The sequence below is a fragment of the Martes martes genome (assembly GCF_963455335.1).
Source record: "Martes martes genome assembly, chromosome: 8".
Lineage (NCBI taxonomy): Eukaryota > Metazoa > Chordata > Mammalia > Carnivora > Mustelidae > Martes > Martes martes.
The window spans coordinates 103,561,273-103,633,361 of record NC_137895.1 but is presented as its reverse complement, the minus strand read 5'-3'; the positions used below and the strand labels follow the sequence as shown (position 1 = coordinate 103,633,361).

The 72,089-nt window shown below is 40.7% G+C and overlaps 1 protein-coding gene across 5 annotated transcripts; it reads right to left on the bottom strand.

Annotated features, from left to right (window-relative positions):
- Nucleotides 1-14,094: 14,094 nt before the first annotated feature.
- On the bottom strand, nt 14,095-51,950 carry PARP11 (poly(ADP-ribose) polymerase family member 11). 5 transcript variants are annotated; one of them, XM_080810476.1, is made up of 9 exons: nt 51,739-51,950; nt 33,038-33,148; nt 31,391-31,519; nt 30,444-30,564; nt 27,700-27,775; nt 24,365-24,437; nt 24,156-24,286; nt 17,166-17,317; nt 14,095-15,661 (listed from the first exon to the last, which is right to left on the bottom strand). In XM_080810476.1, exons 3-9 carry the CDS (start codon nt 31,514-31,516, stop codon nt 15,345-15,347), a joined length of 996 nt encoding a protein of 331 aa, XP_080666602.1. In that variant the 5' UTR covers nt 31,517-31,519; nt 33,038-33,148; nt 51,739-51,950; the 3' UTR covers nt 14,095-15,344. The 5 variants fall into 5 exon arrangements, with proteins under 5 accessions (XP_080666602.1, XP_080666600.1, XP_080666601.1 ...); XM_080810474.1 differs by having other exon boundaries at nt 33,038-33,151; nt 51,739-51,932; XM_080810475.1 differs by having other exon boundaries at nt 33,038-33,351; nt 51,739-51,891.
- Nucleotides 51,951-72,089: the final 20,139 nt, after the last annotated feature.

Genomic DNA, 72,089 nt, shown 5'->3' with positions numbered 1-72,089 from the left:
TACCACAGCGGTAAATTATCTGACCCCCCCACCCCCACCCAGGTTCTTAGGAATGGTATGAAATTATATCTTTAAAGAAACGGTAGCGTACCGAGTTCAGCTCTTCAGAGTTTGAGAGAAGTATTCAAAAACGTGTGTTGGTAGGTCATGGATTCCAATTTTAAGCCAAGTTTATGGCCTCTCTTTTCTGGCACACATTTTATAAAGAGCAAAGAAGACGCATATTGTTTTCTGAGGTATTAACTTCACAATTGTAAGAAACTGAGTCTCTTGTCTCTGCCACGGAGGTTGGTGAAACTTTGGGGCTCTATAACTTGCGAATGATATACAGCACACCCAGAGATGGTACCACAGGTATATGAAAAGCTGCAGGGTGAGGCCAGAGAGAAGTTAGAGAACTGGAGATTGTATTATATTATATTATATTATTATAATTTTATGTCTGAAGAGGTAAGTTTTGAAGAGTAACTGTCTTTGTGTTTATGGACTCAGAAAGTACCCAATAATTATTTGCTGGACTAAGTAACTTTTCAGATGAGAAAAGGAGAGAAAATAAGATAAAATGATATCACGTGAATGAATGGTTGTACAGAAGAACTTTCAAACAGGCAAGACTCTAAAACATTGGAAGAGGTCACTATTGGGAGGGGGCCCCCCTTTTCCTCAGCAGTTATTACCTATGGGACAAATGCATGCCCCGGTGGCCCTGAGTGGGGGCTGTCCCACCTAGTGGTAGAGGGAGAAAGGAGATAGATGGTTTCTGGAGAGTCCCTTTATCCTGCTCTCCAAAGTGCAGAGATGGGTACTGAATGGCGCTGTCAGTTCTGAAGGCAAGTGCTGCCACCTAGTGTTTGCTGCTTTCACCCTCCGTGGCTCCCACCTCCCTAGGAAGCCCCAGAGACGTAGTCTCTGTACCCCAGCCACACAGACCTAAACAGCAAAGCCGTTCAGAAAACACAATCACATTAAATTATTTTTGAAGGAGACTATTCTCTTGAGAAAAATATGAGTAACTAGTACAGCACTGAGATGTAAGAATCCAGCGTTCACTTGCACTTCTCATGTGGTGACTACGTAGGGGGGCTACAGGTTACACACAGAAAACCTGTTGTGTGTGCCTTTAATTATTAGTTCGGTGTGGGTCCAAGTGATGGAAGGTTACCTTCCAAGTGGGAGGGGATTACAGATCCAGGGAAGATTTTCTAACTTTTGGCATTAAACTAACATTGTCTCACGGGAGCAGGTGCTTAGTGTGACAGTGTATCCAGACACAGGCTGGAGTACGACTTTACGGGAAAGGTGAAAAAGACATTTATGCCATCCAAACCATCAAAATGACTGACTAGGGGCGCCTGGGTGGCTCAGTGGGTTAAGGCCTCTGCCTTCGGCTCAGGTCATGATCTCAGGGTCCTGGGATTGAGCCCCGTATCCAGCTCTCCGCTCAGCAAGGAGCCTGCTCTCTGCCTGCCTCTCTGCCTGCTTGTGTTCTCTCTATCTCTCTGTCAAATAAATAAAATCTTTTAAAAAAATGACTGACTAAAGCAGACAGTCTTTAAATCTCCTCTCATGCTAGACTCGGTGTTCCTTGAAAGCAGGGCTTTGACCATTGTGCACTTTGCTGAGCATGGGGCCTGCTGAGTAGCACGGATAGATGCTCAGTGAGTGTGTTGATGAATGAATGAATATATTCACTTAGAATTTCCCCAAAGGAAGAAAACTGGCCCAGATAAAAGAGTTATTTAACAAGTTGAGAAGGACAAAAAGATCAACCCCTGACATTCAGGAACTGGCCTGGCACTCAGGCTATGTCATGTTATTCTCCTGTAGAACCTAAAGTATCTCACAAAATTCGAACCTCAGACAAGGTTATTGGAGACTATGATAAAATGAGACAAAGCAAGACCACTTCATAATTTTGTCTAAGCACACACAAAAATAAGGTCACTGTCCACCTGCAGAATACCAAACATCGCCACCTTTCAGCCAAAATGAGAGATTGCTACTGCTTTACAAATTACAGCTCAACCCCTACCTCGTCTTCCCAGCCAGACAGATAAGATTTACTGAGATACCCAATCAAAGACTCACCTTGCTGTCTGACAGCATCCATTCAAGGGCAAAATGCTACTTCCTTCGATGCTATACCAACCAAATCATCCAAAGCCCAAATCCTATGATAAGCTCTTTCTAACACTCTCTTACTGGGACACTCCACAGTTCCCTATGGTCTGTGTTCTCCCTCAACTTTTTAACTACAGGACTGTTTCTGGTGGTCTTTGGCTGAAGGCCACTGGCCAAGTAAATGCTAAGGAAAAAAAAAGTATGCCCCAACTCCAAGTGCAATGTGAATCCCATAAGAATCCCAGATCCATGAGGATTGAGTTAGCTACAGAACACTTCTGAAAACAGGAAGGATATTATAGATCAATACCCACTAACATTGACTGAAGCTTACTATATGCCAGGCATTATCCATGCACTCTACAGGAATGATTTCATTGTGTGACGTAGGCATTATTATCCCCACTTATAGATGAGGAAACTGAATCACAGAGAGGCTGAGAAACCTCTCCAAGGTCGGCTAGCTGGTGAGTGGTGGAGCCAGGTTCAACTTCGTCACCTGACTCCAGGGCCCATGCTTCAGATAGATAGGACTTTGAAGGAAGAAGAGAGGTAGGCAAGTATGTGTTCTGGGGGAAGCAGCAAGGCATGAGCAAAGGCACGGGGCGAGAATACACAAGTCTACCTAACAAGCATCTTGATTCTCCTTGTAAGTTGCATAAAGACCTCCACAATCTCTGCTCCTCTCTCCATGTACCCCTTAGCACTGGTTCTAGTTTCCTTAAAGCTGACTCCCAGGGCCAGACACAGGGTTGGGGGCAACACATTCTGGTTCTTAAAGAAGCTTGGATTCTTTCACCTTAATTTTAATGATAAAAATGCTACAATCTGCCTTCTCCCCACCCCTTGTTCCTCTCATCTCCTAAAAGCCTGGTGTGACACCGTTGGGTGTGGCCGGGGGTCTAAAATCAGTCCTTCACCTAATAAACACCCACTTACCTTTCATTTCGTGGGGAGGCTTTCTCTAGGATAGGTTAGGTCCCGTTGTCACAGGCTTTCACAGTTGCCTGAACTCCCCCTTCGGGAAAGCATATTGTTCTTGTTACAGTTCAGTTTATGTCCTCCCTTCCTCCCTGCTAGACTTAGATTTTCACGAGAGCAGAGACCAGGCTTGACTTGCTCACTTCCTGGCATGCCCCAGGACCTCCAAGTGCTGAACTAGAAAGGTCAGGGGACAGAATGGCAGGAGAGGTTCAGGGAGAAGCAGGGCAATTCCCTACCTTTCCTATTCCAAACTCTTGCTTCATAATGCATCATGATCCCTGCTACTGTACTTTCTTGACCGCAATGCAAAACCATCCTCAGTCAGGTCAGATGCTGCCCAGAGAAATCCAACCATGCTCTGTCAGGTCTTTTAATTTTAACAGGAGCCTTTCATAAACCTCACCTTCTGAAAAAGTGAACCTTCTCCTCTGCTGATTTATCCAAGGTCACGCTGAGTCAGACATCAAAGCTAGAAATATAACTCAGATCAGCAATTCCCAAGATGGTGCTTGATCTCCTTCTTAAAGGAATAAAGAAGAGGAACTGGGCTCGAACACTGAATTCTCTAAGAATGTTAATCAAATGTGAGCTTATAATGCCTGCAGCTTCCACATGTTAGCCAGAAAACATTAAAGCATAATGAGTCCTTCAGGAAAAGGGATTTTTTTTTTTTTTAAAGGAACAAGAAAACCCAAGAAGTACAATCTGGATTTACAATTAATATTGCAAAAATGATTTGGGTTAAATCCTGGATTGTGGTTATCCTAAACTGGTTATCATAGTGAGGTTAGCATAAGCCAGAGTCAGAATCAGCTTACTGTATAACCTCTTGGTCGAGAGTACAGAAAAGCTAAAAAGCTGCAGGAAAACAAATGTCCTTGGCATTACCCTGTGTTCCAAACTCATGAGAAACCACTTAAAAATGAATAAAACCAATGTTAAATTCTTAGCGACATCGCCACACAGTGAGAAAGTTCAAATGAAAGCCAAGTTCTCAGCCTGCAGTGCTGAAGAATGAAAGCCAAGCAATTAGAGCTGAGAAAATGATTACATAATCTTACAGCCGGCAACTTAACTAGGCAATAGCAAGGAATTTACTGTCTCGGTGTTAAGAATAACCAAGACGAATCTTTAAAAAAAAAAAAAAAAAAAAAAAAAAAAAAAAAAGGGGCGCCTGGGTGGCTCAGTGGGTTAAGCCTCTGCCTTCGGCTCAGGTCATGATCCCAGGGTCCTGGGATCGAGCCCCACATCGGGCTCTCTGCGCTGCAGGGAGCCTGCTTCCCCCTCTCTCTCTTCCTGCCTCTCTGCCTACTTGTGATTTCTCTCTGTCAAATAAATAAATAAAATCTTTAAAAAAAAAAAAAAAAAAAAAAAAAAAAAAAAAAAAGAATAACCAAGACATCTTTTTACCTGTGATGGGTCAGGCGTAGCTCAGTACAGGAAGGGGGCAGGGGAAAGAGAGAGACCGCAGAAGCTCTCCACCTCCTTCCAGCCTGCAATCTCTGGAACGTGAGAAGTGAACCACCTCTGCAAAAAAGTGAAGCTTTCATGGATGAATTTAGAACATCTTTCCTGGATATGTAGGGCTCACGTCTCCTGTATATATTACTCACAAAAACCAGGCAGCCCCCGATAATTGTGTATTTCCAATTTCTTTGAAACGTTCCTCTCTTCCATCAGTGTTGCCCCAAGTGAGATGACAAAATTATTCATAGGAATGAGGCAGGGCAGGTTGTTTTCACCAAACCCTTTCCTGCATATAGTGCAAAGGGGTATAAATAAGTCAACTCCTGTGCTAAAGTTTCTAATAAAAACCAGTATTTGACAAGGCTTTGTTTGTTTTTCCTTTCCTTGCTATTTTCCATTACCTTTTATTTTTCCTTTTTTTTTTTTAACAAGTACAGAATGTGTAATTTCATCTAGAAATAGACTTCACTTTAAACAAAATACAATGTTTATTTAAAACAAACAGAACATCCTTCCCCAAGGAGAATGGACAACGTGGGGCTACAGTACAACTAGGTCTGCTGTCTGTTTCCACTACTATTCCTTGGCGACCTGGCAAGCAGCCTCAAAGCTGGGATGGCCTAGGAACAGAACTTGTAAAGATGTCACATTTCTATACCATCAGAGCTGCATTTCATCACACTGAGCCTTACCAACAGGCCAACATTTATATAGACTGGGACATGATTTACTGAATAAAAATCCTGATTTGTTTCCAAAGGTAAGCCTTTAAAAAAAATGAGATTCAATTAGCTAACATATAGTACATCATTAGTTTCAGATGTCATGTTCAGTAATGTATCAGTTAGTTGCTTATAACAGCCAGTGCTCATCCAATCATATGCCATCCTTAATGCCCATCACTCAGTTACCCCGTTCCCCCACCCACAGCCCCTCCAACAACCCTCAGTTTGTTTCCTATAATTATGAGTCTCTGATGGTTTTTCTCCCTGATGACTTCCAATTCAGGTCTCCCTCCCTTCCCATATGATCCTCTGCATTGTTTCCTCTAATTCTGCTTACGAGTGAAACCATGATAATTGTCCTTCTCTGACTCACTTATTTTGCTTAGCATAATATCCTCCAGTTCCATCCACATGATGGAACTAGTAAGTATTGATGTAAACTAGTAAGTATTGATGGAACTAGTAAGTATGGATGTAAATAGTAAGTATTCATCCTTTCCGATGGCTGATTAATATTCCCTTGTATATATGAACCATATCTTCTTTATCCATTCATCTGTCAATGGACATCTTGGTTTTTTCTACAGTCTGGCTATTGTGGACATTGCTGCTATAAACACTGGGATGCAGGTGCCCCTTTGGATCACTACATTTGTATCTTTAGGATAAATACCTAGTAATGCAATTGCTGGGTCATAGGGTAATTCTATTCTTAACATATTGAGGAACCTCCATACTGTTTTCCAGAGTAGCTACACCAGCCTGCATTTCCACCAACAGCTTAAGAGGGTTCCCCTTTCTCCACATCCTCGTGAACACTTGTTGTTTCCTGACTTGCTAATTTTAGTCAGACTGGTGTGAAGTGGTATCTCATTGGGGTTTTGATTTGTATTTCCCTGATGCTGAGTGATGTGGAACATTTTTTCATGTGTCTGTTGGCCATTTGTATGTCTTCTTTGTAGAAACATCTGTTCATGTCTTTTGCCCATTTCTTGACTGGATTATTTGGTTTGGGGGTGTTGTTTGATAAGTTATTTATAGATCTTGGATACTAGCCCTTTATCTGATATGTCATTTGCAAATATCTTCTACCATTCCATAGACTGCCTTTCGGTTTTGTTGACTCTTTCCTTTGCTGTGCAGAAGCTTTTTATCTGGATTAAGTCCCAATAGTGAATTTTTGCTTTTGTTTCCCTTACCTTCGGAGATGTGTCTAGCAAGCTACCGTAGCTGAGGTCAAAAAGGACCTCTCCTCTAGGATTTTGATGGATTCCTGTCTATTTAGGTCTTTCATCCAGTTTGAGTTTATTTTTGTGTGTGGTGTAAGAAAATGGTCCAGTTTTCCCAGCACCATTTATTGAAAAGACTATCCTTTATCCATTGAGTATTTTTCCTGCTTTGTCAAAGATAAGTTGACCATAGAGTTAAAGGTCCATTTCTGGGTTCTTTATTCTGTTTCCTTGATCTATGTGTCTGTTTTTGAGCCAGTACCATACTGTCTTGATTATTACAGCTTTTTAATAGAGCTTGAAGTCTGTCATTGTGATGTTTCCTGCTTTGGTTTTCTTTTTCAACATTCCTCTGGCTCTTCAAGGTCTTTTCTAGTTCTATACAAATTTTAGGATTATTTGTTCCAGCTGTCAAAAATGTTGATGGTATTTTGATGGGGATTGCATTGAATGTGTAGATTGATTTGGGTAGCAAGACATTTTAACAATATTTATTCTTCCAATCCATGAGGGTGGAGGTTTTTCCATTTCTATGTGTCCTCTTCAATTTCTTTCTTAAGTATTCTATAGATTTTAGAGTACAGATCCTTTACCTCTTTGGTTTATTCCTAGATAGCTTATGGATTTGGGTGCAATTATAAATGGGATCGAGTCCTTAATTTCTCTTTCTTCTGTCTTACTGTAAATGTATAGAAATGCAACTGATTTCTGTGCATTGATTTTATATCCTGCCATATTGCTGAATTCCTGTATGAATTCTAGCAATTTTGGGGAAGAGTTTTTCAGTTTTTCTATAGAAAGTATCATGTCATCTGTGAAGAGTGAGGACTTGACTTCATCTTTGCCAATCTGAATGCCTTTTCTTTTTGTCGTCTGATTGCTGAGGCTAGGACTTCTAGTACTCTGTGGAACAACAGTGGTGAGAGTGGGCATCCCTGTTGTGTTCCTGACCCTAGGGAAAAAGCTCTCAAGATTTTCCCCACTAAGAATGGTATTAGCTGTGCGATTTTCATACATGGCTTTTATGATATTGAGGTATGGTCCGTCTATCCCTACACTGTGGAGAGTTTTAATCAAGAAAGAATGCTGTATTTTGTCAAATGCTTCTTCTACATCATTTGAGAGATTCATATGGTTCTTGTCCTTTCTTTTATTAATGAAATGTATCACAATGATTGATTTGTGAATGTTGAACCACCCTTGCAGCCCAGGAATAAATCCCACTTGGTTGTGGTGAATAATCCTTTTAAGATACCGTTGGATCCTAATGTCTAGTATCTCAGTGAAAATTTTGGCATTCATGTTCATCAGGGATACTGTTCTTTAATTCTCCTTTCTGATGGGGTCTTTGTCTAGTTTTGGGATCAAGGTAATGCTGGCTTCATAGAATGAGTTTGAAAGTTTTCCTTCCATTTCTATGTTTTGAAACAGCTTCAGAAGAATAGGTATTAGTTCTTCTTCAAATGTTTGGTAGAATTCCCCTGGGAAGCTCTCTGGCCCTGGACTCTTGTTTGAGATTTTTTTTGATTACTGTCAATTTCTTTGCTGGTTATGGGTCTGTTCAGGTTGTCTATTCTTTCTTGTTTCAGTTCTGGTAGTTTATAAGTTTCCAGGAATGCATCCATTTCTTCCAGATTGCCTATTTTGTTGGCTTATAGTTGCTCATGATATGTTCTTAAAATTTTATTTCCTTGGTGTTGGTTGTGATCTCTCCTCTTTCACTCATGATTTTATTAATTTGGGTCCTTTCTCTCTCTCTCTCTCTCTTTTTTTTTTTTTTTTTTGATAAGGGTAGCTAGGGGTTTATTGATCTTATTAATCTTTCAAAGGACCAGCTTCTAGTTTCATGGATCTGTTCTATTGTTCTTTTGGTTTCCAGTTCATTGATTTCTCTCTAATCTTTAGGATTTCTCTTCTCCTGCTTGATTTAGGCTTTATTTGCTGTTCTTTCTCCAGCTCCTTTAGGTGTAAGGTTAGCTTGTGTGTTTGAGACTTTGCTAATTTTTTGAGAAAGGCTTGTATTGCTATGTACTTCCCTCTTAGGACCACCTTTGCTGTATCCCAAAGATTTTGAACATTTGTGTTTCAATTTTCATTTATTTCCACGAGTTTTTAAAATTCTTCTTTAATTTCCTGGTTGACCCATTCATTCTTTAGTAGAATGCTCTTTAGCCTACAAGTGTTTGAGTTCCTTGCAAATTTCCTCTTGTGATTGAGTTTCAAGTTTCAAAGCATTGTGGTCTGAGAATATGCAGGGAATAACCCCAATCTTTTGATACCAGTCAAGACCTGATTTGTGACCCAGTATGTGATCTATTCTGGAGAATGTTCCATGTGCACTCAAGAAGAATGTGTATTCTGTTCATTTAGGATGGAATGCTCTGTATTTATCTGTGAAGTCCATCTGGTCCAGTGTGTCATTCAAAGCCCTTGTTTCTTTGTACATCTTCTGCTTAGATCTGTCCATTGCTGTGAGTGGGGTGTCAAAGTCCCCTATTATTATTGTATTATCAATCTATTTCTTTAATTTTGTTATTAATTTGTTTGCATAATTGGCTGTCCCCAAGTTAGTTGTATTAATATTTATAATTGTTAGATCTTGCTGGATAGACCCTTTAAGTACAATATAGTGTCCCTTTTCATTCCTTTCTACAGTCTTTGGTTTAAAATCTAATTTGCCTGATATCAGGATTGCTACCTCAGGTTGATTTTGATGTCCATTAGCATGATAAATTGTTCTCCACACCCTCACTTTCAATCTGGAGTCTAAAATGAATCTCTTGTAGTAGACAGCATATGGATGGATCTTGCCTCTTTTTTTCTTATCAAAAAGATACCCTGTATCTTTCAATAGGCGCATTTAGCCCATTTACATTCAGAGTAACTACTGAAAGATATGATTTTAGTACCACTGTATTACCTGTAAAGTCCTCGTTTCTGTAGATTGTTTCTTTCTGGTCTATGTTACATTTGGGCTCTCTCTTTGCTTACAAGATGCCCTTTAATATTTCTTGCAGGGCTGGTTTAGTGATCACAAATTCTTTTAGTTTCTGTTTGTCCTAGGAGCTCTTTATCTCTCTTTCCATTCTGAAAAACATCCTTGCTGGATGAAGTATTCTTGGCTGCATGTTTTTCTCATTTAGTACTCTGAACATATCATCCCAGCCCTTTCAGGCCAACCAGGTCTCTGTGGATAGGTCTTCTGCCAGTCTAATGTTTCTACCATTGCAAGTTAAGGACCTCTTATCTTGAGTTGCTTTCAGAATTTTCTCTATTATCTCTGAAATTTGGAAGCTTCACTATTATGTCAGGGTGTTGATTTATTTTTATTGATTTGGGGGGGGGGTTCTACCTGTTGGACTTGAATGCCTGTTTCCGTCCTCAGATTAGGGAAGTTCTCAGCCATGATTTGCTCAAATATACCTTCCGTCCCTCTCTCTCTTCTTCCTCTGGGACCCCAATAATTCTAATATTGTTTCACTTTATGGTATTGTTGATTTCTTTAATCCTCCCCTCATGGTCCATTAGTTGTTTTGCCCTCTTTTCCTTAGCTTCCTTCCTTTCTGTCATCTTGGCTTTTATGTCACTGATCTCCCTTCTGCATCATGTATTCTAGCTGTTAGAACATCCATTTAAGACTGCATCTCAGTTAAAGCATTTTTAATTTCAGCCTAATTAGATTTTTTCTGCACTAAGAGATTTTCTAATGTCTATTATGCTTTTTTGAAGTCCAGCTAATAACTTTATAATCATTATCCTGAATTCCAGCTCTGACATTTTACTTATATCCATATTGATTATATCTGTGGTGGAGTGTATTACCTCTGGTTCTTTCTTTTGTTGTGAATTCCTCCTTCTAGTCATTTTGCTCAAAGAAGAATGGATGAATGAAAGAACAATAAAAAATATCAACCATGACCCAAGCAAAATACCCACTAGAGAAATCTGAAGAGGTCAGAAACCAAAAAACAAAAGAAAATAAATGGGGGGTAGGGGAGAGAGAATAATCTCCCAGGTGGACAAAATAGGGTGATCCACTTGGCCCTGGGTGTATTTTGGTCTTTTAAAAGACACCAAATCCCGGGGCACCTGGGTGGCTCAGTGGGTTAGAGCCTCTGCGTTCAGCTCAGGTCATGATCCCAGGGTCCTGGGATCGAGCCCCACATCGGGCTCTCTGCTCTGTGGAGAGCCTGCTTTCTCCTCTCTCTCTGCCTGCCTCTCTGCCTACTTGTGATCTCTGTCTGTCAAATAAATAAATAAAATCTTTAAAAATAAATAAATAAATAAATAAATACACCAAATCCCAAATTTTAAAGAAAGCAATATGTATGTATGTGTGTGTGTGTGTATATATATGTATATATATACAGGGAAATATATATGTGTGTGTATATATATATATATATACAGGGAAATATATATATATGTATATATATACAGGGAAAGGAAGCCAAAAATTGAATATATCTATAAAATGTAAATGTAACAATAAAAGTTAAAAAAGGACTTAAGAACAAAGAACAAAGAGTTGATGAAATAAGAAACACGTTGAAAGAACAAAAAGGAAAAAAGAAAAGGAAAATTTTTAACTGAAAAATAAAAGAATCATGAGAAAAAAAATATTTGAATTTGATATATTATTTTCCCCTGGTGCTGGAGTTTTGCAATTCTGTGTGCTCTGTAAACTTGATATTTGCCTGATGTTCTGGCTGGTCTTCTGGGGGAGGGGCTGCTGTGCTGATTCTCAGGTATCTTCACCTGGGTGGAGCTGCAATGCCCCTTGCCAGGGGGCCAGGCTCTGTGTAGGCTGTTTGGGGTTGCTCTATGTGGCTTTTGTTCCCTAAAGGCTTTCAGGCCCCTTTAGAGGATGAAAATAAAAATGGCAGTGCCCCACTCTCCAGCCCTGAAGGTGAAAGATCATGGCCCCTTCTCTTCAGTAAACCCTCAGGGAAAAGCAGTCTTCACTTTTGTATGCACCAAACTCTGCAGACTTACTGCAGTTCACACTCATGCCAATGCTCCTGGGGGAAGGAGGGTTGCCATGGTTCTGACCTTTGCAGGGCCCCCACAGGCAGAGTGGCTGCCCCATCAGGCCATGGTTCTGGGTTTAGAGCAAACTGATTTAGAGCCCCCTCCTGGGCTCATTGACCATAGCTGGTTTCCCCTCTCTCAATGCTTGGGAACTCTGCTGGCTCAAGCACCCTCATTCTTTCTGTGACCCCGGGGATCCTGATACCATACTCTCCCACCTAGCATTCTGCCCCATTTCACCACCTGAGCACCTTTAAGGCAGGGACATCTTTCACCGGAGCAGATTTCTAAAGGTTCGGGTTTAGGTCTCCGGGGCTCTATCACTTTCCGGTAGCTGGCTTACGGAGACTCCCCCCACCCACCACCATTTATCTTCCAATATATCCTCTCAGATTCACTTCTTTGCACCTCCTACCTTGCAAAAAGTGGCCACTTTTCTATTTGTAGAATTCCAGCAGTTCTTTTTCTTACATCTCAGGTTGAATTCATAGGTGTTCAGAATGATTTGATAGATATGTAGCTAAAATTTCAGGGACCGGATGAAACGAGCCCCTACTCTTTTGCCATCTTGTCTCTCCTCCACAGGTAAGCCTTGATCCTTCCGTCTCTCATGTCTCTCACCTGTAAAATTAAGACATCTTTGGATAGCTCTCTTTTTTTTTTTTTTTGCCAACAAAAGATTGAAGATCAAATAAAATGTCTAACTTGCTTCAAAACTTACTGTGGACATACCAGGAGTGGCTGGAGGCTGGATGAACTGCAGGAAGCATGCTCCTCAGATGCATGTAGACACACCCCCCAGAATTGCTCCTCTGAGCTGGGGGAGCACACCGAGAGTAAAGGACACTGTCTGTAGGCGCTTGGCCTTGAACTGTTTTGGAATTTTCAATAGCAGAGTAAATTATTTTCTCACTGATCATTTGATTAGCTGCTGCTCACAATGACTTAAACCAAGAACAAGAGACTTCCCCCCATCTGTAAGTAGGTTATATAAGAGTTAGAGGGAACAGACTTCTCAAGGGCCCATTAAGTTCAAGCTGCAAATGTAGGCTTAAGTTATGCAAGGTGGAGATGAGACGCAGAAATCACAGAAACAAATATATGGCATACACAGACAACCAAGCCCTGCTACGGAAAGCTTTAATCACCACATGTAAAAACAATATATTCACATATCAAAAATGGCTCCAAATGCTTTAGCATCACCATAACAGTCTAGAAATGAAAGTTGCACTAATATAAAAAACTTCCTGTTCATAACCACAAGATTTATGAAACTGTTTCTTATAAACACATTTTTTTTACCCTGAGGCTGACATCAAAGTGGAAAAGAAAAATCACTATCAGCTGGAATTTGTTCAATGTATAATTTTAAAAATCATTTATTCATTAATCTGGAATAGGTTCTCTTTACTCTCGCCACGCATACTATGTGAGGACAAGAGGAAAAGGGGACAGATGGTTGTGTCCAGTCTATTATATACTAATTAGGAGTTCTCAACTCAATCTATTGATCAAAATCAAATGAATTTTAATATCAATTAATGCCACACTATCACACTGAAAATTTTATCAAAATTAGTTCTTCATTATAAAAGAATTGGCAGTACCTTGTCAGACAAGAAAAACAGAATTCTTTCTTACAATGTCTATTGCAACCCATTCTATTTACTACATCTGAGCCAACTAGTTAAGTTCAGAGTTCATACAGACTGCCTTGCAAACCTCAACTCTGGGCTTTTAGTCACAACTCGAGATAAGATCTGCACATCTACAAGAATAACTCCCAAATGCTACAACAGTTACTCCGTTTCAGTGATGGGAAGTGAAATGGTGTTAAATTGAAAAAAAGGAGAGCCATACTGAAGGGATTACTGTAACTTTTTTTTTTTTTTTTTGGTGTGTAAGTAACAAATAAATAGAATAAAAAGATTTTCAAAATCTGAATTCCTAATGTCTCTAACATTGTTCTTTTGTGAATGAATCTAGAGCAATAGTTTGCTATCTCTCACAAGGTAGTCTGGTGACTTTTATTCCAATTATTTCCATGATAATCTCTGCATGTTTCTAAAATGGGCTCTTCATAAATATTCACAGCCTTTCATGTAAACTGGCTCTTAATGTGCACATCTAAGTCAGGAAATCTTTGTTGCTGCTTGGTTTCAAAGTATTGTACATAACAGTTTCCTGTGTACTACTTACTTTCAACTGTACAGTTTCATGTATTCTGAGCTACAACAAAAATCTGGGGATATATGGCAGTTGAAGAATTACCAGGCCTAATATTGGTCTATATGCTTCCTTTTTATGATTTCTAGATGTTCTCCCAATGCAAATGACTAAAATGAACAACACAGGCATGGAACATTGACTGGCTTTTCCCTTAAAAGTTAACTTGTGTTCACAACTTCTCACTCAAAACTGAATGAGGATAATGGAGAGAGAATTCAGTATTAGACTGAGTTAGGAAAAGGTTTTCTGGCAAGGCTTGATACAGGTATGTTTTTCTTTCTTTCTTTCTTTCTTTTTTTTTTTTTCAGGTAGAATCATGGAAAACCAAGGTGGGGAAACACTCAACCATCATATGGCCAATTCCTCCAACTGACACCTGAACTCTTGTATGACATTTCTGCCAAGTCATTGTCTAGCCTCTGCCAGAATACCTCTAGGGGCAGGAAGCTGTTCCAACATTACTTATTCTTCTTTAGAATAGAATAATAGCAAAACAGATGGAACAGGTAAACAAACTTCCATTACACATGATTATGAACTGGATCTAACTTTTTAAGTGTTAGCAGATTGTCAATTTACTACTCAAAAGACTAAACCAGATTTGTTCCAAGCACCCCCTGCATTCTGCAATGATTCAAAATGGGGAGATCCAACTTAAAAATGTGAGTAGTAGGAATCGCTGTTGAATAGCTGTGTGTGGTGGGGAGCAGATAAGGAATCTTACAAGTAATTATTGTAGGGACCCCAAAGCAAAGGGAAAAATACAAGTTTTGGAAAAGCAGTAAGTGTTTCATGTTGAAGAGGCAGTAAACACTGTGTGGAGCAAGTCATGGCATGAGAATTCAAGAGCCCTGGTGGGTGAACTGTGGACTAATTACAGTCTGCGGAACTTGTCAGTTCTGATGTAGGAGATAAGACAATGACATCAGCAGTCTCAGACTGCACTCTGCTCCCCTGGGCAATCAGAAGCTGGACACTCTACCTTGACTTTCTCCTTTTGGTTGGTCTGGCAGCTTGGTAAATAACATTTTTATTTCTGATTTCTCCCACGGTACTCAGCCTGCTTTGAGATTTTAAATCCCCGCTTTGGAAGACCAACAAGACAATGTATTGATTGGTGGATAATAATGTCAGGATTCAATTTACAAAGGATCAATTCCTCTGAAGGGACACAGTTATGTCTGTTTTTTTTTTATTTTTTGGACATATATATGAATAAATATAACACACACATAAACTTTACACACTCTGAATGATCACGGTAATTGAGACTCAGCTGATTCAGTTTGGAGTGCTACCTTTCGCCTCTGTGTTCAAATGGCAACAGTATCGTATCAATCTTTAACAAACAAGACTACGAGCAACGGACAAAAACAAAACAACAAAAAACCAACCTTAAAGTCAGTATGTCTTTTTATATGGAGGCCACTTTTTTTTTTCATATCTGTTTCAAAAGTATCAGATAGTGAACATTTAGTGGCTAGATGACAGGAGAGCAAATCTTCCTGCAAAAAAAGCACAGAACTTCCTTGACCACTGAGATTTGGAAGTGAAATCAATAAAAGTCTATTAAGTACTCAGGATAGATCTGGTTGGCATCAAACACCACAAAGATCTTTGGGTCCCAGGTATCATCCACACAGCTGTCATATAAATTCACATAGCTCCCGTCTTTGGAAGGAGGTCGCATGTATTTGGAGTCTCCGTTTATGTAATCTCCAATTAGCACTCGAGCGAGAAACATAGATTTATATGTTCTAAACAGATGCCGCTGTTGCAAGCTTACGCCATGAATTTGGAATGTGTTTCCATGTTTTATGTCGTCTTTGCAGAAGCGACTGGAGTAAATAGCATCTCTAGCAAAATAGGTTCCTTAAACGAAAAGGACCAAGAAAAAAAAAAGCCAGGATTACTCTGAAGAATATATGAAACACAAGCAAAAACACTCTAATTGTAAGGGGAATAGACACATGGAATCATCTAAGGAAAATAGATGTGGAATTTCCTCGTCTATAGATCTCTGAGAGAGAACAGAAATCCATGGATAAATTTTTTATAAATTTTTATACCATTCCATGCCATCAACACCCTCCCCTACTCCCACCAAAATGAAGTGACCAGACTTCCGTTTTGGAAAGAAAGCTTACAAAGAAATCCAGTATGTAAGACACAGACAAACTATTCCTGTGAGTAAGCGTGTGGTGAGACCTGAGTTTGAGCTGCTTGGGTCTCCCATTCATTTCTATTTGCCTCCACTGCCTTCCTCAGCCCACGGCCCTCGTCCAGCACCCACCGGCACTCTGCTGAGCACAGTGAGAATGACTGGTCTGCAGAGATTACTTCAAAACCCAAGAAACCACATTTCTATGTTACAGGGTGACAAGTCAAGAATATTTCTGGAGATAACAGAACCCAATAACCACGAAAAGGGCTTCTGAAGAGTGTAGTGCTGTTCCTATCTGAGCACTTCAGAAGAACAACTTCACACAGGTTTGTCACCGAAATCTGAAAACTCAATAAAGCATCAACTCTTCCAAAAGGGTAGCCGTAGGAGACTGACATCATGAAGGCAATATTTACTCTAAAAAATTTGGGAAATGAATCGCCAAGTCTCAGATTACGCCGTACTGACAGGATTAACAGCAACACTTTTCCCATCCCTGTAGTTAAATCAATAGAATGGCCTTTTCAGTAATTATTTTAAAAAATTAATCTACTTTAGGAAAACGTAGCATGTCTCCATCCTAAGTAGTAGCCAGCTCTCTTGTGGGAGATAAGGTACAAAGTAAGGACCAAAAAAATAAATGCCCATCCCTATCTTTTCTCCTCATCTCTCACCAAAATTTCCTTGAGTCATGGGCATAAAATGGAGAGCTTGGACTTTCACAACTTTAGAAAAAGGTGAGGAATTCCCCCATTATTCCTCATTGCTCGTTAATATGGCTAGTTACCATTTTTGAAAAATCAAAACAAAAAGTACTAGTACCTAGACCTGTCCACAATGCAATGAATGCATTTTATAGTACTCTGTATATCTGATATAAAAGAGTTTATTATAGAGACTTACCCATGGAAAGGATTTATACATGGAAATTAAGTGTAACGCAAAAATCAGCTAATTGGGACATGATTGTCCCACCTGAATGACTGGGACTGCGGGAGCTATTTAATCTGAAGGAGGTGTCAAAGTCTTACTTCTACCCTGTACATGCAGGAAGTGGCTTTTCTGTGGCTCAGAAATTCTGAGGGTGTGCAAGGAACCTAGCAGAGTAACTTTTAACTTAATGACTATCAAACTCCTGACTTACGAAACAATCTCTAAAGAGAGAAGAATCTCTCAGAGGACTCCAACGAGACCTGGAATTCTGATAATTACCTTTCCCAAAGAGAGCACCATGGATACCATTTATTCTCCAATCGAAGTTATGAATGCAAATTGCTTCCACAAATTCACTGCTGGTACCATGAAAGAGCATTTGTTCATTAATCTGAGGCACGCCTCTTTTTTTCTTGAGCTGAGCCTTTTTCCTAAAAACACAATATACCCAGGCACAAAACACACAGAGAAACGGACCATAAGTCACAATTACAAATTTTCAGAAGAGCCAAGTTCAACACAAAGGGTGAAACAGAAAATACTTCCTTAACATAAATCATAAATGGACAAAGCAACTCTGAAAGAGAAATAATCTCGAATGTTCTTGAATACATAATCATCTTACCAAAAAATTATTAGTTAAAACTGAGACCTAAGACTGAAAATTATACCAAAAACTATAGCTATCCCAGATGATGTTCCATCATAGTGAAGGTTTAACTGATTGCCTAAACCAGCCAAGCTTTACAGATGCCTAAAAATGACACTACAAACAATTAAATAATATAAAGGTCACAGTCTTTATTTATTCTTTTCTTTTTTTAAATTCAATTAGCCAAAGTATAGTACATCACTAGTTTTTGATATAATGTTCAATGATTCCTCAGTTGAGTATAACACCCAGTGCTCACCATATCATGCACCCTCTTTAATACCCATCACCCAGTTAACCCATACCCCCACCTACCTCCCTTTCTGCAACCCTCAGTTTGTTTCCCGGAGTCAAGAGTCTCGTGATTTATCTCCTCTCTGATTTCTCCCCATTCCATTTTAAATACTGAACTCCTTCAGCAGGGACCATGCCCTAATCTTTTTATCTCCAGAGACTAGAAAACATTGGTTAGATTGAAGTGAATTTTGTATCTTAGAGCTGGGAGGAACATGAAGCCATCCACTTCAACCCACTTCCCAATGGACAAATCTCTTCTTACACATAAAAAGATATTCAATACAGGACTGACTGTAACAGTAAAAAACAAACAAATTGAAAACAGCCTCATATTGCATAGCTTCCAGGCCTTTTTCTTTCCTGGACAGCCTTTAGTTGACAAGAATCTGCTGGATATCTTCTAATTTATAAATGTCAGTAAGAAATAGAAGCAGAGTCCAGATATCATCAGCCACCACCAGCTCTCCTGGCTTACCAGTGGCATGACTTTGTAGTTACTCCAAACCTCCAATTCTCAAACCAGACCTCTTTTTGGCTGGCTATATTTGTAAAGCTGATTTATAGGCCTAATGTAGTAGATTGATTTCAATTAAACTTTATCTTGAAAAGCAATTTTTTAAAGATGTGTAATTTATAAACAACATGCAACTTAGTGACTTTGTGGGGGAATGACAGTTGCATTTAAATGAGAGAAGTGGAAATTGTCTTTCTCAAGAGTCATTCGGCAACATGTATCAAAACTTAAACGTATGTGGTTTGGTCTACTGGTGACAGTCTTTTGACCATTAAGCATGAGGTTAGAAGAGTGTGCATTAAACAAATAGGTCCTTCAGAAAAACCCAGCATGTTTTCACTGAGAACAAATTTGCTGACTTTCTTTTTTAGACCTGCAGGTACCACATTTTTTTTTTTTTAATGATACATACAGGTTGCTGTTCCAAGCAAAGAAAAAATCTTTAAAAAAAAAAAAGATAATCAAATCTTTTTGACTGTTTCAATCTTCCAAGGTCTTTCTGACTCGTGATTCATTCACACAACAAATAGGCTACACCGTCTCATGTTAAATCTTTCACAAGAGTGATAAGCAAGCCCTCTACATTTTCATCCAAATTACTGATAAAAATATTGAAGGGCTCAAGAAGAAAGCAAGCATGCCACTCAAGTTACTCTCAGCCCAAGACTTTCAACTGGGTATTAATTTTTCTCTTTGAACTATCACCCAGCATACATTTCTCTATCTTGCAACTAGTAAAAGAATGTTTGTCAACCACTTTGTAGAAAAAACCCAGTTATACTGTCTAGGGCCTTGGTCATCTACCACTATGGTAATTCTCTTATTTAGCTGGGCATTTGTGAATCTATACTGTTTTTTCCTAAGTAGATATTTTAGTATACATCTTCCTAAGTTCAAGCTTCGCCAACTGTAATGACTAGAAACCACTCTAAAATCAGGATATTCACCATTATACTTCTCAGGCACAGATTAGAATAATTTCTGGTTTGAAAATTCACCTGAGTCTCTCACAGTATGAGCACTGAAAATCTGCTCAGTCACTGGATTGGACGTGGCATATATCCCCATAGAAGGCAGAGTGGGCTGGGGTAGGCAAAGCTTTGCATCCCCACAGCATAGTTAATTCTAGTACTAACTACTAAGGCACCTATGAAATGTGGAGATTCGTGACATACTATGATCTTGGGGTTCTGGAAAGGCTAACTTTGAGCTCTGGGACCTCTTGGGCTATAGCTAAAGCTTTGCGGAATATCACAGGATTCAAACCACACCAAGTTCTTCATGACCCTGCCCACCTTGGTCCAACCTGACAGCCACTTCTGAACTTCTGGAAAATACGGCAGCACCCACTTCTCAACGATATCTTAAAATTAACCACCCTCTCAGGGACTAGCCAAAAGGACTAAGTTGCCATGTGCCCTAAATTGCAACAGGAATAACTTCGGGCTCCAGACCAAGGTACGTTCGCCTAGGTTTAGACCAGTGGTTCTCCATGCTGGCTGAGCATTAGAATCACCTGCAGAACTTGTTAAAGACAAACGTGTCAGAACACAGAGGTTCTGATTCAGTAGACCCAGGATGGGCAACAGACATCATCATGTGTTAAAGAGTTCTGCAGGTGATTCTGCTGGGTGGCCAGGGCAGAGAACCTCTCATCTGAATCCACACTCTTCATGAGACTGCAGCTTTCACTGCTCTTAATTCCTTGCTGTCCCATCCTTCCCAACCCTGGATCAATCCAACTGCTTTCCCTCTCTGCTCTTAAATATGGACTGCTGAAATAAATCATACAACACACCTGGGTTTCCGCTCCAAATCCACATATTCCAACATCAGCTAAGCTATCAACACTGATGGAAATCCTATGGTTCCCAGGTTAGTTCTTTCTCCCTCATTTTCCACACTGGCCATTCCAAATCTCCTCTTTCCTCCATCTCTCCCTCTTATCTACACCTCCCTAACCCTTCATTCGCTGTAGGCTGCCTCACCTATTTCACCAAAGACACTGAAAGTTTTGGGAAGGAACCCCATAACGTAACCCCTCTCCTCATCCCCTACCTCTACTTATCTATAAACATGACTGGGCCACCCTCGTCTAGCTCCTTCTGTATATTCTAGTATATTGTCTGAATTCCTCCCTATCACATTTCTTTAGGAGCCTTAATACATCAATTACCTTTCCCTTTCTCTTGTCCTTTAAACTCTCCCTCTCTGGGTTTTTTCCTACTGTAATTTGCATGTGTTCAGATCGCTCCCATCTTTAACTTAAAAAATCATAATAGAACAAAACGAAGACCCCTTCCCAAATCCACAGTATCCAACTTCTCACATCCCTCTTCTTCTTTACTGGCAAGCTTCTCGGAAGAGCTGCCTACATTTGCTGAATATTAACATAGCCTCCACCAACATGGCTCTCATCCAGGGTACCAATGACCATGTCGCAAAATCTGAAGGACATAATTCAGTATCATCTTACTTGGCATCTCTTTTATATGTGATCCTGAGGATGACACCTACTTGCTTAAATCACTTTCTTCCTTTGATTTCTAACTCTACCTTCTATTGGTTTTCTTCTACCTTCTGTGGTTGTTACTTCTCTGTTTCTGCCTTGAGTTTTCCTCTGTCCATCCCTTCGTCCTCTTCTTTTCTTAATCTACATACACTCCCTGGTTATCTTATCAATCCTATGGCTTCTACTACCTCACATTTTCTAATAATTCCAAAACCTTTATTTCTAGTCTACACTACTTTCCTGAGTCAACACACATACACCAACTACTACTTCTGCCCATTCCTCCCTAAAGACAAAGACCAAAATCTGTTCCTGCCCATATTCCTTTAGTCAACCAAAGTGAGTCAGAAATTCTAGAGTTATCTTTCCTGTTTCTTTATTCACACCACTGAACACATTAAATCGTCATTCTACATCCTTAGTATCTCAAATCCATCCTCTTCACTCCAACACAGCAGATGCCACTTTGGTTCAGGCCACACAATGTGTCTTGGTTTAATTACTGAAACAATTTCCTAAATTGGTCTCCCTGCTTCTACCTGTGACTCCTTCAAATCAACATTTCTCAACCTCCACACTAGTGCCACTTTGGGCTAACTAACTAACTGATAACAGTCTTAATTCCCCATCCAACCACATGACAATTAAAAATCATCTCCAGTCATTGCCAAAAATCCCCTGGTGGGGAAAATAACTTCTTATTGAGAACCACTGCTTTAAACCCCTTCTCCACAGTATAGCCTGATATATTATTTTTCTAAAATGCAAACTGGATTGATCATTCTCTTCCTTCATGTTCTATAATGGATTTCCACTGTCCAGGAAAAAAATCCAAACCCCTCAGTTTGATTTATAAGGCCCTGCACGGTCTGCTCCTGCTAACTCTCTGACCTCAATTCCGGATCAATTCAACTCAAGTAAGACTACTGAAGAAAATCACACAACCATTCCAATGGCTCTACTACAAACTCCTGTATGCCCAGCCTCTTGGCCACCTTTCTACCTTCTTCTCTAATCATTCATCTTAATTTTTATTTTCCTTTTTTTTAAAGATTTTTAAATTATTTATTTATTTGACAGAGAGACAGAGCGATCACAAGTAGGCAGGGGAGGGGGAAAGCAGGCTCCCTGCTGAGTAGAGAGCCCGATTCGGGGCTCGATCCCAGGATCCTGGGATCATGACCTGAGCCGAAGGCAGAGGCTTAACCCACTGAGCCACCCAGGCGTCCTTAATTTTTATTTTCATTTCATTTCAATTTATTCTCATTTTATTTTCACTGGTATTCAATTTCATTTTCACTTCAATTTATTTCATTTCAATTGCCTGGCTCCTTGTCCAAATTATGGTCCTGTACACTGTTATGTTCCAAGTGTGCCTAGAATACCGTCTGACACAAACTAGGTGCTACAACATATTTGTTGGAAGAGGGGAGAGAAGTAAAAAAGGCCTGCACAACATGGAAACAGATGCCTGAGTGACTCACATGGGCCTCGCCACCTGTATAGTGAGTCAGAGGTTACACGATGATGAGAATGAGTAGGATTTTAGTTCTTCATGGAGATGTCAAAATAACAGGCTGTTCTTACAATGAGACCCAATATTTTCTACTGTCAGAGCAGGTAACAGGTTCATTTACCATCACAGATTCCTGCAGGCCAACATTACATAAAATCATGAAGGGCGTTGACGGAGTGAAACCATTTCCAGTAAAATCCCAAGTATATAATGTTTAAACAAGGGGATTCGCTGGTATATTTTACCACTAGGATTGAATTGAGACAACGCAAACTATTTCAGAGGCCTGATTAAGAACAATGAATTAAGTTTTCATCAGACCATTTTAGAAAAATCTCACTTTATTCAATGAGAGAATAAAATTAAAGGGGGGAGAGAAGCCTCCATCTTCCTTGACAAAAGGATCATCTAACAAGAACCCAATAAAACCTTCTACACTCAGTTAAATTCATTATTGTCAGAAATGAAAGTTGGCTTGGTTCAAAGACTCAAGACTGTAAAGAATACTCCACCAAAAACTCCTTGTATTACCATAAACTGTTATGGCAGTAAAACTGGAATATACTCAGGCCGTATTACTACTTATCAGAAGCATGAAAGAATTCCACGTATCGTTACCAAACAAAAGTTAGGACGAATTTTCAAATATATGGGAATGAAATGAGTTAAGGTCTGTGATTTGCTCTGAAATAGTTTAGCAACAACAATAATAGAAATAAAGGAGAAAGATTATGTGCAGTAAATCCTAACAGGTTAAGTCAGGATGATGGATACATTATATTATGCATTACATTCATTATATTGGACTCTATTATTTGAAATTTTCCTGAGTAAATATTAAAAGTCTACTCATATATAGGGGCACCGGGGTAGCTCAGTCAGCTTAGTGACCTACTCGTGATTTAGGCTCAGGTCATGATCTCATGGGTCCTAAGACAGAGCCCCACGTGTGGCTCTGCGTTCAGCTGGGAGTCTGCTTGAAGATTCTCTCTCTCTGCCCCTCCCCCACAACTGTGGGCATGTGTGGGCATGTGATTTCTGTCTCTAAGATAAATACATTTTTTAAAAAGGTCTGCTATATTTTAAAAAATCAGAAATTATGTATCATAAATTAAAAAAAATATTTCAGGAAGCCATTGTTTTAAATAGTATTTGTTATAAAAAAATATAGCACAGCAGGTTAATTTGGACAACACCTTTAAGTTTTCTCTAATGGGCTTTATTTTTAGGGTAAACGCATACTGAGCAATCCGACGGGTTGTTTCCAATCTTAATTAAGTAGTCAACTGAGATTTTAAATCTACTGCATACACTGGGCCTAGCAGGACATTTGAAGGTGTGTTTCACAATGTCCTCCAAAACAAAGCAAGCAAATGACTACAGTCAAGATGGTGGAATTGCTTTTTCTGAAAATTCAACAATGTTTCCAGAGACTTCTAAGTCCACATACAGGGCTGTGGCAACCAAAGCCACGCCAACAAGCCTGAACAGTTTCCTCAACTCCCTCCCGTTTCTGACTGCAGCCACGACGCAGAGCTCTGCCCCTTGAAAGCCACAGTGCTGCAAGTGAGCCTGGACTTGACCTCCAGGGTGGCTCTCTGTCACCAGCCCTCACCCTGTCCCCCAGGGAGCGTGCTGACATGGAGCGCTGAGACACACACACAACTGGCACAACCACCACCAAAAGACAACGCGGGTCAACACTGGCGCTTCACCTTCTCTAAGACTCCAGAAGCCTCAGAGGCCAAAGAGAGGGCCGGGGCCAGATGCCACCTCACCTGCAGAAGAACTCCCACAAGTCCAGGTTTTGAATTCTCTGGATTCTTTTAATTCTGCCGCGGTCCATTGTTTTCCCAAAGAGACTGGCAACCTCGTTATACTCGTGTGTTTGACTGTGCAAAGGAACCAGCTGAAAAAAGAAGTTTGCACAGTTTTACAGGGGCCCCTTCTGCTCTCGCACAGGGCAGCTGGCCAGCCCCACTCTTACCTGATACGGCACGTCGGTGTTCACATTCTCCCAGTGTGGGGGCATGGGGATGGCCTCATTTTCACAGATGTAACTTTAAATGGCAAAAGACACAACACAGTATTAGATGCTGGTGATAATGATGGTTGATTTAATTCCACCTTTTCTCCAAAGCTGAATTTTCATGTTTGGGATATTGTGACAAATGCAATTAACTGAAGCCCTCGGTTCTTTATTTTCAAATATTTACTCAATGTCTCCTGTGTGCTGCGTTTTGGGTGCTGAACTGACAACTTTGATGGAAAACAGCTGATCTTGAATAACATCAAAATTTCAAAAATGGTTGTTTAATTCTGTCATTTTTTTTCTAAAATTGCCAGAAATTCTTTAAAATGTAAGGAATATTTTAAATAAAGGCATTTCCAAGAAGAAAACCAAACCTTTGATTAAAAAAACCTTTTCTTTAACAGATTGATATTGCCTATCAAATAAAATCCAAACCCTTCAGCCATATGTTCAATGTCTTTCAAGCTCTAACTCAAACCTAAACTTTTCTCTGTTGACTGCCATCTATTCCCCACACAGAGACTGTGGTAATTCACAGTGTGGCCAGTGAAACTTTGAAAACCTGCCCACCACGCTGAAGCCCCCGGATGGGAACACAGAAAAAGATGGTAATTTGGAGGGCTTCATGGCAAAAGGCTGAAAAGAACATACTGATCTCCTGGGGACTGGAGGTTACTGGAAGAAAGTCATAAATTTCAAGCTTGTCTTTAGCTTCCTTTTTAAAGCTCACTGTGATTTTTAAAAGATCCTGTAATCATACATTTTAAAAATGAGCATGTATGAAGAAGGAGACAGTGAACAGTTTCCTCTCTCTCCAATTGTCACCTCTTGCCCCAACTATAAGTAATCAGGTTTTTTTAGACTTCGGGGTATTATTCTTTCAGACTTCTTTAGGTTATCACAAACCAAATTTTTACACAAATGATAGCAAAAACAGGTTCCTTGCAGCCATTTTTTCCCCACTTATTATGTTCTTAAAGATCCTTCTGTATCAGTAGGTAGAGAGTATCCTCATGCCCAGTCCCTACCACAGAACCTGGCCAGGGTAAACACTCCATACAGGGTGGTTAAATGAATGAGTGCAGTTGATTTTGCAGGTGCACAGAATTCTATGGTACAGATAAACCATCATTTCTGTAAAAGGTCCCTTGTTGATGGTATTTAGCTTGTCTTTGACTTTTTGCTACTGTTAAGAATGCTGCAAAAAACAAGGTTATTCTTTTGCCATTTTACACACCCACTAATGCATCTGTAGGATAACATCTTTGAAATGGGATTCCTGGGTCAGAGAACATATTTATTTAGGATTCTGACAGATACTGTCCAAATGTCCTCCTTGAACGTTGGATTCATTAATATTACCACCAGAAATGGAGAGAATTCCTATTTCCCAACAACCTCTCCAAAAAGGGGTGTTATCAAACTTTTGAATTTCTGACAGTTTGATAGTAAAAAAAAATAGTCTGGTATTGGGGTGCGTGGGTGGCTCAGTTGGTTAAGCGACTGCCTTTGGCTCAGACCATGCTCCTGGAGTCCTGGGATCAGCTCCCACATCGGGCTCCCAGCTCCACGGGGAGTCTGCTTCTCCCTCTGACCTTCTCCCCTCTCGTGCTCTCTCTTGCTCTCTCTCAAATAAAATAAAATCTTTAAAAATAAAATTTAAAAAAATAGTCTGGTATAATTTGTAGTTCTTTTATGAGTGAGGTCATACGTTTCTAATGGGTCGTAGGTCTTCTACGCAGAGATTCAGATATTACAGAGATGAGCCCTTGAAGGTAAGAGCGTCAGTACTTTTCCCAGTGTTCGTGTTTCGTTTTTGTTTTTGTTTTGTTCTTCTTGTTGTTTTTCAGGGGTTTTTGCTTTGTTTTGTTTTTTACTTTCCCTGAAACATCTTCTAGCCTTGGAAAAGGTTTTTTTTCCCTAATTTTTATGTACCCCATAGCCTTAATTAATTGTAATTTCCTTGCCAGTAGGAAATGTAAACCACTCCCCTTGCATGTAACACATGCTTGATATATTCCTGCCACAAATGAATAGATCCGTATCAATGGTCACTTGCTTTACTCCTTGCTCTACTGTAGCCTAACTGTTCCCCCTCTATCATAACATGGCGTATTGTCTTCCATTCTGGTTATTCTCTCCCTCTCCTGGCTTCTATAGTCCGTGACAGAACAAAGTGCTCGACCCCACAGTGTGCTGCTTCTCCCCACCAAGGTACACCAGAAATAATAACGTACAATTTCACTAATAATTTCCATGATTATAACTCCTTTTTTGCCCAGATTACACACTCTTGGAAGCTAAGTAATTTCTTTATTATATTCCTCGTACTCAAGAATAAAGACATGATGTGGCTGGTAAGAAAATAATATATTCTCCATATTCCATAGAAGTACTAGGGCATTCATTCTATAAGTACCTAAATAACATTTAAATCATGATGTTAAAATATAAGCCAAAGGTCTTAAGAAACAAATGGGTAGAAACTTAAAGCATTTCTTTCCTTACTCTAATGCTTTCAGAATATCTCCCTGAGAAGAGCAAAGGAGTATATATCCCCTCCAATTCACATGCTAGTATTTTTTTTTTTATTCTGATTGACTCTATTCTTTCAACAGTAGGGATATCAATATTCGCTTGGGCAGAAAATAGGAGGTATGCTCTAAGATTTTCCCCTTCACTTTCATTCACATGAATAACAAACACATATTCTCTTCTGGCATCTCCGCCTCTCTTTTCAGGCTGTGTGCAGCCAGTGAGAGCAAAAAGGAAAATGTGCAACCAGCCCTGGGAGCAGAGAGCCATGCTGCTGGCCTGCTGCTCCAGCCCCTCCTGCAGGCCTCCTTTGGTCACGACAGATTGGAAATCACTCCCAGGAGTCCCCCAGTGGGGATAAGTGGAGGTAGAGACAAAATGGGCAACTGCCTAGGATTTATGGCCCGCATAACTGGATGGTTCTGTCAGAGTATTTGCAAGTTAATTCAAGCCTACTTCAGTAAGCTATTTCAAGGACTTGTAGCGGAGACCATGTGGCATTATGTAACTGTCCTAAAGAAATGAAAACATGTCAAAATATACAGGGAAATGAAGAGGACAACAGGGAAGGAAAAAAGGACAGAAAATAATCATATTGTTAGTTCATCAACCATTGTGAATTTCAGTAACAGAAAGAGCAGTATCAAGCTCATGAAATAACCTACCCAGACATTTTCAGACTATTTATTCCTCTGTCAGATACTGAGAAAAAGGAGAAAAGCCCACTCTTCCTACCCCTATTCTCTTTACAATACCTGAAAGCACTGATAGAAAAGGGGGCTCTTTTTATTAAGCGCTGTTTTCCAGTGATGAGATTCATTTGCTTCATTTCTGTACACAAAGACAAAGATATTAGGTAAGTGGTAGGAACATATTGTGCTGCAAACAGTCACGAAGATGTGTAGCCACACCACCTGGCGATATGGAACCCTGGGGCTTGGGGAGGAGCTGACAAGCACAGTCTATCAAGGACATCTTACCATATCTATTTACCACGACATAAAAGTGCTATTCAGGAGGTGCCTGGGTGGCTCAGTCAGTTAAGCGTCTGCCTTCGGCTCAGGTCATGGTCCCAGGGTCCTGGGATCGAGCCCCACATCAGGCTCCCTGCTCAACAGGGAGTCTGCTTCTTCCTCTCCCTCTGCCCCTCCCCCTGCTTGTGCTCCCTCTCTCCATCAGATGAATAAATAAAATCTCTTAAAAAAAAAAAAAAGTGCTACTCAGGGAGTGGGGCTTTATGGCATGATCTGTGCTCACACACAGGGTGTTGGGCTCCTGCAGCCCAGTAGGCAGGGCCCACTCCTTTCTGTATCCCACTGCCCATAAGCAGACGCTACAGTGCCAGAATTCCAAACTTTGGAAAATGAAGAGTCCTCGGAAGAGAATGAAATTATAGAAACAAATCTTTTGGTTGGTTTATTAGGGGAAAGTGTACTTTGATTTCTCCAAAAATTTGGGGGAAGGTAAAAAGATATGTTACCACCATAGAACTTACGCAACTCACAGAACTCCAAAAACTGGTATATTTCTTGCCTTCTCTCGAAATTGTATACCCAAACCAAAAAAATAGAAAACCCGCTAGATGCAATATATACTTGTTAAAGAGATTCTAGTGATAGAAGTCTAATTAACTAACTGAAGGTGTCATTTCCCTCTCTCTTCTGTGCCTTAGCTGTGGCACTAGCATCAGGTCCACTTCTTTGTTCCCACAAAGCTAAGAATTGAGGCTTAATGTGAGATGCTAGTCCCTCTGTCTTATCTAACTAGCATCATTTCATTCCAAAATAAAGAGGCTCGCCCATCCAGGCAAAGGCTATAAGGTATGAAGTATGTTCTTCTCTTTCTAGATTCTCTTAGGTTCTGTCCACAATGGCATCACCACTGTGCAGGAAAAAGCAAGATCATCTCAGCACGGGGAGCAAAGCCTGTGGTGTCATCTTAAAGCAGCTCACTCTGAGTTTCTGTTTTACCATTTTTATCTAGAGCACCTGAGTTGGCTTGTGGCAGAATGTCTGGGGTAATTTTACAAACAGTACACGTGAAATGCTGATACCTGTAACTTTGATGTAGTGTCATTATATAAAGGCTGGTGAAATTGAATGATTATATGTGACTCTTATTCTTTGATAAAGACTTTTTTTTTTTTTAATAAACAGCATTGCTTGGGAGAAAGCTCTCCCCACAATCTCATCTACTAAAAATTACTCTTTCAGAAAGATGTGGCTTGTTGAATTATCTACCGAATGCTTTGATAAACTTTATCCTTGTCATGCAGCCTGGTGTGTGTGTATCATGGTGTCTCAGTATTGCTTCCAACAGGCACTTGTACACAAGATGTCTAAAAGTTCTAACAGACGCCTTCTGTCTAAACTGAGGCCAAAAGACAAATATTAGGGTCCCTTAAAGGCAATCTATTTGCCTAATGTCATAAAAAAAAGTGATGGCCAGTCAGGAGTAAGAATATATTAAACTATAATTCTTGCTAATCAAACAAGCTTTGGGGGAGACAATAATCATCAGCGATTTGGTTGCATCAACCTCTTACTGGACAAAACCCCTTCACCATTTCTGGGTCTTAGCTCCTCCAAGGAGATTTCCGAAGACTTCACCACCCTACTGCACCACAACACACTACTAACTGTGTATAAAGATACTGCTCATAGAAGCTGCGATGCAACAGCTAGACGACTGAGCCATGCAGCAGCCAAATGCTTTATTAAGAAAGCCTCCCTGGGGTGCCTGGCTGGTTCAGTCAGTAGAGCATATGACCCTTGACCTTGGAGTTTGAGCCCAACATTGGGTGTAGAGATTACTTTAAAAATAAAATCTTAAAAAAAAAAAAAAATCCTCCCCATCCAGGTGTTCTATGTCTCTATGCAACCAACAGCTGAAACTACCAGCTTGAAACTGAAAGAGTTGAATTCTACAGGTTTTTCATGGGATACCTAAAACCACACCCATATATCATGGATGAAATCCAAAGTGGGGCTGATTTCCAGATTAGCTGGCTATTCTGTGAAAGAGACAATGAAATCAGAAAATGGTAGAAGGCAATGTCCATTAAAGAAATAGTTTTCTGGCAAAGACACTAGGAGAATGGGTCCTTCAGCTGAACTTTTGTCTTCAAACTATCACCAGCTAGTGTTACTAACCTCTCAGATTGATCCTTAAAATAAAAAGATTCCCAACTATTTCAAAAGGCTGATGGTGAGAAAAACAGCTAAAAAGTGTTTCGTGTTCCTTAGAAGTGTTACATAAATTCAAAATATACGACAATCTCCACATACATTAGTATCGATAAGCATTCAAATACTCCTTTATAAAAGGTCATGTTGCTCAAGATTTTAAATCTTGAATTTTTATAGAGAGATTTCTGTGTATGACAAAAAGGATTTACTTCACTGCTTACAAATATATCAACTAATTCTCATCTTCAGAACTGTAGATTTTACCATAACAATATACTAAAAACACACAACTATTAGGGAAAAAAACATACCTGCAAAGTCTATCTTGTAGCTGAATTTGGAAGTAGTAAAAGAAATGGAGCCACAAGGGTTTGTTTTGAAGCTTTTTTCGATATCTTCACTGCTAACTGAACACTGAATGTTGGTATCCGGCTTTAAGACAAACCAGAAAGTTTCATTTACCAGCTGTTCACATCAATGGCTTGGCCACAGAGGCGGTTCTGTGGTCAAAGAGACAGAGAATGGAGCGACAAGGGGAAGTGACTGATCACCTGTTCTAGTCCCCCCACACAGGGAGAATCACAGCTAAGCCAGCATGTGCAAAACAGTGTCAGGATTTCCAGCAAAGACACTCCAGCAACTGCTTTGAATTCCTCTTTCCAAGTTGATACAACTTTTGCAAATTATTGTAATAATTACAACTTCCTCACTGGCTCAAATGAAATCTTTAAGTAGGCTTGGAAGTAAAAGAGGACCACAAGCTTTTGAGTTTGGGTTCCGATTCACTAGCTGCATGTGACTCGGGATGGATTCTGTGATCTTTTCAGAGTTTCGGTCTCTTTGACTATGAGACAGGGCTTTGGAGCTGCTGGGAGGCTAAAGGAGAAAAGGTACCTGTGGCGTCTAACATAATACCTGGCAGACACAAGGTGCTTAACATGGGCTTGCTCTCTTCCCCTTCTTGCCCACCAAATGGAACTTGGAGTTGCTCGGCTGTAATGACACTACCTAACTCAGTCACACTGGCCCTCTGTACCCGCAGTGATCGCGCACTGCTTCTTCTAAATACATGACTGACAAAAACCTGGTGAAACGAAAAGGGAAAGGACTAGATGGACTTCTCATTTTTCTTTTAGTCATGCTATCTGATGTCCTTAAGGCTGGATGTCCTTCAGGGTCTGCACTGGCACACTGTGCGCCAGCAAGGTGGTGCTAAGTGGACCGGAAACCCTTCTGGTAGGTTCTAGAAAGGAGGTACCTGAAACATGTGCCACTTCCCACACTCTGCCAGGTAAAACCAGCCCCACTGGGTGTCCGACGTGTCCATCTCATCCATCTCACTATCCGTCCGCTTGGGTAAGAATTCTTCTGCTTTGTGAAACATCTCCTGAAAAGCCAGAAAGAAGTAGAAGAAATACTTTTTTTAATAACCAATGTATTATTTAGACATCATTTTTCTTCCTACAAAGTACTATATTCCAAGTGTCCTTCCCACAGTGACCCTTTGAAAATACCATTCTCTCTGGCATATTGACTCTGAAGATAAACATTTATGAAGGCTGAATATAATATCACTGCTTAACAAATAAGACAAATAATAATACTCTCAGGTAAGATATATCGATGCCCACTCAACCATTTAAATAAGCTGTGTCAATATCTATAAGCACTCCAGATTTTCAACACAGTGCCAAGAAATTTCTGTCTTATCATATGTCCACACATTCGATCAAAAGAATCCATGCTATCACAGCTCGTTAAGACCAAATACACCTGAGATTTGTTTTAAACATTCATTATTCCATGGCATGAAAAGATGTTTATAATCTATAGTGTTGAATACAAAAAAAGGTTACAATAAATAGAAATGGTATGATCCAATTTTCATAAAAAATTCACGCATACATGAATACATGCGTATGTACATGTCTATATGTGTATGTGTACACACATACAGATAAAAAGTCTGGATGGATATACGACAATTTATCATAGTTTTTTCTGAGTGTCAGGATAACAATAATGATTGTAGTAACACTTACCTGCCTCTTACAATGTGCCAGGCACTAAGTACTGTACAGGTAATAACTCATTTAGGACTCAAGACAACCCAGTAAGATAGGTATTATTATCCCGAATTTATAAATGAGGAAACTGGAGCACAGAGAGATCATACAATAGGGAAGCCAGAACCCAAACACAGGCAGTCTGGATTGAGTCTGTGCATGTACCTGCCATAGTATACTGCCTTATGCTTCATTACCAACAATCCTACAATCTTCCCTATATCAAGTAACTCATGTCCACACTATCTTTGAAAATAAACATTCTTGAGTAGAGATTGTGATGAAGAGAGGGTCACCAGAAAAGGGGTGATGAGGTTAGTCAAAGATGATTAACTTTATCTGGAATGTGTCTTCATTCCTTCAGGGCTTTTAAATAAACTAAATTTGCACCACTGATATATGAAAACAGTCCCTGTGCAAAAAGTCAAAACATTCTAGATAAATGTAAACACGTTTTTGACCATCCCTTCCTTTCTGGTATCTTCTCACTTTCCTTCTCCAGGGTTAACCAACACTATCACTTATTCTTTATCTACACATACACACACACACACACACACAGAGTTATTGGTGATTTTAAAAAAATTTTATTTCTTACATCTTCTTTCCTTTTACAAAGAATGTACACTGTTTAGGTAATTTAGAAAATAATTGCTTTAAAATTCATTACTTAAAATGGTCCATCCTGTTTCCAGAAGCTGTGTAACCTAGCATAAGTTCTGAATTACCGTATCTAGGACACAGTTTCCTCTTCACAAAATAGAGATTAAAGACTCCTTCCTCATTGGGCCATTGTTAGAAATGAGTGAGATAATGCAGTAAAGTGCTAAGTACAGTACCTGTGCTCAATGAAGGGGGCTTGTTATATTTTATTCATGTTTGGAAACTTCTCCAAGGAATGCTTTATGATTATTTTCTGGATTTTTCCTTCATGTTTTAAAGTTGATTGGCTGCTAAGAAATGAAAAATAGAACACTCTAGGATCAAGAGCTTCAGGTACAGGACCCACTATTTGCCTTATTCTTTTTAATCAGAAAATAAAGGCAGTAATTTGAAATTTGAAATTTAAGATCAGTTGTCCAGGTTAACTGTTCACAACTCCAGCTCTTCCTTCTATTATTGTTCACATTGTTCACATTGTTGGGCCATTTTACTGTGAGAAAGAAAGAAAGCAAGAAAAACCTTAGTTTAGTTTTTCTTCTGAAAATAACTCCCCAAATGTGGAAGGTTGAGTTTAAAGGTAATATAGCTAAGATAAACATTTGGCTTATGAGTTCTATCTTTTCTCTACCAGAAAAGGGAAATGAAAACAAGAAATAGGAAATAGAAAACACCCTTTATACAGTATGCACATATCATGTGTGCTTTGCTATTGTCACACTGTCCCTAAGATCACAATTAAGCCAGGTTATAAGTGTTTTACCAAAGTCCTTCCAGAACTTCCTGTCATAAATAGCTTTGGGCTGGACCTAAGACAGACTCATATTTATCACTATTTTGGAGAAGGTTGTACTATAGAAAGGTGCCCCATATAGAACATTTCTAAAACACTTCAAATTCTATAAAACTTTTTGTCTTCCATAGCCCAATGTGCAGGAGAAGTCACTATCCTCCAATTAAAGTTAGGGGGAAAACGAAGCAGAAAAAATGCAATTATTTCATCTATAATCATAGAGTCAGCCAGTGAGTTAAAATGGCAGAGTAGCAGAAGGACCCTAGGTTTGCCTCCTCCCTTGAACACAGCTAGATAAATATAGATCAATGAGATGAGGAGCTTGTTCTTTGAAAGAATCAATGAAATTGATATACTCCTAGCCAGACTTATCAAAAGGAAAAGAGAAAGGACCCAAATAAATAAAATCATGAATAAGAGAGATCACAACCAACACCACAGAAATGTAAATGATAATAAGAGAATATTATGAAAAACTGTATGCCAACACACTTGGCAATCTGGAAGAAATGGATAAATTCCTAGAAACTTACAAACTACCAAAACTGAAACAGAAAGAAATAGAAAATTTGAACAGACCAATAACTAGCAAAGATACTGAATCATTAATCAAAAAGTTCCCAAGAAAGAAAAGTCTAGGGCCAGATGGCTCTCGGGGGAATTCTACCAAACACCTCAGTTAATACCTATTCTTCTCAAACTGTTCCAAAAAGCAGAAATGGAAGGGAGACTTCCAAACTCAGTCTATGAGGCCAGCATTACCTTGATTCCAACACCAGATGAAGACATAGGGTTTTGGAATGGAACTAAAAAAAGAGAATTACAGGCCAATATCCTTGATGACCATGGATGTAAATTTCTCAATACAATACTAGCAAATCAAATCCAACAGTATATTAAAAGAATTATTCACCATAATCAAGTAGGATTTATTCCTGGGCCGCAAGTATGGTTCAATATCCACAAATCAGTCAATGTGATACACCACATCAATAAAATAAACAATAGGAACATTATGATCCTTTCAATAGATGCAGATAAAGCATCTGACAAAGTACAGCATCCATTCTCAATAAAAACCCTCAACAAAGCAGGGACAGAAGGAACATACTTCGATATCATAAAGGCCATATATGAAACACCCACAGCTAATATCATCAATGGGGAAAAACTGAGACCTTTTTCTCTATGGTCAGAAATAAGACAAGGATGTTCACTCTCAACACTGTTAGCTTAACATGGTACTAGAAGTCCTAGCCTCAGCAATCAGACAACAAAAAGAAATAAAAGGCATCCAAATCAGCAAGGAAGAAGTCAAATTTTCACTATTCACAGATGACATGATACTCTATGTAGAAAACCCAAAAGACCCCACCAAAAAGTTGCTAGAACTGATACACGAATTCAGTAAAGTTTCAGGACACAAAATCAATGTATAGAAATATGTTATTTTTTATACATCAATAATGAAGCAGCAGAAAAAGGAATCAAGGTATTAATCCCATTTGCTGCACCAAATACCATAAGATACCTAGGAATAAATCAAACCAAAGGGGTGAAAGATCTGTACTGTGAAAACTATAGAATGCTTATAAAAGTCATTGAAGATAACACAAAGAAATGGAAGAACATTTCATGCTCATGGACGGGAAGAACAAATAGAGTGCTAAAATATTTATACTACTCAAAGCAATCTACACATTTAATGCAATCCCTATCAAAATACCACCAGTAGTTTTCACAGAGCCAGAACAAACAATTCTAAAACTTGCATGGAACCACAAAGACTCCAAATAGCCATAGCTATCTTGAGAAAGAAAAAGCAAACCTGGAGGCATTACAATTCTGGACTTCAAGTTATATTACAAAACTGTAGTCATCAAAGATAGTATGGTACTGGCACAAAAACAGACACATAGATCAATGGAACAGAATAGAAAACCCAGAAACAGACCTTCAACTCTATGGTCAACTAATGTTTGACAAAGCAAGAAAGAATATCTAATGGAAAAAAATACAAAGTCTCTTCAACAAATGATTTTGGAAAACCTGACAGCCACATGCAGAAGAATGAAAGTGGACCACTTTCTTACACCATATACACAAATAAATTCAACTAGGCATGTTCTCAGAGGCAAGGGAAACAAAAGAAAAAATGAACCACTGGGACTTCATCAAGGTAAACAGCTTCTGCACAGCAAAAGAAACAATCAACAAAACTAAAAGGCAACCTATGGAATGGGAAAATATAATACCTGATAAAGGGTTAGTATCCAAAATCTATAAAGAAGTTATCAAACTCAACACCCCAAAAAACAAATAATCCAGTTAAGAAATGGCAGAAGACATGAACAGACATTTTTCCAAAGACATTCAGATGGCTAATAGACATATGAAAAGATGCTCAACATCGCTCATCATCAGGGAAATACAAATCAAAACCATGAATGTCAGAATGGCTAAAATTAACAACACAGGAAACACAGACGTTGGTGAGGATGTGAAGAAAGGGGAAACCTCTCACACTGTTGGTGGGAATGCAAACAGGTACAGCCACTCTGAAGAACAGTATGGAGGTTCCTTAAAAAGTTAAAAATAATACAAACACACATATATACATGATATGCACAATGGAATATTATTCAGCCATAAAAGAATGAAATCTTGTCATCTGCAATGATGAGGATGGAGGTAGAGTGAACTATACTAAGCAAAATATTTCAGTCAGAGAAAGACAAATACCATGTAATTTCACTCAGATGTGGAATTTAACAAACAAAACAGATGAACATAGGGGAAAAAAGAGAGAGAGAGGCATAGAACAGACTCTTAGCTATAGAGAACAAACAGAGGGTTGCTGGAGGGGAGGTGGGTAGGGGGATGGGCTAAATGGATGATGGGTATTAAGGAAGGCACTTGTTGCGATGAGCACTGGGTATTACGTGTACATGATGAATAACTAAATTTTACTCCAGAAACTAATATTACACTATATGTTAACTAACAAGAATTTAAATAAAAACGAAACAAAACAAAAAACAGAATCATAGAGTTAGCAGTACAAAGAAGATTAAAAAATACCCAAGGATTCTTGAGTGTCACTTCTTCATTAAACTGCCAACCCCCATGGCCTCATTTTCATATACAGACAGTTGCACCTTCTCTCCTGTTGCCAAAGCTTACTTTGGTTGTTTTGCTTCATATACACTATGGCTCTGTCCAAAGACTTAGTTCATAAGACTAAGTCTTATGGTTTTCTACACTAAGTTTCCCTTCCAAAGGAAGGGCTATACTGTATAATAAGGCTCAAAGAGTAAGTCAAGTTTAAATTAGTAACTTTAAAATGCAATGGATCTAGATTAGAACACATTCATAGGCAATAAGAGGAATGTGTGCAAGTTGTCTATCACAGAGTAGATAATTAATACATGCTAGCTGAATTAGTGTAGCCACCATGCTAATTTTCTGTTTTTAATTGGCAGAACTGATACCTCCTGCACACCAGGTTATGAAGAAAAAAGTAGTATAACGTGAAAAAGCATTTTGTAAATTTTCAAGTGCAGTGGGTATGCTGGTGGAATCTATCTATAATGCCGCCTATTCCAAAGACAGTATTTATGGGGCCTGGGAACAGTCAACCTGGATCATCAAATAGAAAGGCTATGTGGAAAATTAGTTTAAAGTCAAAATCCCAGTGTATAGAAGAAAAATAATGTCACCTTCCAGACTGGTTAAAAGCTTTCTAATAAGTTTATTATAGTTAACAAAATACATTAGCATAAACTAGTATCTTGAGAAAAATCATATTTGGTAACGAAAACTTCCTTGTCTCTATAGAAAGAAGATCCAAAGCCTGCTATTAAAATATTAAAAATGGGGAGGAACTTTTGGAATGACAGAGTAAGGAGCTCAGTGGACCTTCTCCCCACCAAAACCACATTCTAATTGGTGAACATTATTTTAAAAAACATCAACAAAATCATCATCAATCATTTAAAAAAAAACAAAACATACAGTCTCTAGAAATTGTCCTAAGGGCATACAGCAAATGGACAAACATTTAATCAAGAAAATCTACTAAATCTCAGAACGGCAAGAGTCTGTGGCATTTGACTAAGATATAGTCCATTACCCCCATTCCACCAATGCTATGTTACAGAAGATCTACCTCAGTCATGTGTAGACAGGGGCTCCCTTTCCCTCCAGCTCCTAGTCCTGGGCTAGTTTCATCCTGGAAGGGGCAGGTTGCTAGTGTTTCTCATTTTCTTCAGCCTAGAGGTATAGGTCTATTATGAGCGGGCAACAGAGGAGACTGACCTCTTGGCTCCTCCACCTGGTCCCAGTTCATTTGGTGGAAATTCTACTCCAGATCCAGTAAGTTAAGAATGCTGAGTTCTGATTGCTATCAACCTTCATCTATCTATTCATCTATCTATTCATAAGATAGAAGTTCCAGGCCAAGAGGAGGAATTCAAGATCAGGGATGCCAATACTCCTTCTATCCAAAATCCAGGTATCCCTGTGGGAAAAGTCAGCTCCCACCCCCAACCTCAGGTGTAGCAGTACAAGGATTCTACTGAGGGAAAAGGCTTACCATAAGGACAAAGAGCTCCACATCTCTGTCTGAAGGGACTGACTTTATTTGGAACAGAAAGTAGAGAACCTCATACCTAAGAACACTATTGAAAAAAAAAAAAATGGAAATCTCAAGGAAAAACAACTAAGAAGCCCAAAGCCCTAATACAAGCCAAATGGTAGAGAATACAGAAATTTAATACAGAGAACCAGGAATAACCAAGAAAAGCCCTCCTGGAATTACAATGAACCATGAAAGTCAGGAAGGCTGTGTACAAGCACCAGGTTGTATCCACACAGGAATGATCAGAACAGGTTATGGGACAGACTTGGCAACATTTCCTAAACTGCACATGGATGGATCATCACAGGATGGAAGCCTCACTGGCACAAAGGGTTTAAACAACCTCTGAACTCATTGGGTAACTGTCCTTTCTCCACTAAACCTTACTTTCATTAAAAAAATAAAAATTAAAAAATCAGTTACCTATATGTTTGTGGGTCTATTCCTGGACTCTGTTCTGTTCTGATAATCATTTTCTCTATCTTGCTGCCAATCCTACACTGTTTTGATGACTGTAGTTTCACACTGAATCTTTAAATCAGGTAGTGTTAGTGCTCCAAATTTGTTCTTTTTCAGAACTGCTTGGCTATTCGGTCCTTTCAATTTTAATTGGGATGGCATGGTGATCTAGATCATTGCCATCTCAACAATATTGAGTATTCCAACCCATAAACGAGGTATATCTCCTAACTTATTTAGGTCTTATCATTTTTCAGTAATGTTTTATAGTTTTCAATTTATAGATCTTGCACGTCATTTATGTAAGATTCATGCCCAAGTAGTCCATATTTCTGAAATTATTGTAAATGGAACTGCATTTAAATTTCAATTTCTGATTGAGTGTTGCTTGTATTTAGAGATACATTATTTTTTGTACATGTATCTTGTATTTGGCAACCTTACTAAACTCTCTTGTATGTTCTAGATTTTTGGACACTCCATCAGATCTTCTAAGTAGGCATTTTATATATAGATAAATATAGACTCACTTCTAGCATATAGATGCCTGTTATTTCTTTTTCATGCCTTCTTTTTCTTGCCTTATTGCACTGATTATCATCTCAAGTACAATGTCAAATAAAGAATGGGCATCATTTGTTCCTGATCTTAGTGAGAAAGTATTCAGTCTTTCACTCTCAAGTTTGATATTAGATATAGGTATTTTGTAGATGCCCCTTCTGTCAGGGGTCCACACAATCACCCTCGGGCTCAAAGGAGAAAGACTCACAGGACTCAGAAATTGTTCTACTCATGGTTACAGTTTATTATAATAAAAATATACACAATGAAATAAGCAAAGGGAAAAAAGCGCATAGAGTGACATCCAGAGGAAACCATGTATAAGCTTCCAAGCATTCCCTCCCAGTCGAGTCACACAGGAAACAATTCTCCTAGCAACCATATGTGACCAGTTCAAAATGTTGCAAAGCAGGGATGCTCACCTGAGCATAGGTGTCCAGGGTTTTCACTAGGAGTTAGTCATATAAGTATATGACAGTCACCCTACAAGACTGACCTCAGCTGCTGACATTCCAGACCTCCAGAGAGAAAGCAGGTGTTAACCATAAATCACACTGCCATTGTAAATTATCTGGGTAAACTGGTATAGCATAGCTCAAGATCTCAGGCATGCAGATACATTCATTAGACAAACTATTCTAAGAGCTCAATTCTCTGGAGCTAGGGAAAGGACAGTCATTGAAAAAGGCCTTTCTTGAGAATGTACATGATTTGAGTACCCTAGGTCTACTGAGTTTGCTATTTTCTGCATACCCCTTATCAGGCTGAGCAAGTTCCCTCCTGTTCCTAGGTTGCTGAGAGTTTTTATCAGGGATACTGAATTGTGTCAAATGCTTTCCTGCATACATTGAAACGATCATAGGGTTTTTCATTTTAGTTTGTTTATATGGTGAATTACATTGATTGCTGTTCAAATATTAAACCAACCTTGCATTTTTAGGATAAACATCATCTGGTAATTATGAATTAACCTTCTTATATGTTAGACTCAATTTGCTAAAATTTTGCTTAAAATGTGTGTATCTATGTAAAAATTTGCTTAAAATGTGTGTATCTATTTTATCTATGATAAAATATGTGTATCTATAGATGTGGTAACATCTACGATGTTACCAAACATCATCTGGTAATTATGAATTAATCTTCTCATATGTTAGACTCAATTTGCTAAAATTTTGCTTAAAATGTATGTATCTATGTAAAAATTTGCTTAAAATGTGTGTATCTATTTTATCTATGATAAAATACATGTATCTATAGATGTGGTAACATCTATGATGTTACCAAACATCATCTGGTAATTATGAATTAAACTTCTTATATGTTACTCAATTTGCTAAAATTTTGCTTAAAATGTGTGTATCTATGTGCCTGGGTGGCTCAGTGGGTTAAGCTTCTGCCTTCAGCTCAGGTCATGATCTCAGGGTCCTGGGATCGAGCCCTGCATTGGGCTCTCTGCTTAGTGGGGAGCATGCTTCCCCCTCTCTCCCTGCCTGCCTCTCTGCCTACTTGTGATCTCTGTCAAATAAATGAATAAAATCTTTAAAAAAATGTGGGTATCTATGTTCATTAGGAAAGGAATATTGGTCCGTTGTTCCTTGTAATGTCTTTTGTCTTTTAATGGTTTTGGTAATCAGGGTAATGATGGCTTCATAGTATGAGTTGTGAAGCATAAACTTCTCTTCAATTTTCTGAAAGCTTGTGCAGAACTAGTATTGTTTTTTCCTTAAATATTTGTTAGAATTTACAGGGAAATCATCTACACCTGGAGTTTTCTTTGTGGGTAACCCTTTTCCCTATATGAAAACTCTTCAATAGAGTTGGGATTATTCGTGTTATTTCTTCTTGAGGGAACTTCGGTAGTCTGTGTCTTAGAATATGCCCATTTCATCTAAGTGATGGTACTGACTGACATTAAATTGTTTATAACATTCTCTTATTACCCTTTAATATCTGTAGTGATATTACTTCTCTCATTGTCAATATGGATTATTTGTATTCTTTTTCTCCTGATCTGTCTGGTTAGAGGTTTATCAATCCTATGGATGTTCCAAAAAAAAAAGGAAAGAAAGAAAGAAAGGAAAAGAAAAACAGCTTCTGCTTTCATCAGTTTTTTTGGCTTTCATTTCAGTGATTTCCACTTTAAATTTTATTTCCTTGCCCTTGCTTGAATTTAATTTGCTCTTCTTTTTCTAGTTTCTTAAGGAGGAAGCTATAATCACTAATTTGTAACATTTCGTTTCCAATATAGGGATCAAAGTAGCCCTAAATTTCCCTCTAAGTACTGTTATAGCAGCATACCACAAATTTGATACACTGTCTTCACATTTTCTCTCTCTTCGACTAATGGGTTAAAGTGGTACTTGCTTACCAAATGCTTGCAGTTTTTACAGGTCGTTCTTTTACTGAATTCTAATTTAATTCCATTTAGATCAGATAACATACTGTACATGATCTGAATTCTTTTAAATGTACTAAGACTTGTTTTACAGCCTAGAATATGGTCTATCACGTGAAATGTCCCCCATGTAGTTGGGGGAAAAAAAGTGTATTCACCTGTTGTTAAGTGTAATGTTCTATAAATGTGAATTAGGTCAAGTTGGTTGATAGTACTGTTTGAGTCCTCTGTATCCTTGCTCATGTGTACCTACTTATTCTAGCAATTATTTAGAGAGGAGTATTAAAATCTCCAACCATAATGGGATTTGTCTATTTCCCCTTACAGTTCCATTAGCTTTGCTTCATGTATTTTGAAGCTTTATTATAATCATGTATATAAATGTTTAGGATTGTTACTGATTAACTGAACTTATATCATAGGAAATGACATTCTTTATCCCTGATAATATCATTATTTCGGAAATCTAATATACCACTCAAGCTTTCTCTTGACTGGTGTCAGTGCCATAGCTCCCCTTCCATTTAGTTTTATCCTATTTGTGTCTTTATATTCAAAGTGTGTTTCTTGTAGACAACTTAGAATCAGGTCTTACTTTTTACTCTAATCTGACAATCTGTGTTCCAACTGACATGTCTGCAGCATTTACTTTGGTATGATTATTGATATGGTTAGGTTTAAGTTTATCATCTTCTTATTTGCTTTTGTTCCATCTGTTTTTGTTACCCTTTTCATCTTTTTCAGTCTTCTTTTCGATCAAATACTTTCAGGATTCCATTTTATCTCTGTTGGTGGATTAACTATAACTCTCTATGTACACAATTTTCCTTGCCTTACTTCCCATTCACTCTAAAACCCACCCCAATTTACTTTTTCTAGCTTCTGACCCAATATCTTCCACCACCATCACAAACAAGCAAACAAACAAGAAACAGCACTTGCTAGGATTTCCAATGAGCTTCCATGTTGCTAAATCCTATGCTCTTTTATCAGTCCTCATCTTACTTGACTGCTCAGTAACATTCCACAGTTTATCCTCTGTCCTATATTACTCTTTTCTTGATTTCCATGAAAGGATACTCTCTAGATTGTCTTGGATTTTTGGCCACAAGTTCTTGATCTCCTTTGTACCTTAATGTCTATGCAGCCTGTAACTTTTCAGTTCTGTGGTATCATTCCCGGCCCCTTTTCTTGTCTTTTTCAGATTCTTTGAAACATAGTCCTCAAGAATTATGATGTAGAGTTCACAGGCATTTTCGAGGAGAAATTAAAGAAATTTGTTCAGATATATCTTGTAAAGTTGAAATGTAAGAGAAATAATGATTTTTATGAAAACTTTAATTTCTTTAAAGTTACCAACTCACTATGTCATTATGTTCAGTCTGTGTTGATCAGTTCATATCAGCTAGTGTTCAGCAAATATGGTGGTGTAAAACCAAGAAAACTTTCACATCATTTTCAAACAAAGCCTCAAATCAATTTGCTTTGTTGATTATTAACTAAAGAGGCATTCCTCAGCTAAAACAGGTAAAGATCTTGATATCACTGAGAAACTGTCAGTCCAAATTTAATGCCCAACTTAATTGTGAAAAAAAAAAAAAAACAAGCTACTGACAAAATTTCTTTATTAAATGACTCAATTGGAAGTCACATACTATCAATGGCACATTATGAGAAAATTATCACATGAGTATTTCAGCATTTAGTTTGTTTTAAAATTTAACAAACTACTTGTGGAGAAACATAAATCAGTTTTTATAGCATAAATACTCTGTAATGAGGCAGAAGTACTCAACAAATTTTTGTTCTGCGTATCAGTGAAAACTCACACCACAAGGGAAGACAGTTTTCATTTAAATGATGATGCTTCTGTGAGCTGTGACATGGGCTGGAAAGGGGGCAACCCACTCAAAACTGACAGACCACAAGCTACACAAACAGCAAGAAAAGGTGTTGCTGTATCACCAAAAGGTGTTTTAAACACCTGGAACAATTATAAGTAAACAGTATGTCTCCTGATTGTAACTGAGTGTTGAAGGAAATAATGAAAATTAAGTATCAGCAAATCTCAACAACTCAGTATGTGCTCTCAAATGTGTGGAAAGAAATGGCAGTGTTTGCAAAATCACCCGTCGTCTACTTGAGTGTCAAGGAAAAAAAGTGCTGACCAGAGTTTCCAAAAGGACAGATTGGATAAAAATATTTCTTTATAATGCTGATAACACTAATAGCCATTCTTGATTTCCAGAGGCCTGCTTAAGTATATAGCTAAAATATACTCAGCATCTGAAATAACCTAAATCTACTATTTCAGGGCCAAAATTCCCAATTTTTAATGACGAGGAGAACAAGATAACCAGATTTTTCAGTCACGAAACTATGCTACAAATGGTTCGATTGCTAGGGTGTGATTCCTTCCCAGAATCTGATGGCTTTCTTCACTCATCAGAGAGTGAGACTGATTTTATTATTGTCGATATATAAAGAATCCATCCAAATGTTACAACAAAACATGAACAGATACTTTCCAGAGACTGAAGTAATCAAAGAATGACTAAGAATACATTTGCTCCTATCTTCCAAATGTTCAGGCTGGTTGAAACATTTGCTCCTACAGTTACTTAATCTTTTAAGTGTGTCAATTTGGCAACTGATTGAACACTAGGAATAGTCTTCAGGGAGAAATCTTCTCATACTTTCTCAATATGTGTTTGATCTTGGCATTCTAAAACATCTGACAGAGCCAGCAAACACCAGTTGCAAATCTTGACAATCTATAATTATAACATGGAATTTCCTAAGTTAGTAGAAATACAGGGGAAAAAAAAAAATCAGGGATGCCTGGGTGGCTCAGCGGGTTAAGCATCTGCCTTCAGCTCAGGTCATGATCCCAGGGTCTTGGGATTGAGCCCCACATCATGCTCCTTGCTTAGTGAGGAGCTTGCTTCTTCCTCTTCCTCTGCCTGCCGCTCCCCCTGCTTGTGCATGTGCGTGTGCGCGTGCACGCACTCTCTCTCTCTCTCTGTTAAATAAATAAATATGTAACCTTTAAAAAAAAATTAGTGTCTGGATCTAACCTACAGCTCAAGCTATCTGTCAACAAGTTAAATACATACTTTGTATGAGGCTGCAAAAATATCTTTTTCAATAATGAAAACATTAATTTTTTAAATACTACTTTCTTGTTTAAGATTGGTGATCTGCATGGGTGCTGAAAAGTTTGAGAAACACTGTCCTAAGGGTCTCATTTACTGCATGATTTTAAAAGCCATCCACACAGACTAAGGCCAAAACTGCCACTTCTATCCCAGTCTCCAGACCCACCTACCCAATTGCCTCACTGACTTTATTGCTTGAATGCTTCATAGGCACATTAAACCTATAGCAGGCCCAAAGCCAAATCTTGATCTCGGCCATATCTGCCCCTTTCCCAATTTCCCCACCTCAGTGAAAATATTTCATTCCTCCCAGCAGCCCATGCCAGAAACCTAGCACCCTTCATCCAAAGTGCTGCCTGAACTCATCCACCTCGGAGTCTCTCTCCCTGCCAACACCGATTTAGTCCAGATCACCTTCATCTTCACCAGGGGCTACACTGCAGCTCCCTAAGTGGTCTTACAACAGCCTTTCCAATGGCCCTCTGTTTTAGTTTTCGATCGCTGCTGGAACAAATTACCACAAACTTAAAGGCTTAAAACACCACAAATGTATTATCTTACCCCTCTGTTGGAGTCTGACATGGAACTCACTAGGCTAAAATCGCCATGGGCTTGATTCCCTCCTGGATGCTGTAAGGGGGAGTGTTTTGTTGGCCCCTCCAGGTTTTAAAAGCTACCCACATTTCTTGCCTTGTGGCTCTCTCACTTAAAATCCAAAGCCAGCACTGCTGACTACTCTTCCATAACAACATCTTTCTCTGACTCATTTTGTCTCCTTCTTCCACTTTTAAGGATGCTTGTGATTACACTGGACCCACCTAGAAAATCCAACATAATCAATCTCCCAATCACAACATCAGCTGATTAGTGATCTTCATTCTCCTTTGCTATGTAACCTAACATAGTCACAGTTTCTGGGGCTTACAATGTGGTTATCTTTGGGAGGCCGTTATTACGCACTTCCTAATACATAACTCATTTTCTGCGCAGCAGCCAGAATGGTCTTTTTTAAAAAACACAGATATGTTCCTTCCCCTTCCTATATAAAATCTTCCAATGGCTTCCCACACTTCTGAGGATGAAGTTCAAAATCCTAAACATGTGTGACAGAGCCATGCTCAGCTAGTTCCTTCCTACCTCCTGGCCTCCTCTCCTGGTTCCCTGGGTTCCAGCCACACGTGGCTTCTCTCTGCCTCAAACACCAAGTTCCTTTCTGCCTCGGGGTCTCTGCTCATGCTGTTTCTGCTGTCTAAATAGCCCTCCTCTCCTCCCATCCAACCTTCATCTGGCTAACTCTTGCTCAATTCTTCAGATCGCTGTAAAAGTGGCTTGAATTCAGAGAGCGGACACACCTGATATCCCCGTCTGATATTAACTCCCCCTATTACACATTGTCATTGTTCTCTTTTTCTTTCAGAGGTTTTGCTGCAAGTGCAGTAAAATATTATTTGTGTAATTACTGGCTTAATGTCTGCCTCCCTGCACTAGACTGCAGCCCCTAAGGGCTGGGAGCTGGTCTGTTTCATTCACCACTGTAAACGCTGAGGCTTAGAACTGACCCACTTATGGTAAGTGCTAAATAAATAGACTGGTGCTATCAGATACTATCTCAAAAGCAGATCCAACTCTTAGAAGGTGAGTTGTATAAGCCACAGACCTCAATACTCTGTGTATTTTAGACTAGGTGGGTCATACTCAGCATTTCACTCACTCCATCCTTCAAACCTGTTATGAAAGTCTGCCTCCAGCCTGTATCACAAACTCTGAAACTCCAAAAACCATTAGATTCGTTGCCTTGGCCTTGGGCTGCATCTGCCCTGCCCATCCCGGGGAGGCCACATCATTTCCCTACTGCTACTTGTGCACTGTACCACTAGAAAAAAGTTCTAAAAACATGGGAGCTGGTGTCACAAAAAAGTCGTGATTCTCTGCAGCTCAAGCATCCTTCTTTTCCTCTGACTCCCTGTGTCTTTCCCCACAGGCCCTTCTCTACCCACTTAAGTCCTAATATCCTAAGTCAGACTGGAGAGAGTACGTGCTCTGGAGCCCGAAAGTTCTAGATTTAAAACCCGGTTCTCTCCTTACTCGGAAAGGTCACCAAACTTTTATTTAGCATCCTCCTTGAAAAAGGGAGGATAATAATTTATTAATTCCTACCTCACACAGGTATCAGATAACCTCAGTGTGGGCATGCTTTGTGGAGCGCCGCCTCAGCCACCAAACAGTGGCACATCACACTACTCACAAGCTGAACTCAATCCACTACTGGGATGATTAGAAAGAACGCCAAGACACAGGTATCAGGATATGAACCCATGACTATACGTGGATCTAAGAACACAGCTTCATAGACATTATGCCTGCTGTAGAACTTTCATTTCCAGGAACAAATTCTACCTCCACTCTCCCCCAAGCCTAAGGGATGCTGCCTGAGTCAGCAGAGATATTACACAGATCTTAGTTACCACCACCCAAAAGCCCTCCATCCTCATTCTCTGAAAATGCCCATACTGACATTTGAGATTCATCAGATATGCCCTTTTTCCATTTTGTTCCTTCATCCAAACTGTACTTGCCATTCTCTTTCACCTTTGGGGTCTGTGGTCATTTTGCTCCTTTGCCCTTCCCTAAGGACCACTTCTATAACTTCGACACCTAGCTCAAATATAACTTAGGTTAGTAAACCTTCCTAGTCCCCCAAGATCCTCTGGTATCACTTCCACTCCCCCAACTATGCTGCAAGGTCCCTAAGGGGCAGACTCTGACTTGATCCATATTTGTAATGCCCCTCCCTAGTGTCTAGAATGTTTTATATGTGATAGATACTTAGTAAATACTTGTTGAGTGGGAAAAATGAATCAGTGATTGGCTTCTCTGGTAGTGCAGTTTTGACATGCCAACTGTGAACTGTCAAGAGAGACAACCAGTAGAGGTGTCCACCAGCGGGCTCAGGGATAGGGTCAGGACTGGAAAGAATCAGGCATATTCACTACAGTAATACCCGAAGCCTTGGAGCTCATCAAAAAAAAAAAAAAATGTCTGAGAAAAAACAAAGGTTAACAGTAGAATATTTCAGGGATAGAAATTCGTGCAATTAAGATTATGATTCAAAGATAAATCATAAAAAGAAGAAATCCAAAGCTGTCCAGTCCCAGGGGGAAGGGGGGAAGGTCCTGAGGAACACTTCCAGTGCATTCATGTTGCAGAAAGAAGAGGCTGGAGGCATGAAAATCACTACCGATGTGTTGATTCAAAAGTTCTCGTTGACCTCCTAGCAAGTAAAGAAAGGTGTTAGGGGCAGAGGTGGGGCTGGAGGATAGAGGTATAAATAAGAATGACAAAAAGTGTAAGACTATTCTTTCAAGAAGCTTGACAGAAAAAGGAGAGGTAAGAATCATAGTGCCGAGTGAATCTGGAAGCAGCTGTGACTATTAAAATCATAAAGACAAAGATGGCTCAGCAGGCAAAGCACTGCAGCAATACACACACAGTATCACCGCTGTCACCCAGCAACAGAAGGCAGTAAAACGGGGCACAGGCACTCATGTAATTATGCTGCATACTCACCTGCGTGATCCGGGGAAAATCGTTCTCCCCTCCCTCAGTTAACTCCTCAGATTCTTTTAATAATATGAGTTCACATGTGGCAAGGAAGTATGGAAGAGTTCATCATTGAAAGTAAGGTCTTAATGCTGTAATACATGGGCTTGTAATCTTACAGATATTCGTCATTTTCAGTTTCCTTCATCAGTGTGAGAAAAGGAAACTGAAACTCCCTCATACGTAATAGTTATTATTTACTCCAATCGCAGCAAAGAAGAATAAGATGATGACACAAGAGGGCAGAGAGAGGCAGGATAAAGGCACGGTACATACAGTCAAAGCAGTTATCACTGCTTTGATGACTTTCACACCCCTTCGATCCCTTTCTCCAGACTTTCCCACTTTTCTAAGCTGGGGGACAATAGTCAAGGCCACCTCTCCCAGGTGGATGGCAAACTGCCAAGAGCTCATATCAGAACTGAGTGTGCCTGCTGCTTCTGTCAATCAGATCTGCCTTGGCAGGGACATTACGCTTTATTTACCTCAAGCTGCCTGGTCAGTGAAAAGCTTGAGTAGATATCACTGACCTCATGACTGTGTGCAAAGATAAAATAAAATTTTGTACTGAGACAAAGTTTGTAATTCCTTGGTTATCCTGTTTTAGGTTTTTCCCCCAAGGAAATGGTGCAAGCTAAGTGCTCATTTTCCACACTCAAACCATGTCATGGAGACTTTTCACTTGGAAGGTAGTTCTGAGAATTACCATGGCCAGCATCAGTGTAACATTTTCTCAAAGCCACTTGTGAGAAGAATACAGTATCATACAGAAGGTATATTCGCAATAGGAGGTCTATCTGCAGCTCATGGGTAGTACATTAAGGCCACAGACGCCATCAGCAATATATAGGGAGAAACTAGGCAGAAGTCCTCAATTAAAGCAGTTCACAGTGGTCTTGCTTCACAAAGTAGAATTTATTATTATCTCATTCAATGGTAAGAAATGGCAAATTGGGGCGCCTGAGTGGCTCAGTGGGTTAAAGCCTCTGCCTTCGGCTCGGGTCATGATCCCGGGCTCTCTGCTCAGTGGGGAGCTTGCTTCCCCCTCTCTCTCTGCCTGTCTCTCTGCCTACTTGTGATCTCTCTCTCTGTCAAATAAATAAATAAAATCTTTAAAAAAGAAAAAGAAATGGCAAATAGTAATTTCAATTGGTGGGCAATGCAAAAGTCATCTGCATTTATCTTTAGGATACGTTGTAGTTTTGTTTTGTTTTTAATTCCCAATATGTTTGGCTTACAGCAACATTAAAATTAATTCTCATTCCATGAGCACAGCTGGACAAACTGTCCAGATGCCCCTTCTATTAATATAAACTAACAGATTACTAGAGAAACACACACAGAATGTTGACTGTATTTTTAAAAACTAAACTGCCCTTTTTGACGGAATTAATATCAGTAAGGATATTTGACGGAAACCAGTATCGGTAAGAAAACACAGTCGCATTAAGACATAGTAGGGTGGCACAACAGGGTCAAAAGAAGAATGTGGGATTATATGTGGAAGGTTCCTCTATTAACAGAGGTCAGTGTGCTCTAGTGAAATCCAGCAAAATCGTTAGGGTGACGTCAGAAGAAACAGCATTCCTCACAAAGAAATGAGATAATGCTATATAACAAACCAAATTTATAAGACATTCACTAATGTCTTTATAAACCTACCAACATACAAACGATCCAGCAGCGATTGCTAATGTCTATGTGATAGAGGAGGGATAATGAACAGCAGAAGGAAAGAACTCCCTCTAGTACTAATCCAGTCCCTTTTGCTAATTCAACGAATATTTACTGAGTGCCTACAAAGTGCCAAAATAAGATACCAAAATAAACAAAATGGACAAAAATCCCTGCCCACAGGGAGCTTACAGTATAGTGAAGAGTTTGAAACATGCTACTTTGAGCAAGACATACTTAGGCGACTACAACATTTGTTATGGAGAAACCAAGACGAAAGGGAGTGTTAATAAAAATTGAAGACACACAGGCCAGATGCGCGCGCGCTCACACACACATGGACGTGTACAATGATAGAAAATGAAGACTGTTGATGACAGACAGTGAAAGCAAATACCAAAGCTGAGAACACATTCTCATTAATTCCACACTATTTCTGCTAAAATCAAATACCAGCGATTACTTTTCTGTGATGCGGCCTGATATTGCAGGACTATATGTATGAACCAAAAAGAAAAAAGATCTTAGAGGAGGACCAGTTACAGGAAGGACTAGGATGCGACCACAACGTGCAACGAGTGCAGACCGAGAGACTAGTTTCCACTGGGTAAAAACTTAAAAACATAACAGAATTAACTGATAAACACTCCAACTCATCTGGAAACAGAGTCCAGAAATGGGGGGGGGGGGATAAGTATTGATTACAGCAAAAGAGTACTGCGAGTATGAAAACTGGGTTGTCAATGAATCTGGGCAGTGATCTGGGCACACGGGGTAGCTTCACACATTCAGTCCAACAATTTCCCTGAAACGGGATTCCGCCGTTTCCCAAGTCAACTCCTAAGGCGTCCATCTGCCATGTTACTAGGCGATTTCAACTCTAACAAGAGATGAATGGAATACTCTGGGCAAACGGATTCCACTCTTTCGAGAGCTGCACACTGAAGAAACGTGTAAAAACAGAGCAGACAAAAATACATGCAGACACAATGCCAATACGGGAGTCAAACAAGAAGGAGGGAGACAAGACTTGCAGTTGAAAAGTTCCAGGTCATCAGTTCCGTCCACTGGAAAAAAAAATCTAAGAACTTCACCCTCTAGAGGCTTAGAACATACACTCGGTCCCCCAAGTCTGAAACGACCGTCCCCCAAGAAGGGACAAGGAGCACGGACGGCTCCTCTTAGGCCCACTCGAGACACGGGGGGCGAATCCCCTCGCTTTAGGTGGATGGGACTGGCAGGTACACCTGGGGCACGGGCAGAGGAACCGGTCCCAAACCCCGGAACTCCGATGAGGAAGCAAAACACAAAGTTTAAAAAGACGGTGAATGGGGGCGGGGGTCCGAGGCGGAGAAACCACAGCAAGTCAAATAAATAACTGTAACAGAAAGCGATAATGCGTTGGAGAACCCACGGAGCCATCTCCACCGCTCAAAAGCCAGAGACTACAGAAGCCGCAAGGGCCAGGATCTTCGGGGCCCCGGAACTCAACACCCAGCCTGAAGCGGGTGAGGGGGAGCAGTTCCCGGGAACCCCCTCCCGCCCCTCTCCCCTCAACCCCGCCCATTGGGTCCGCCCCGTCCCGCCCGGCTACTCACCGGATTCGCTTCCCACATAACGGTGGCGAAATCGAGCGGAGAGAGCCTGGGGGAAGGGGCTAGCCGCGGGGCCGGGGTGTTGGGTTTTTTCCGAGGGTCCCCGGGAGCGAAGGGATGGAGAGGCAACCTTTACGTAGGCCTTCCTTCTACCCCGCCCTGTCACAAGCCAGCGTCTTCGGACCACCGACCCTCCCGACTTCCGCCCGAAGCTGGCCAACCAGCGCTGGCCCCGCCCCGCCCCCGGAAGCTCGTCCCGCCCCAGCCGCTCCCTTCCGGGCTGGTGGGCGGGTCCTAGTGGGCGGGGCTTTCTGGGTATCCTGATTGTAAGAGAGTTTAAAGGGCTTCTCCTCCGCTCTACCCCTTCAGTGCGCTGTCCCCACCGCAACGTCCCTGGCAACTGATCCTCAAGCCGCGGCTGGTTGTATTTCGTCCGGTGTTTATTGATCACTGTATAGTGAGTGTAGTGGCCAAGAGTCAGGCCTGGGAATTAATTCCAGCGGGGCCAATGGCTTTTGGGACAAACTTGACTATTTTTCAATTTCCTCATCTTCAGAAAGGAGGGAATAATAGCATCTACGTAAGGGTGTAGTGAGATCATTTAAAATACCAACCACAGTATTTGGCATGCAGTAAGAGCGCAATAAGCGACAGTTATTTCCCAGACACCGTGGTAGGCTCTGGAACACTAGACCCATACGCAGTCCAGGCCCTCACAGAGCTTAGAGTCCAGGGGGAAAACAAAAAACTAAAAATCGGTAATTGGATAAATAATGAAGTGCAGTTTGGTTTGTAGGTAGTATGGAAAGTACAGGGTTCAATGAGAGCATGCTTACCTAGGCTAGGGTGTCTGCTTTCCCGCCGCCCCCCTACAGAGTCTAAGCTAAGACCTCAAGGTGTGCTATTGAACTTACCTGGATAAAGAGCTCTAAGAAATGGGGAGACTCTTCTAGGGGGAAAAAAAAAAAAAGAATCTACCCAGGGAAAAGGAAAAAGAAACACTTTGTCATATGTCCTTCTGGGCTTTTCCATAGCTCCACACATCTAAAAAAAAAAAAAATTAAAGAAAACCTACATTTAAAACGTGATTCTTGGGGCACCTGGGTGGCTCAGATGGTTAAGCGTCTGCCTTCTGCTGGGGTCATGATCCCAGGGTGGTGGGATTGAGCCCTGCATAGGGCTCTCTGCCTGCTTGGTGGGGGAACCTGCTTCTCCCTCTCCTACTGCTCTCCCTGCTGTGCTCTCTTGCTCTCTCTGTCAAATAAATAAATAAAATATTTTTTTAAATAAAAATAAAAAAATAAAACATCATTCTTTCACTTACTATCATGTGGATAGCCTTCACTCCAATATATGTAGATCTATTTCATCACTTTGAAGTACACTCATCACAGTCCAAGGTTTGTATGTATATCTTGCACACACACTTGAAATAATCCATTGTGACAGACATTTAAGTGGTTTTCAACTTTTTACTACTCTAGAAAGTGCAGCAAAAAACTTTCTTGTATAGATGTTTCTGTGCATTTCTCCATTTACCTCACTGGAATTAGTTCTTATAAATGGAATTGTCCTGGGTGGCTCAGTTAGGTAAACTTCTGGCTCTTGGTTTCAGTGCAGGTCATGGTCTCAGCGTCCTGAAATCAAGCCCTACTTGGGGCTTGTCCGCCTACCTCCCCCTCTTGCTCATGCACATACTCACATTCTCTCTCTGTCTTAATAAATAAATAAATAGGAATCATTTAATAGGAGATTATAGAAATCTCAAATTTTGATATATTTTGCCAAACTATACACTCAAGAAGAATGTGTAAATTTGAAATCTCTAATTTTTTCTTGTAAATGGATTGAGAGGTTTCTTCACCTTTTTTTCCCCCACTTTACTTTTTGCAAATGGTTAATCAGTTGCCCAATATCACCTATCGAATAATCTGTTCTTTCCCAACTACTCTGAAGTGGCACCATTAATCACAAACTAAACGTGTGTGTGTGTATCTGTTTCTGAACACTCTGGTCTCTTCTATCAGCTATCTGCTTATTTCTGTGCTACATCACACTTATTTTTAAAATTTTTTTATTATGTTCAGTTAGCCATCGTATAGAACATTATTAGTTTTTTATGTAGTGTTCAACGATTCATTAGTTGCATGTCACACCCAGTGCACATCACCACATATGCCCTCCTTAATACCCATCACCCGACTACCCAGTCCCCTACACCCCTCCCCTCTGAAACCCTTAGTTTGTTTCCCTGGAGTCTATAGTCTCTCATGGTTTGTGCTATGTCACACTTATATCATTGTAGCTTCATAATATATTTGCTGTTTCATAAAGCAAGTTCTCTCCTAATTCTCTTCTTCCAAATTTTCAAATTCATGAGTCTGCCCATTCAGGAATATATCTCTTCATGTATTTAGGTATTTGAGATTTCAAAGACATAAAAACCTCTTTGCAAAGATTTGCACAATTTTTGTGAAGTTTGTTCTTATATATTTTATGGTTTTTTGCTATTATTGCAAATGAGATATTTTTCATTACTGTAAATTAGGAAAACTTTGTTTTTATTTATTATTTATCTTGTATCTTAACCCACTGAAAATGTCTTATTAGTTCTAATGATTTGCCAGCTGATCTCTCTGAATTTCTATGTCAACAATCGTATCACCTATATATAACGCAGTTTTCTCTCTTCCTGTTGGATTGGCCAAAGCCTCAGAAAACTTTTGAAAAATATAGGACAAGATAATGGGCATTCAGTCTATAATGTAGCAAGACAAGCATTTGTCCCTAGTTGATTCTTGATATCCTTTAAATATGCTGTCATTTTGGGGTGCCTGGCTGGCTTAGTTGGTGGAGCATGTGACCCTTGATCTCAGGGTTGTGGGTTTGAGCCACATTTACTTAAAAATAAAATCTTAAAAAAATACACTGTCAGGGCACTGGGGTGGCTCAGTGGGTTGAAGCTTCTGCCTTTGGCTGAGGTCATGATCCCAGAGTCCTGGGATCGAGCCCCGCATCGGGCTCCCTGCTCAGCAGAGAAACTGCTTCCTCCTCTCTCTGCCTGCTTCTCTGCCCACTTGTGATCTCTGTCTGTCAAATGAATGAATAAAATCTTTTAAAAAAATTAATTTAAAAAATACACTATCATCTTTTCTATTACTAATTTACTGTGCAATTTTAATTAGGAAAGGAGGTTAAATTTTATTAACTGTCTCTTAAGGCCTATTACCATACTCACTTTTTACTCTGACTTATTAATATAATGAACTATAGTAGATTTCCTAATGTCCAATCCACCCTTACATTCTTGAAATAAACTCAGCTTTATCATATATTCATTATTCTTTGAATACATTGCCAGATTCAATTCATTAATCTTTTATTTAGGATTAAATAAAATTTGTCCATGGTTATTGGGGTTTTTTTGTGTCTGCGTTTAACAAGTTTTGTTAAGTGAATAGCAGCAGGTTAAATTATTTAGTTCTTCTTCAAAGGTGGGGATTTTTATAAAGCAAGTTTAACTGGAAAGATTAGGACCAAGTCCTCAATTTTCAGGGGGTTGGGACTATCCATCATTTTCTTGAAGTCTTGGGGTTGCCTGGGCTGGTGGTCAGAGAATGGAATGGAGAAAACACAACGGGTTTGAATATACATCAGCTCTTAAAATATAAACTGCTATATCTCAAGGTAACATGAAGGGAACATATTTAATAAACTGAAAATAGCTGCACAAATTTTAGTATTAACTTTTTCCTTATCATGCCTGGGTTATGACCACTGAGAGAGCAAGAGTGGGAAGGGAGCTTGATGATCATTTAGTCCTGGGGTCGTAAACTCATATCTAAAGCACACACAAGAGTACTGAAATTGTTTCGGTAAGTGGCTGCCATCTTAAAAACTGGGAAATTTCACATGAAATACTGTGGCTCTTCAGCTCCCCTTAGTTACGGTATTTTCACCTATGCCAACAACTGGCCAAAGTCTCGTTGACCCCTTCCCACTAGGAATGGCCTCTCAGGGTTGCCTGAGTGGCCAAGTCAGTATCTCTCATCCTTAAATTGCCTCCTGGGGCCCTCTGGGTATTCGGAATTGTACTGATAATCCACTTCTTATTTTGCTGAGGAAACCCAATGGATCTGGGACTTTATAAAATATCCTCATAGAAAACAACTGGACTGTACTCTCCCATGCCTCTCTCAAGGGTGGGCTCAGTCACTCATAGCGGGCTCAGCCTCTCACAGTCTTTCAACAGATGACTCTCTGCCTGAAATTTTCCCTGTCACACCAAGTCCGGCACTGGGAATGCTCTCTTCTGCATCACAGCTCTGGGCACAGAGCCATGGCAGTAGAAACTATGCACACTGACCATGGTTTTCTCAGGAAGCCCAAACAAACGGAAGACAATTCACTTTATCTTCTGTGTTTTCTCTGTGTGTTCTGGGTGGAGCCTCTAGAGCCAGGCTAACCCCAGCCCGAGGATTCTGAGCGATTGCAGCAGCCCCCCTTCCACCTGGTTGAGTTTATGAGCTCTTTGAATGCCACGAGAGGAGGGAGGAAATGCCTGAGGGGAAAGGAGCGAGAAGAAAAGGAGCAGCGGAGACCTATCACTGGAAAGCACGAAAATAATCGGAAAACCCGTAGCTGAGCGGCCAAGCAAATTTGTGCAAACCAGATCAGTCTTACCGACAGACAATAGGAAAAGGAAGGAGACCCGGGCAAGTGGTGAGAGGCAAGATAGGGCATCGCTTATCGTTTTAATGTAATTTTCTCTGGCTGTTTTTATTATTAAAAGCCACATTTAGGGCCAGAAATAGGGGAGCCCTAGGAATGCATATGGAAGGCAGGCTTGGATTTGACAGAAAGGAGGAGCCGGAGACCGGAAGAAGGCGCAAAAGGAGAGCCGAGGGGCCACAAGAGGGTACAGGGAGTGAAGGAGAAAAAAGCTGCATTTGTGCCCATTGGCCTTGAATATAAAGACCCAGCCTCGGTCTGAAAAAGAGCCAACAATGAGGCAGCCCCAGAATCAGCCCTGCTGTTGAAGTCTGACGCGTTAACAACCCCAGCAGGAATTAAGAGGTAGAAGAAGCAGATGAAACATTTGCCGAAGCCGAGATAAGCATTCCTGGGAAGGAATTTTTCAAAAAATCAAAATGAATCCTGTAAATCTTCCTAATTAGGAAACATGACCAGAAATTAAATTCAACCAAAAAAAAAAAAAAAATGAAGTGCTACAGAACTCACCCACTAAATGGCCAGGCTCTATTGAAAATACCACTGATTATTAGTTTTAGCTGCTCAGGGAAATTATCTAAGGCACAATGATGGGCATCAACATGCAGCTCACAGCACCAGTCAAAAGCAGCAGCTGAGACGTGTGGCCATCCTAATTAGAGGATGGAGAGTCTGAAAAGGCTCTGGAGCTGTGACATTCCTGGCTGGGGCTTTCCTTCCAGGAATGCCACATTAGGGGTTTGGTCATCGCATTGTAAAGAAGGACTTAATAGGACTGATCCGGAAAGGGGCAACAGAAATGACTTAGAAAACGAGTGTGAGAAGCTTTGAGGTTAAAAGCGGAAAGCAGGAAAACACTTCCATAAGAAATAATTTTTTAAAAATCAGGAGAGAGGAAGGCAAGGAAAAGCCTTTGGTGGTAGAAAGAGCTGGCTGGAGAGTGTCCTGCCCGCATGAGGTCATTCCGGGCATGTGGGGCTGACGCCTGTTCCTAATGAGCAGGGAGGTCAAGAAATTACAACAGATTATCTAATATGAATTGCTCTTCAATTCTTCATTCAACAAATATTTACCAACCTCCCTCCACATCCCAGGCACTGTCTCTAGCTTTTTAAGATACGTCAGTGAGCGAAATAGAGAAAAATCCCTGCCCATGTGGTATTTACATGCGGGGGCGGGGAGGGAGGGATAGGGACAGGCAGGGATCAGCCTGGGGCTGTGGGGAAACCCATAATGTAATGTAATTAGTAAGTACATTATATGGTATGATATAGGGTGATGAGAACCATAGAACAAAGGAACCTAGATCAAGGTAAGGGATATTGAGGGTCATCAGAATGATCCTCTTTGAGAAAGTAACATTTGAGGACAAGTCTGGAAGAGGGAAGGGAGTAAGTGTGATAAGGGAGATCTGGGCAAAGAGTATTCCATACAGAGGGAACAGGGTGCAAGGTTCCCAAGGAGTGTGTGTGAGTGTGTGTTGGTGAGTGGGGAGCAGAGAAGATGTGCAGATTGAACAGAGCCTGGTATAAAAATTAGCAAATACTTACATGGCGCAAAGTATGTGTCTGACATTGTTATAAGCTCTTTATGTATATTAACAAATAGAATGCTCGCCACAAACCTATAAAGTAGGTTACCCCTTTTTATATGTAAGGGAACTGAGGCTCAGAGAGATCAGTTACCTTGGCCCAAGACCAAACATTCAAACCTAGGTAGGTGCCCGGCTTCAGAGCCTGCACCCCTTATCCCACTACTCTATGCCATTTCTCAGTGTGGTTTCAACCCATCTACCTCTGATACCAGTCCCAATTACCTAATTGCAGTTGGAATTCAAGTACTCTCCCAGGATACATTTATGTTCTTCTTTATAAAAAAAAAAAAAAAAGGCAGCATAGTTTCTTCCTTGATCGCCTATATCCCTTTCCCTGACCCCTTGCTCCCTTCCCTTACCAACTCAAGGACTGTTCTTTTCTGCAAGTTCACCACAAAGTCCATGGCTTTAGCCCATCAAATCAGGTCTATGGATAGAGCTTTGGTTCAGTGTGGGAGGGGGAGTTGGGGAGCTTAAAAGGGGGGTTTCTGTAAATTAATAATGCCCTACAGATCCCTAGGAGGCAGGACAGCACATACACTGCATTTAAAAATGAGATATTGCCTTTCCTTCCACTTTAAAAGGCACTGTGTGAGGCAGGTATGTTTGTAACATACTGATCACTAGCTGTTCTCAGGCTTTCTCTCAAGATACAGCGACTTTATACTAAGAACCATTGAATTATGCACTTTATTATTTTTTTTTAATTTTTAATTTATTTTCAACGTAACAGTATTCATTGTTTTTTCACCACACCCAGTGCTCCATGCAATCTGTGCCCTCCCTAATACCCACCACCTGGTTCCCCCAACCTCCCACCCCCCTTGCACTTTATTTTTTTTAAGATTTTATTTACTTATTTGAGAGAGCACGAGAGAGAGAGGGCAAGCAGAGAGACAGGGAGAAGCAGAGGGAGAAGGTTCCCCAGAGTAGGGCTCGATCCCAGGACTCCAGGATCATGACCCAAGCCAAAAGCAGAGGCTTAACAGACTGAGCCACCCAGGTGTCCTGAATTATGCACTTTAAATGGAGGCATTGTATGGTATGTGAACTAGGTCTCAAAAAATCTGTTAAAACACTCATTATTTAAAAATATAGGATCTCAGCTTTCACATATTTTGTGAACCCTCCTCTGTCGACCTTCACATAGCTTCAGGGGGCCCAGAACCACATTCGGAAAGATGTCCACCATTCCTAAACCCCAAGCACTCAACCCAAAGTTACAACTTAGTTTGATTCCAAGGAATAAAGGGCTTTTTCTGATTATACCTTCAGTATCAATTTTCCTTATTAGAAAAAAATAATTTTAACATGTGTAGGTTGAAACAGACATATATTATGGAGTAGAAGGCAAAATTTGCATACATGAGAAGACAATTTCCACACACTCTTTAAAGCAGTTTCTTGCTTGTGGCTGACTGTCTCCAGCTGAGATGGTTAGGCACATGCATGCGCCACCCCTCCCCCCTCTGGCCCCATTATGGGAGAGAAGCTCAAAATGCCATGTTAAAGTCCAGAAGAGTCAGGAGACTCATGAGCTAATCCAAACTCTGGTCCTAACGAGTTGGATGATACTAAAAAAGTCACATCCCATTTGGGGGCCTCAATTTCACATCTAAAACATGAGATAATTGGACCAGGTGATCTCCAATGTTGCTGCCAGATCTCACAGTCCATGATTTGGTGTCATAGTGAGACAAATCAGATGCTGGGCTAAGGGATGTCAGCACCATGATGCCCAGACACACAAGAAGCAAAAGGTCAACTCTTGCCTTTGGGGGACTTTTTATGTACTGGAGGAAACTAAAAAGAGAGCCAGGTATAAGACTTGATAAAGATATAAAGTAAATGCACAAACCATCCAAAGAATGCAAGGGACAGGAAGCAGCTGAGAATGACGATCGGCTCTCAGGTCCAGATCAGCTTGCTTTGAATCACCTGTGCCACTCAAGAAACAAGAAGGTCTTACTCTGCCCAACCATGGGCCCTCTGGGACAGGTAACCCTGGCTCGAAGGCACTCCTTGTAGATCTTGTGGATGACCTCACCTTTCCGAGAAGGAGAAACTCACAGAGTAGAAAAGGAATCTTAGCAAACACGTAATCGAAATCCCTCCATCAATATTTAGCATTTGGGATTTTGCTTGTCTTGTGCTTATATTTTTAGTTGATAGAATATTCTAACAGTGGCACCTGGGTGGCTCAGTGAGTTAAAGCCTCTGCCTTCGGCACAGGTCATGATCCCAGGGTTCTGGGATTGAGCCCCACATTGGGCTCGGGAGCAGGGAGCCTGCTCCCACCCCTCTCTGCCTGCCTCTCTGCCTACTTGTGATCTCTGTCTGTCAAATAAATAAATAAAATCTTAAAAAAAAAAAAAGAATATTCCTAACATTACCTACAATCCTGGATGATCACAAAACTGGAGCAGGAGTGCATATAACATCCTTTTCTTCAAAGTCCGGTGAGCTAAACATGGAATGGTTTTAAGACAAGGCTTATTATTGCTGTAGAGCTGAACAAAATTTGCCTGACAACCACTTCTGGAAAATCACTGCCCTGAAGGACATTACGTTCTTCCCCTCTATTGTAGGATGCTTGTACATTGTCGTATCTCATGCTTTCATTTCAGATCCGTCACTCCCTGAAGCTATTCTGAGCATTTCCATAGGTTTCCAGTCATATGTCTTTGCATGTCTTCACCTGCAATGAGTTCTTTAAAAAAAATGTAGGGGGGAACCTAAAAGGAAATAGAAAAGAATCACCAAGGTCTCTACCATTCAGTTCGCTCATTTTCATTTGCCCATGGAGGATTTCTTTCAGCCGGGGCCCTCCTGGATGAATGCTTACTCTGCGAATAGACTAAAAATCAATATCTCTGGGTAGGATCTTGGGGAAGAGCTGCCTGGGTAATACAGGAATATTTGGTTCCTAGATAAATATTTGGTTCCTAGATATTTCTTCCAATCCAAATATTCCGAGGTGCAGAAAGGAAAGGTGGTCCCTTATGGATGGTCTGAAACTGGGTTTTTGCTCTCTGGCTGAAAATGTGCTCGCTTCACCATCTCATCACTAGATGGCGCCGGCACACAGGCAAGGAGGGCTCTGATTTAAAAAAAAAAAAAAAAAAAAAAAAAAAAAAAAAGCGGGCACAAACTTTCTAATAAGCCAGAGAATTCCTTTGTTTCTGGGTGGGCAAGATCAGCTTTTGTCAAGCACATTTCAGAATAGCTGTCTGGAGTAGCAATAATCTAATTGTACTGCTTTACCCTAGATCAACCAAATGGTCAAGACTGAATGAAAGCAGTATAATGTGTACTTAGGAGTAAAGGCATTTATACAGAACTATAGATCTCTTAACTACATAGTGTCAAAAGAGGTAGGTGGTCAGGGGGCTTAACTGTACACTATAATCAAAAGTGAGAGGTTTTCGATTCTTGTTCTGATATGGATGGGGCTTTGCCAGTTAAATAATGCTGATATAAATTCAGGTAGCTACAAATTAAATTGGGAATTAAAGTAGAAACTCTCCTATTTCCCAACAAACTATCATTTTAACATATTTGGACCTGTTTCAGCATTAGTTGGTGGATCATTTGATAAACTATTCACCATTTGAATTATAACCACTAACCAAGTTCTGATAAGATAACATCTAAGTTGAGTCTTAGAATTTTAGATTTGGAAAGGAGCTCATATGGCCTCTGTCTTCCTCCCAGCTCCCACACTAATCTCTTCCACACTGACAAGGACTTGTTCCGTCTGTTTAAACTCTTAAAGTAATACCAAACTGACCACTCAGAGAAGTGGCCTGTTATATTTCCAGAGAATTCCAATAGAGAGTCCTTTAGGTTGAGCCCAAGTGTGGCTCTTTATAACTTCTACTCATAGGTCTCCATTCTTCCTTTTACAGGAATGCAGAATAAACTTTTTTTCTATAACTTCCTTTAAAATATGTAATGGTTTAGGCCTTCTAAGCCTAAAATAATACCCGTTTCTTCAACCATTTTTTATATGACATGGTTTCTGGATCGATTTTCATTGCCTTTTTCTGATTTATCTTACTTAACACGTGTTCTGATCACATAGCCAACAGAACTGTCAGCTGCCTTGGTTCAGACACTGTGTTTCTATGAAGGGGCCCCACATTTGGTGAACTCTCTCTCCACTGTTTTCTTTTTGAAGCCTGTGTCCAGCTCCCAGGTCACTCATGTGTTTGTGGTGGGTCAGACCAGCCCAATCCTTGTCTATGAAACTCATTTTTTAAAAAAATATAAGTCAGGGTACCTGGGTGCTTCAGTCGTTAAGCCTCTGCCTTTGGCTCGGGTCATGATCCCAGCCAGGGTCCTGGGATGGAGCCCTGCATCAAGTTCCCTGCTCAGCCAGAAGTCTGCTTCTCCCTTTCCCATTAAAAAAATGTGGTGTGTGTGTGTGTGTGTGTGTGTGTGTGTGTGTGTGTGTGTATAAAAAATATATAATTTATATAGGCTATATTTAATATAAAATATATATTTATATAATATAAATATATAAAATATATATAAATAAAGAAAATTCAGGGGTTCAGCTCTGTGATATAACATAGATTTCGACTCAGGGCTATAGTCTGTCAAAATTACACAGACTCATTTAATTCAGACTCTGGGGCCAGGCATACCAGGATTCAAAATTTTGTTCCCCTGTTCGTGAACTATGTCATCTGAGACTAATGACTCGAATCTCTTAAAACATCAATTTTCTCATCTCTGAAATGGAGATATAATATTACCATCTGCCTCAGAGCGTGGTGCACTTTAAATGTAATAATTTTGTGAAAGAAGTCTACTTCACACAATTCATGGAACATAGCACACGTTCTGTGCTTGCTATTATAATTCATGTTATCCTCTCTTCCTTCACATTAGCTCTCCCTCCTTGTTCGTGTCGTATGAAAATCTGATAGGCATCTCCTCTAAGACACAGACAAAAATCCTGTCAGGGACGTGTAAAAGAGAGACCTCCAGGCTCGCGCCGTGGCTTCCCGGAGGGCTGACGTATGCACTAATCAGCAGTCTTTAGGTATAATTCTTACACCAGCCGTGGTTGTACCCATTGGCTATCGGCCAGGTCATGTCTTATATACAAGGTGATTATGATAGATTTTGTCAAATGCCATGCTGAAAGCAAGTATGGTTTTGATGCCTCTTCTTTCTACCAGTCTAATATCCCTATCAAAAAAGGAATAAATGAAGACATGTTTTGTTTTCCGAGATTTCGGGTTGGCTCTGAGTGATCTCTGCTTTTCTAAAGACTTACAAAGAGTCTACTTAATAATCTGTTCAGTTGATGGGTTAAAGTGGTGAAATTGTGGGTTATTTCCCCCTTCGTTTCTATTATTATAATAATGTTTGTGGAGTAAATAGCTTTTTAAAATTCTGTTCTAGAATTCTGCCAGGGATAATTGTCAAGCTGACTGGCTTATAGTTTTTATAATATGCCCCCTTCCCCCTTTTTGAGAATCAGGACAACTTTGTTCTTCTCTTGTCTGTTAACAGTTCTCCTATTCTCCATGCTTTTTCAAAGATTATTGTTCTTTGAGCAACCTGGGATGCGATTTGTCGAAGTCTGGAGATTTGAATTTATTAAGGGGGGTGAAAAGAACACCACACTAGTTTCTAGCTCTGGCTTTGCCCGTCACTAGCTGAGTGAGCGTGGGCAGGTTTTGATTTTATTTCAGCTGAAATGTCCCCATCTGTGAAATAAGGCATTTGGACCAGATGAAGTGGAACGGCCCTTCAAGGTCTGATCGTCTCTGTTCTATGTCGCAAATCATCGGACATTTTCTTACTAACTTTTCTCCTTTATCTTGGCTTTCAGTTTCCTCTCAGTAAAATGTGTTCTACCCTGTCCCCTGCTTTTAGTTTTAGCTTTTGTTTTTGTTTTTAATTTCAAAACTGTATTTTGGGTCAGAATCCAAATTCTTTACTGTGGTGCTCAGAGACCACCGTGTCTGGCTCCAGCATTTCATTCCAGCTGTGTCTCTTCCTCCTCCCAGGTGCAAGCTTTCTCTCCATTCAGATGTACCATGTCACTCTTCCACGTGCCCCCACCATTCCCTAAGGTGAAATGTGATCCCTAGCCACCTCTCCATCAGCTTCCACCCCAACCCCTTTAAAGCGCAGGATAGTTACGGATTCTCCTGGGAAGTATTTCCTACCCATCCCTAGGCGCATGCAGTGCTTTCCTCTCTTGAAATCTCTGATGCATTCAGTGCGGATCCTCGGACGCTCAACTGTGATCATCCCTGGGGCATTTGGTATAGGCGTGTTGTTGGATTGTATCCTTACCGATCCGCTTGTATGGCCCACTCCCTCCTGCCCTCTTCCCCCTCCCTGTTGAGCGCTACCCAGGGGATACTCCAAAAGAGTTTGGTGGGATATTGAATGCATTCCAAGCCATTATCAGTTTTCCCAAATTAGAATGTTTAGGTAAGCATCTAATACACAGAAATTTCTTTTTGATCTTAGGAGTCACAGAAAGGTGAGCTCAGGTAGTCTCATATTAGAACACATTTCATTTTAAGACAAGAAGAGAACTTTAGTATAATTTGATAAGGAAGCCCAAACGAGCTCACTTTTCCTCCCTGTGCTACCACAGGTAAAGGATTCGAGAAAAGTTGTCTAATGGACAAGTAACTGGTTCAGGACCAAATCTGCCCCAGTGATGCCCATCCCATTCTAACCGAGCCTCTCCTCTATTAGCCAATAGCCTAAAGCTTTCGGTTGGAGGTCAGGTGTGCATGTCATCGGACAAATGGCATAGCTACCTTTCTGAACAATGGAGAAACTACTTTTGTGTGTCCTCCATAATTTCAGATGGGCATCCCAGCAAATGTGGATTGTGTAATTATGTCAGCCTGTGGAAAGGGAGGATTGGCTTCTCCCCTCAACATTTGTGAAATACTCTTTGTAGTAAATTATAAGTTGTCATGAATAATCTTAACAGAACATTCAGAATCACACACCACGGTCACAGAAGTACAGTTGACCTTTGAACAACTCGAGAGTTAGGGGTGCCAAACTCTTGCACAAGAAAAAAATCCATGTATAACTTTTGGCCTCCCCAAACCTCAGCTACTCATCATCTGCTGTTGACTGGGAGCCTTATTGATAACATAATTGATTTACACGTATTTTCTATGTTATATGTACTACATGCATGTCTTCTTACAATAAGGGAAGTAAGAGAAAAAAAATATTAAGAAAACCACAAGAAAGAGAATACTTGAATGTATTCTAAAAAGTCTACATGTATCTGGAACTATGCAGTTCAAACCCATATTGTTCCAGGGTCGACTGTGCTATAGTCATGGGGAAAGACTTGTGATGAGATTGTGACAGAGGGAAGATAAAGTCTTTCCAGGACACCTGTGTGGCTCACTGGGTTAAGCGTCTGCCTTCGGCTCAGGTCATGTTCTCGGAGTCCTGGGATTGAGCCCCGCATCGGGCTCCTTGCTTAGCCAGGAATCTGCTTCTCCCTCTGCCTGCCACTCTCCCTGCTTGTGCTCTCTCTCTCTCTCTGTCTGACAAATAAATACATAAAATCTTTTTAAAAAAGAAAGTCCTTCCAAAAATGAGCTGCTCACAAAGCATGTCAGAAACAGAGCTGAGAAAAAGAAGTCATTCCGTCGCTCAACACACACTGAGCATCTACTCTGTACCAGACCCTGTTGGGGACATCGGTGTTAGGGACGAGGAGATAGAGGAAAGACATCTAGATCTTGCTCATGAGAGCTTCACAGTCTTGGGGGAGAGACCACTAAAGAAACAGATAAGGACTGTGTGATATGAGAAGCACTATGACAGTGATTTGTGAGTTTCCTGGGGCTGGGAGCCTGCCCAGAATGTAAAAAGAAGCAAACATCTTTTTTCCCGCAGATCATACCCCATGCGGCACTCACAGACTCTCACAACCTCCCCCACACACCTGAGAGGATGCTCACTCACTGGCAGTCACAACCTCCGCCTTAGAGATAATCTTCCAACAGGGGGGAAGAGATCGGGAAGTAGGGGCTGACCCATGTCCTATTATAGTGAGGGCTGCATACTAACCAGTCAGTCCAAGGCTTAGAAAGCAGTGTTTGTACAGCTCACTCATTGCCCAGCTTGGGGGTGATAAGCACAAATTTCCCAGGCAAATATAAGTAAAGTCGATGCTTAGTTAGTTTGTAATAAATGGGAGTGTTTATAACTGTTAAACATAATGATAATGCTGGAACTCTTTACAGGAAAGGAAAGTAAAAGTGTGTGAAGAAACAGCCCAGCCACATGCATTGCTGGATGCATCATCAGGCGTGGGAACATAAACTCCTGCTCCCCAGGAACAGTCATCCAGAAATTACACCACCTAAGCCACATCTCCTCCTTCCCTTAAAGGGCACTGTCAAGAGCACTTGTCACTTCAAATAAAGGAAAGTAAGTACTTTCCCTGGCAAATCCCATCCCTGTGAAACCAACCTTATCTCTCACATGCTTGAACCCCTGACCCCATCCCCCCAGCCTTCACCGGGTTGCAAATTCCAAGCCAGCCCATTGCCTGGACCATGGTTTCCCCACATTATCTCCTCTCTTCCAGCTTGGTCTCTGTGACTTGGGCAGGGCTCCTTCCCCACCCCCTCCCAACCTCCTGCTCCCCATTGTAACTCCCCAGAGAGGAAGGTGAGATCACTTCCTCTTTTCACCTGAGAAAACCAAGGCTCAGGGAGTCTCATCACATGTCTAAGGTCACACTTCTAGAAGGGCCCTCCCCCACACCCTCCCCGGGCTCCCAAACCAACCATGTGCAGAAGTGTGACCTGGCCTGCCTGGTGAGACTTTGAGCTGTCTGCACATCCTGCCCTCCACCAGCAGGAGGCTCCCTTTGTGCCTCAGTTTCCTTCTACCCACAGAGGTTCTCAGTATGGCTGAGGAATGCCAAGGTCTTCCAAGCTTTGGGAATTGTGGCATCATTGGGGCAGGAGGAAGAGGGATGGATGGGATTTCCCAGATGTCTTCCTCCTACGGGGAAACCCCTCATCACCACGGCTGTGAATGCAAGGCAGCCACGTGAAAAAAAATGCTCATTGAGTTCCATCAGGGGATTCCAACGGTGTAGACACATGTTCAGTGGAACAGACTGGGACTCTGCCATTTACCAGTTCTAGGTCTTAGACCCATGAATGTCTCTGAGGCTCCCTTTCAGCATCTATAAAATAGGGCAGTAAATACCTACCTCATCAACTTTTTTGAAGGTTAAATCTGGTAACACATGTCAAGCACAGGACCCAGTGACTGTCACATTTCAAATCTTTAGCAATATCTGTTTCAGTTCATGAAAATGAATTTGCCTTAAATGGAGAGGTGATTTCTTAAACTTCATTTTCTGCACCTTAATGTATTTATTAAGAAATTTACTAATGAATAAATAAACAAATACATGGATCTTTAAAATATAAGAAAAACACAAGTTCTTCCCAAAAGTAAAAATTTTCACTGATGCTTCAGCCCTAAAGTCTTAACAAGACCTTTGGTAAGAGGATAGGGAGCAAACAGGAGGAGAGGGGGCGTGATTTATTCTACTGTGGCTGAAATTTTTGGTTCTCAGTGTCCATGAAGGCCTTCCTAAGAAGGTACTAGCAGGATGTTTTAGGACCCAAAGCACAATATTTGTTATTCCCCAAATGTTGTAGGGTCGTCCCCAAGACTACACTCTTGGGCTTCTCATGTTGACTAGAAGTCTGTTAGGACACCCCTCTGAGACACACATTTGCAGCCAGACTTAGAGGCATGTGGGGAAAGTATTTAAGAAAGCAGAGAAGAAAAGCAATGTAAGATTCAGTATCTACATGGTTCGGTTCACATCGTCTTCTTCAAACCATGAAAGACAGATGTGGGGAATTTTAGGACACAGGACATGTTGCTTTCCCATTTCCTTGTTGTATACAGTCTTGCCAGGAGGCCACATCCTTCCCCCTGCCCTGTGACGCCTCCGGCTAAGCTCCAAGGAAGGCCTAGCCAGAAACACTCAGGACCATGGGGGCACTCTACCACCTCCCAGGTCCTCATGCCCTGTCCATGGGTCCTTTTCCCGATGTCATCCTAGAACTCCCATAAAGTGTTTTGCTTGGTTTTTAGAGACATTATATGACTTTTTATATATGTTTGTTCATTTCATGGGTACACTGTTTCAACATGTATAACCTTACACCCACCTACTGTCTCTACTTCTTTCTTAATCACATCTGAAGGCCCTGAGTCTGGGCATCTGCCCTAGCTTCCTCCATGGTTCCCTTGAGAGCCAGGGACCACCTTCTTCCCAAATCTGGTGATTTTCCTAAGCCACCACCTTCCCGACCTCCTTCCTCAGTCCAGGGACTCCCTGAGGCTGGTCGCCCAGCGGAAGACTCCTTCCTTCAGGAAATACTCTTCATTCCACCCTCTCTGCCGCGCTCAGTTGTCTTCACTCCCTCGGGCAAGAAAGTAGGTGTGAACTGACAAAGCCAGCAATGCTCTTTTTCTGTCTTTGCTGCCTTTCTCACCCCAAAACACACACCCACGTGCACACATGGCTCCCTAAATGCAGGTGTCCTGCATGGCTCACTCCCTGGCCTGTGCTCTTCCCTTTTCTCTCTGTCTGAGTGAGTTCATCCCATCTCTTGGCCACCAGCTCGGGTAGCAGTGCCCGCAGTCTTCATGTCTAACGTGACCCTCAGGCATACTCTGTCTCATGGTTTAGAGGGTGCCCCCACTCAGAATTAAACACATCAATCCCTTACCAACCTCTCCGTGGGCCTTTGGGCCTGGCTTTCTGAGTTCTTCCCTTCCTGCACATTTTCAGCCTGGTGACAAGACCAGCTATAGCCACATACTTCTGTCATTCCACGTACCAACCCATTTGTATCTTGCCTTTATACCACTCCCATGGATGGGCTGGCCCTTCTCCTTGCAAAGGCCACCATCTCCATATACACTAGATCCCATCCAGCACATTTACTCAGACATAGTCCTAGAAATTCTCCCCTGTGTCCCAAAGCATCATGTCTCTGCTCTCTACTGGGTCTATCCCATGAACATTCAGACATGGCCCCATCTTAAAAACACCCCCCCACACACACACAAACACGCACACACACAGGAAACCTACCCTAACCCCACTTCCTCCTCCAGCTGCCATCCCGTTTCTCTTCTTTACACAGCAAAATTCCTTTCAATCATTTATACTCACAGTCTAATCTTCTCCCATATTCTCCATTGAACTCAGTCTCATTGGGAGCTCACAGCACCCTACCCTCCCACACCCTCCCACGCAGGCTGTCACGGCCAAAATTGTTCCTGTGGAAATCACCACCATAATTGCCTCACCACTGCAATCTGTGATCATCCCAAATCCTCATCGTGCCAGACCCCCAGCAGAATTTGCTTGAATTGATCACGCTATCCTTCTTTAATATACTCTCTTCCACTGGCTTCTGGGAAGCCACCCTCTTTGGATTTTCCTTCCTCCCTGCTGGATACTCCTTTTCAGTCTCCTTGGTTGATTCCACCTTACTCTCCCCCTTCTTACTGTTTAAATGCTCAGGGCCCAGGCCCTGGACCCCTTTCTTATTACTCTTTCCCCCTTCATAATCAACACCTTACGATGCCCACGTTTATAACTGTGCATACTCGTGTCGAATTGCCCATTCACAATCTCTACTTGAATAATAAGCATCCCAAGGCATCCAAAACTGAACTCTTGGTCTCGATACCCAAACCTGCCCTTCTCGCAGCCTCCCCCGTTGCAGTTAATGGCATCCTCTGGTTGCTGAGACTTAAAATCTTCTAATTCAACCTCCCTCCTCCGCATACTCCCCCTTTTTCTTCTCTCAGATTCTATTTTGATCCTTTTGCAAATCCTGCTCTCTTCACCGTCCACACAATGTGCATCATACAACCACAGCCCACCACCTCCGAGGTACGTCCTTGGTCTAGCCTCCGTTAATGGCCTCCTAACTCCCTGCTTCTGTCCTGGTGCGTACATGCCATTCTCAATAGAGTTCTCAGAGTCATCTTAAGTGTAAGCCGAGCATGTCACCTCCCTGTCTCCCATGGTAATCTGAACAAAAATCAGAGTATCCACAGTGGCCAGCAAGTGTCTCCCCTGTCTGAAGCCCCATGGCCTGTCGCATCCCATTTCCAGCTTGTCTCCTCTTTGCCTTCTCTACCTGGGCGATGCTGACCTCTGCTCCATCTCAGACATGCAAGGCATGGTCCCACCTCGGGGTCTGCACTTGCTCTCCCCGGTCCGCGAATGCTCTCCTCTAAACATCTCCGTGGCTCGCTTCCTTACTTCCTTCAGGTTTGTATTCCAATATCACCTTCCTGCTGGAGATGGTCCACCTACTCTATTTGAGTTGTCCCCTTCCCAGCCTCAAAGCTCCCTAACTCCCTTACCCTGCTTGGAGTTTTTCACATCCTTATCACCAACTGTCATTATGTATATTTCCTTGTTTTTATTTTCTCTTGTAATGGTCTCTCTCTCCCTACTAAAATGTAAACTCTCTGATGGCAGGGATTTTTGTCTATCTTGTTCAGTTCTGAACCCTCATTGCCTAAAATGTGTCTGACATTTGGTGGATGTGTGGTAAAGTAGATATGTATCAAGTACTGCAATGAATAGACAGACTTCTCCCCTCAGGATGATTTTCAGATGTCCTCCCATATTCTTTGTTCTTGCTACCGGCCCTAGTTTAGCTACTAGCCCTAGTTTATTTCCTCAGGTCTGTATTATTATAATACCTGACACACTGGTATCCTCCTAGAAACAGAACCAAGACTATGAAATAAGTTTCCTGATTCCCAGCCTTAGTTACCCCCACTGCCTGGTCATTCCAGCCTATACATATATATTTTAGGATTTTATTTATTTATTGGAGAGAGGGAGAACAAGTTCAGGGAGATGGGCAGAGGAAGAGGGAGAAGCAGCAGACTCCCCGCCAAGCAGGGAGCCTGACGTGGGGCTGGATCCCAGGACCCTGAGATCCTGACCTGAGCTGAAGGCAGACACTTAACTGACCGAGCCACCCGGGTGGATATTGATGTTCTGTTAGTGTCCAACCATGATGGCAGGTTTAGCCAGAGACTCGTGGAGAGCAAAGGCTTTGAGTAGGCCTGAGAGTTCTGTTTAGGCGGTCATAGGAACAAACTCTTTACCCCATTCTTAGAGGTTCTAAGGTCTTAAATTATATCCTTGCTAGACTTCGTGGTTTAAAAAACCACAGGACAGAAAGTGAGGACATTATTGGGAATGGAGGAGCCTGGAACGAGCTGAGTAAGACAAGTACGTTCTTTTTGGAACCTCTTGAGTTTCTGGGAGCTCCTCTTCCAGGGGAATAACAAGACTGAATTGAGTGTAGGACACAGGGCTGTGATTTTCATAAGCTTTGCTCCCTTCTTTTCCATGTGGCAGAAGGCTTTTTCTCTGAAACTAGGAAAAACAATGGAGCAGCACATGGCCCTGAGCATTGCAAACTCAAATGCCTAGCAGGACCAAGGAAAGAATATAAATGAGGGAAGAAGTAGAAATCATGGAGACCTGGAGAGGGCATGATCTCTCAGAAGGGATCACCCCTGTTCAACTTGGCCAGTGGTTGCCATGGGGAAAAATAAGGGTCCATAAATTTTCAAAAGGAGCTGGAACTCTGGAATTCGATGACCTAAAATCTCCTAAATTGTAAATGTTGGCAATATATTCAAATTTCAGAAAATGTCGTGTGGTCCACAAAACACGTCTCTGGGCTAAATCGTCCTGTGAGCTGCTTTACCTACAACCTCTAACGCAGGGAAGAGAGATTGAACAGTAGAATCATAGAGATTGAGTTCAACTCTTGGCTCTACCTATTGGATCCCAAACAATTTTATTTTAAGTTACTTAACCTAAGCTTCATTTTTTTTCCATCTCCAAAATCAGGACAGTGCTTACAGGATTGATATAAAAATTACATGAAATAGTGTCATTGGCACTCAAAGTTAATGTCCC

Bases quoted from the DNA above. Each gene is read 5' to 3' on its own strand.
- PARP11 (XM_080810473.1), bottom strand. The intron at 30,565-31,390 runs GTACCTCCTTTC...TTTGTCTTAAAG, and splicing joins GGAAGTGGCACATGTTTCAG to CCGGATACCAACATTCAGTG. The intron at 15,662-17,165 runs GTAATTATCAGA...TTTTCGTTTAAG, and splicing joins TGGTGCTCTCTTTGGGAAAG to GAACCTATTTTGCTAGAGAT.